This window comes from Oryzias melastigma, linkage group LG14 (assembly GCF_002922805.2).
Source record: "Oryzias melastigma strain HK-1 linkage group LG14, ASM292280v2, whole genome shotgun sequence".
Classification (NCBI taxonomy): domain Eukaryota; kingdom Metazoa; phylum Chordata; class Actinopteri; order Beloniformes; family Adrianichthyidae; genus Oryzias; species Oryzias melastigma.
In genome coordinates, this window is record NC_050525.1 from 12,471,301 (window position 1) to 12,539,640 (window position 68,340).

General features: G+C 37.2%; 8 protein-coding genes across 11 annotated transcripts in view; 4 read left to right on the forward strand and 4 right to left on the reverse strand.

Annotated features, from left to right (window-relative positions):
• The first annotated feature begins 2,011 nt into the window (after positions 1-2,011).
• Positions 2,012-14,410, forward strand: si:ch211-284e13.4 (insulin receptor substrate 1-B). The gene is made up of 3 exons (XM_024266432.2): positions 2,012-2,720; positions 5,069-8,158; positions 11,675-14,410. The coding sequence occupies exons 1-3, from the start codon at positions 2,372-2,374 to the stop codon at positions 11,680-11,682; spliced, it is 3,447 nt and encodes a 1,148-aa protein (XP_024122200.1). The 5' UTR covers positions 2,012-2,371; the 3' UTR covers positions 11,683-14,410.
• A 2,175-nt stretch (positions 14,411-16,585) lies between these two features.
• Positions 16,586-21,149, forward strand: slc25a15b (solute carrier family 25 member 15b). 3 transcript variants are annotated; one of them, XM_024265897.2, is made up of 7 exons: positions 16,586-17,076; positions 18,462-18,532; positions 18,918-19,176; positions 19,249-19,386; positions 19,457-19,632; positions 19,705-19,863; positions 19,936-21,149. In XM_024265897.2, exons 2-7 carry the CDS (start codon positions 18,478-18,480, stop codon positions 20,055-20,057), a joined length of 909 nt encoding a protein of 302 aa, XP_024121665.1. In that variant the 5' UTR covers positions 16,586-17,076; positions 18,462-18,477; the 3' UTR covers positions 20,058-21,149. The 3 variants fall into 3 exon arrangements, with proteins under 3 accessions (XP_024121665.1, XP_024121664.1, XP_024121663.1); XM_024265896.2 differs by having other exon boundaries at positions 16,587-16,978; XM_024265895.2 differs by lacking the exons at positions 16,586-17,076; positions 18,462-18,532 and adding an exon at positions 18,617-18,825.
• A 77-nt stretch (positions 21,150-21,226) lies between these two features.
• On the reverse strand, positions 21,227-25,307 carry si:ch211-137i24.10 (uncharacterized protein LOC565274 homolog). The gene is made up of 5 exons (XM_024265901.2): positions 24,743-25,307; positions 24,093-24,158; positions 23,468-23,601; positions 22,328-22,539; positions 21,227-22,244 (listed from the first exon to the last, which is right to left on the reverse strand). Exons 1-4 carry the CDS (start codon positions 24,917-24,919, stop codon positions 22,344-22,346), a joined length of 573 nt encoding a protein of 190 aa, XP_024121669.1. The 5' UTR covers positions 24,920-25,307; the 3' UTR covers positions 21,227-22,244; positions 22,328-22,343.
• Positions 25,308-28,761: 3,454 nt separating this feature from the next.
• Positions 28,762-30,708, reverse strand: LOC112142509 (transmembrane 4 L6 family member 4). Its single transcript, XM_024265944.2, has 4 exons — positions 30,419-30,708; positions 30,180-30,245; positions 29,504-29,640; positions 28,762-29,425 (listed from the first exon to the last, which is right to left on the reverse strand). The coding sequence occupies exons 1-4, from the start codon at positions 30,593-30,595 to the stop codon at positions 29,230-29,232; spliced, it is 576 nt and encodes a 191-aa protein (XP_024121712.1). The 5' UTR covers positions 30,596-30,708; the 3' UTR covers positions 28,762-29,229.
• A 584-nt stretch (positions 30,709-31,292) lies between these two features.
• LOC112142477 (mannose-P-dolichol utilization defect 1 protein) lies at positions 31,293-35,977 on the forward strand. Its single transcript, XM_024265899.2, has 7 exons — positions 31,293-32,460; positions 32,542-32,607; positions 32,960-33,092; positions 33,587-33,672; positions 34,905-35,020; positions 35,107-35,217; positions 35,300-35,977. The coding sequence occupies exons 1-7, from the start codon at positions 32,307-32,309 to the stop codon at positions 35,405-35,407; spliced, it is 774 nt and encodes a 257-aa protein (XP_024121667.1). The 5' UTR covers positions 31,293-32,306; the 3' UTR covers positions 35,408-35,977.
• Positions 35,978-38,607: 2,630 nt separating this feature from the next.
• Positions 38,608-44,489, reverse strand: slc25a35 (solute carrier family 25 member 35). The gene is made up of 5 exons (XM_024266385.2): positions 43,962-44,489; positions 43,825-43,890; positions 43,604-43,756; positions 42,792-42,926; positions 38,608-41,633 (listed from the first exon to the last, which is right to left on the reverse strand). The coding sequence occupies exons 1-5, from the start codon at positions 44,331-44,333 to the stop codon at positions 41,463-41,465; spliced, it is 897 nt and encodes a 298-aa protein (XP_024122153.1). The 5' UTR covers positions 44,334-44,489; the 3' UTR covers positions 38,608-41,462.
• Positions 44,490-58,162: 13,673 nt separating this feature from the next.
• Positions 58,163-65,337, forward strand: LOC112142669 (claudin-15). 2 transcript variants are annotated; one of them, XM_024266183.2, is made up of 5 exons: positions 58,163-58,638; positions 61,171-61,335; positions 64,471-64,552; positions 64,643-64,753; positions 64,825-65,337. In XM_024266183.2, exons 1-5 carry the CDS (start codon positions 58,422-58,424, stop codon positions 64,922-64,924), a joined length of 675 nt encoding a protein of 224 aa, XP_024121951.1. In that variant the 5' UTR covers positions 58,163-58,421; the 3' UTR covers positions 64,925-65,337. The 2 variants fall into 2 exon arrangements, with proteins under 2 accessions (XP_024121951.1, XP_024121950.1); XM_024266182.2 differs by lacking the exon at positions 58,163-58,638 and adding an exon at positions 59,677-60,233.
• Positions 65,338-65,512: 175 nt separating this feature from the next.
• sat2b (spermidine/spermine N1-acetyltransferase family member 2b) overlaps positions 65,513-68,340 on the reverse strand; it is a 3,556-nt gene continuing 728 nt past the window's right edge. Inside the window, exons 3-6 of the mRNA XM_024261301.2 lie at positions 67,188-67,271; positions 66,875-66,976; positions 66,399-66,439; positions 65,513-66,259 (exon numbers count right to left, since the gene is read on the reverse strand). Coding sequence (XP_024117069.1) covers positions 66,080-66,259; positions 66,399-66,439; positions 66,875-66,976; positions 67,188-67,271 — 407 coding nt within the window. The 3' untranslated portion in view covers positions 65,513-66,079. The remainder of the gene's footprint in view (positions 66,260-66,398; positions 66,440-66,874; positions 66,977-67,187; positions 67,272-68,340) is intronic.

Genomic DNA, 68,340 nt, shown 5'->3' on the forward strand with positions numbered 1-68,340 from the left:
TTAATTGTGCCACATACAAGCTCATGCATTTTTCTAATATAAGAAATTCAATTTTGGGGTGCATGATAGCACAGTGGTTAGCACACTCACCTTACAGCAAGACTGCCCTGGTTTAAATTCCACTTTCAGTGTGGAGTTTGAATGTTCTCCCTTTGCATGCAACCTGTCAACCGTCAGGGTTTACCGCGCCTTCACCCAACAAATACCTGGATTGGCTCCAGCAGCTCAGAGACATCGAAAGAGATTCAGTGGATTCTGAGGATAGATGGATGTAAAATTGGAAATTTCTGATGAAACTTGGTGTCCTGGAAAACAATAATCGGACTTAAGAGAATATCAATTTTCAATTAGTTTGCTGATCCACTTGAATTTTATACTATAGTGCCATCATAACTCAGACGAAATTCCAAAACATGTCAGTTTCTCTTTGTTCTCTTTCTATAAATAATCTAATTTAGGGAAAAATATATATTAAAAAAAAAATCTATTCATGAATGAACTAGTAAATGTCGATTTTAGTTTTTTCCAGATTAATTATATATATATAATTTATTTTGTCATATTTTTAATCAATTCTACCTCAAAGGTTTGCATTGAAATAGTGACTGTCAGAATAAATCCTATTTCCTGTCATCACCCATCCCTGCTCCTCCATTATGCTGCTGTGCATTTTGCAGTAGCTGATGCTCGTACATTTGCATGACATCCTTCAAAAGGGTGTGAGTTTGCGACTGCAGACAATTTACTACTCTATCATTTTTTTTCAGTCAATGGCTAAAAACGCCGATTTATGCGTCAGAAACGTTCCAATCATCCACGTGATTCGGAGGTTTTTTTTTTCCTCCCCCGGCGGAACACGGCGATCCTGCACGCGCCTCAGCAGCGGGGAAGTGCCCCTGTCTCCGGTACCTGACTGACTGACACGCCGGTTTGGAGGTGCGAGCTGAGCAGCAGGCGAGTCTAGTAAGACGCAGACAGACAGGAGCTTACCGGAAGTTTGGCAGAGCTGTTTTCGAAATAAAAGCACGAAACACCTGCAGTCCTCGTGATAAAAATAAATTATAATTTTTAGTAAAAGTAACCAATATATTTTAACGAATCCTGCAACAAAATGTATGAATTACTGGTAGTGATCAACAGCAGCCCAGTTCCCAGATTCCATTTTATTTTTATCTATGTATCTATTTAGTTTTTACTTTATATGCTTATTATTGTACAAATCCAGTTAAGGAAAACATTGATCATAAATGAGCATACAAGAACAAAAATGGCCGAGTGACTAAATAAATAAACAAATAAATGACAGAGACAACTCCATCCATCCATCCATCCATCGAAGAAGGGTAATTTTTACCTGATATAATACACCCAATAAAAATATTTGTCATAAAAAATAGATCAAAACATGCCAACAATGGATGAATTAGACTGGTTTTATTTTAAACTGTGGTATAATAAGAAAATGGAAAATAAAAAGATAGGAAGATCCTAAAAACATGCTTGAAAATTATTGAAAAATTAGGAGTTTGAGAAAAAAAATTCTAAAAATAAAATAATGACACACTAGAGACTTGACCTTTGCTCCGTCCATTCCTGGGACATGTGAGACTTTACCCAGGCACTCAGTGCTCTAGGGTTAAAAATATTCATAAACCCAGATTCCATTCAACACAAGAGGCTTCCTGGAAATGTAATTTCTCACATGACCACTAGAGGCTGGTTTCAAAAGTGGTAACTTTTGAAACTGATGCGTATGTGTTAAACTAATAAATAAATGATTAATGATGTACACCCTTCATGCAAGAACCTTTTTTGGCACTTTTTTATTTAGAACCACATGGAAGAGTAAGCTTTAGTCAATAAGGGGACTCTAAAGCATTTATAAGTCAAAAGGGAACACTTTTATCTATTATATAGTCCGTAATATGTTGTAATATATTCATATTTTAACGTATATTATTATTGCAGGTTGATAAACATGTTTTAATTTGAAAGTGTGGACCGGAAGTGCAGCGCTTCCCCTGCATGTCTGGACGGCGCGCTCCGGCTGTGGGCATCCTCAGACAGGTGGAGGAGGAGACGTCCTCGAGCAGCTGAACCGCGCCGTGGTTTGACCGGGGGACTGGGCTGGGCTGTGGGGCGCGGAGCGGTGGACGCGGCGCGGATCCTCCTGCAGCCGCCGGACTCCAAAGGATGACAACAGACCCCCGGCATGCTTCGGGTGGTCTCGGCATCCTGAGCCCCATGCTGCACACTTCAATGTGGACGCGGCGGGGACGAGGGATGTAGCGGATGAATGATGAGACCGCATGGGCTCGCGCTTCACGCCTAGAAACCACGACCTTGTTTTCAGCGATCCCCCACCGCGCTGATGGAGAACCAAGCGGGCGAGCCGCAGAACTATGAAGACGTGCAGAAAAGCGGCTACCTCCGCAAGCATAAATCAATGCACCGGCGCTTCTTCGTGCTGAGGTCGGCCTCGGAGCATGGTCCCGCTCGGCTGGAATATTACGAGAACGAGAAGAAATTCCGCAGCAAATCGCCGGTGCCCAAAAAAGTGCTGAACCTGGATACTTGCTTCAACATCAACAAGCGCGCAGATTCCAAGAACAAGCACATGATAGTCCTCTATACCCGCAGCGAGAGCTTTGCCATCGCCGCGGACAGCGAGGAGGTCCAGAATGAGTGGTACCAGGCGATGCTGGACCTCCAGTGCAACTGTAAGATGTGAAAAGTGCTTTCTGCACCATCTCAGCACTCTTTGTTTTCACCAAATATTCCATATTTATTAGAATAAATGATTCCAGTGGGTGCAGCTTTTTATATATTTTTGTATTAAACATGAGCTTCTGACTGGGCTGATCTGCACGCTATGGGCGGCGTGTGTGTGTTTGTGCAGCACATTTGAATACGGTTTGTCCTAATCTGCGCCTGTTGGCACAATGAAACGCGATGCATTCCTCATTTGCACAAATAATCCGGAATGAGCGCCTTTTTTGTGACTGAAATGCGGATCTTCTCACATGGCGGTGGGTTTTTGCATGGCGCAGTGGGCATATAGCAACCATCCAAGGGATGCATCATATAGTAGTAGCCTATCGCGGTGCACTCCGCTGCAGCCCGTGTTTTTGTTTTTCTGCACAGCTCTAACCTACATTTGCGCTCCTCTGCGCTGCTGGTGTGGAGATCTCCCTGGAAATAGCGCATTTTTTCTTATTTTCTGATTGATTTTTTTCTCTCTTTTCCCCCTTTGCTCAATCGTATGTTTACATTTTTTTTTAATCCTATGATGGACACCCCCTGCCCCCCACCCCTTTTTCTCCCCGCCTCGTTCAGACTGATGGGCTTGCCCGGCTCTAATGTGTTGTTGTGGAACCCTAACGAGATGCGCGCTAGAATAATACACACTCCCATTTTGTGAAGACCACAGCTTAACCACTATGAAACACAATTACATTTTACATCATGGGTGGACACTCAGACGCTGCTTAGTCACATTAATGCTGTGATAAAAGGAGGATGGTGGCAAAGCAGGGTTATTGTTATTTTTGTGAGAAAAGAGGTGATTTTTTTCATCATGCATTCTCTGATTTTATGATCTGCTGAAGCTTTTAGGATGCATTCAGACTGGACACATTTGGTTTGTTTAAAGTGAGCCGGAGTTCGGTTCCCCTGAGAATTTGGAATGAATTTTCAGTCTGAATACAGCCAAGCGGATACTGGTTCAGGACCAGGAACCGCTCTCAGACCTATTTTTCGAGGTGGTCTCGGTTTGTTTTCATTCAGACTGAGCTCTGGTTCGCTCTGAGTTTCCTCAATCTGAATAGGGTCCATGCTCGGAGCGGAACAACTGGACCAAAACAGCCACCGTAGCCGGGCATTATGGGATGTAAACAAAGTAGTAGAGCTACAATGAAACTCAGCAACTCAATGAATTGTGGTCGGATGGCCAATGACTGAAGAGATCTTTAGTCAGGTGGTGTTTGTTTACAAGCTTTGGTTCGAAGCAAAAATTTTCAGATGATGGCAGTCTGAATACAGACCAAACTCAAGGTTCAGGACTTGATCCGAACCAAATTAAGTGGACTCCATGCAGATCAACGCACTTCTACAGTCTGAATAAACCCTTAACATCATTCAAATTAAATGCTGTCCACATGCAGAATATATTCTTGCACCTGTATATTCAGAATGGATAGACTTATATGGAGAGAAAATAGATCTAGTGGATTTGTGCATGTGTAATTCTTAATTTTTAATTTGTACAGTACATGTTGTGTATAACTGGGTGCACTTGCAACGTGTACACTCGAATATGAAAAACTTAAAGGGGCTTCTCCACACCCAGAAAGCACTATGATTGGGGACCAGGGCTCAGTGAAGAGATCCGTGCTTGAGGCGCTGTCAAGAGGAAGCAATTAGTTCCAGAAAACATAAAAAAAAGTGTTTTAAAAAGAAGTATTCAGACTTTTTTTTGGTTAAATATCAAGGAATATCTGTTTAAGAACGTGGAAAAAAGGTAAAGTTTTACTAGATATTTTTCACAATCTAAGTTCAAAGTAGCTGATAAGAAAAGTGATAACCCAGCACTTTAGCAGCATTTAAATGCATCATCTATGCACAAATCTGAAGACTAGAAAGGAATCTCACAACCCCTCATGCACTTGTAACTCTAATCTGTGCTTAAATATGGTTTTGTCTGTGTGTATCAGTCAATTGAGGCATACAGTTCAAAGATTTGTATGCGTAGGAGCCATTTTTAATTTGTAGTTAGTTTTAAGCTGGTGTCATTTCAAGGTGTGTGTGTGTGTGTGTGTGTGTGTAAATTGTATTTTTGTGTATTTACATTAACATGTAAATACACAATTGCAAGTACACACAGTTATGCACAAAATGTTTTCTATGAGTTACAAATCAAGAATTACGCACACACAAGTCCAGTAAGACTATTTTCTCTCCATAGTATATTTCCTTATTCTTTAGTTAATTTAGATGTATTTTTAATCTTTTTTTTGTTTTTAATCACCACATGTGCTAACATTGTTTATTTTTGCTTTTTTTGTCTCAGGTAAAACCCCTGAAGACTACGGCAGCAGTGGAGAGTGCAGCTCTCCGTCTCCTGTTCCAACTTTTAAGGAAGTTTGGCAAGTTAAGGTCTGGCCTAAAGGTCTAGGACATGCCAGGAACCTAGTGGGCATCTACCGACTGTGCCTAACCGATAAGACAGTCAACTTTGTCAAACTCAACTCGGATGTGGCCGCTGTCGTTTTACAGTTGATGAATGTCCGCCGGTGTGGCCATTCGGAGAACTTCTTCTTCATTGAAGTTGGACGCTCGGCCATCACTGGTCCTGGAGAGTTTTGGATGCAAGTGGATGATTCTGTGGTGGCTCAAAACATGCACGAGACTCTACTGGAGGCCATGAAGGCCTTGAGCGAGGAGTTTCGTCAGCGTAGTAAGTCTCAATCTGTGGGGACGTCTTGCGGAGGTGGGACTGCTTCAAATCCAATCAGCGTCCCGAGTCGGCGTCACCATCCGAACCTGCCCCCGAGCCAGGTGGGCTTCTCTAGGCGAGCGCGCACAGAGACTCCTGGAACTGGAGGCAGCAGCACGAGCACATCACCCACACTACGCCACGGCTTCCCAAGAGCACGGACAGCCAGTATCGGAGCCAGGTCAGAGGAAGGCGGCGCTAGTGCCAGAGGCACATGGGCCAGCTCCAGTCCGAGTCTGAATGGATCCTGCTCAACGACGCCAACACTGAGGCCCAAGCCCACAAGAGCCCCAACTCCTGCTAAGATCACCCTCAGCCTCGCGCGGTACACACCCAACCCTGCTCCGTCTCCGGCCCCGAGCCTGTCCTCCAGCTCCGGTCATGGATCAGAGTGTGGCCTCGTGGGGGCCGCTGTGGGGGGCATGACGATCTGCTCCTACCCTCGTGTCTCTCAAAGAGTTTCAGTTTCAGGCTCTCCAAGTGACTATGGGTCCTCGGACGAGTACGGTTCCAGTCCTGGGGAACACTCTCTTCTTATACCGAGTCTTTCTGGACACCACGTCCATGGAGACGCAGCCTCCAGCTACATAGTGATGGGGCAGAGAGAGGCTCTTCTCAGTTCCCACCATCGCTCCAAAGGCCGGCGGATTCTGCGGCGGTCATCCAGCCGAGAATCTGAAGCGGAACGCAGACTGCTGAGTAAGAGGGCCTCCCTGCCCATGGCTTCCCATGAGCGCCTGGCCCCACATAGAAAAGAAGAAGACGACGAAGACGATGAAGAATATGCCATCATGTCGCAGAATACTAACAGAGAACAAGGTGGTTTACACCATGGCTCAGGAAACCTAGCTGGTAGAGGAGGGCAGCTTGATGCTGGAAGGGGGGGTGGGAAAAGGGCAGGAAAAAGCAGGAGCGGGCCAGACACAGGACCAGTCGATAGCGGATACATGTCAATGTTGCCTGGAGTGACATCTCCTCCTGTGTCGCTCTCCCTCTCAATAGGTGTGTCTGATGCCAGTGCCAAACCCGGGGCAGATGACGAGTATATGGCCATGACCCCCAACAGTAGCGTGTCTCCGCCTCGGCACATCCACCAGCCCAGCTCAGAGGGCTACATGGTCATGTCTCCTAACAGCAGCAGCTCCACAGACCTATACAGACTGGGGATGTGGGATTGTCGAGCCAGCATTGAGAGCCGAAATGTCGGTGACTACATGAATGTCTCTCCTTTGAGCAGCCGCTCCGCCTGCAGCACACCACCCTCCCACCCGGAGCAGCACCAGCTACAGCCAAAAATGCTCAATTCTTACTTTTCCTTGCCCCGAGCTTACCAGCATGCTCTTTATACTCGCTTTGAGGACGACTTAAGCACAGCAGAAGGAAAACAAGACGTCAGTGGACATGAAAACACTGGAGTAGGCGGTGGGGCGGGGTACAGCAAGAAAAACAAAACTTCAGTGGGTTCTGCGGGGGGCTGCCAGCTCTCCATGTCGTCCTCGTCTTTCTCATCCAGCTCCGCCAGCAGCGAAAGCCTTGAAGACAGGTCAATATCTGCAGGGCGGGGGTTAAGTCTGATAAGAGCCGGAGCAGAATACAAGAGTGCGGGGACATCAACAAAAGAAGGTCGTCACCACCAAAAACGAGGATCAAGTAGTAAGAGCCCGAAGCAACAAAGGAGGGGGCGTCCCCTTAGTGTTTCCTTGGACATCACGAAAGCAAACACCCTTCCCAGGGTCAAGGAGAATCTACCACCATCAACGTCTCAGGCCGTTGGTGAGTATGTCAGCATCGTCTTCAAGGAAGACAATAAATCCGATGCAGGACGCTGTGCAGTGTCTCAGCACGGAGATCCTGTTATCCATGCAACTCTGCGGCCCGTGAATAAGCCACTGTTCTGCCACACTAACCTTCCCCGCAGCTTCTCCGCCCCAATATCCACCTCTCCCGAATACGTCAGCATGGATCTGAGGAAATCCTCATTGCCCCAAACTTGTATTAGGTCCACATTCAGCCCCCTACAGGGCAGCCCATCTACTGCCGCCCCCCAGGCTAGGCACGAACACAGCACGCCGTCTCCTCTAGCAGGAAAAGCCAGTGCCGGGTTCAGAACAAAAATGAAGGCGGCAGCGATGCCAACAGATGTTCCATTAGCACCCGCCATCCTCCCAAATCCGTCCTTAAAGATGGAACCAGAGACTAGTTTGGGCTTTTCCCCCGTCAAGTCTTTCCAGTCTCCTGACCGGAGTAGCAGACTGGTCCGAGATGACCCGCAAGGACACTCGAGCCACCCCTCTGACACATTCAACTCGCCCCCCTCTATACGCCATCACCCGCCCTCCTCTACCTCCCTCTTCCCGGAGGGCAGTCAGCCAGCTGGTCATCGGCAAGGTTTGGACTGCTCCCTGTGGGAGAACGGGCAGTCTGCAACACCCCCGCCACAAGCCTCCACCTCATCCGCGGAACAAGGCCTTAACTATATTGACCTTGACTTGGTCATGAAGGAGAGCCCTCAAGCCGGAGTGGAGTGCTCCTCTCCAGTCTACAATATGGGAGGAGGTGCCATGGGTAGCAGTGCTGGCTCTGGCCTTAACACTTATGCCAGCATTGATTTCTATAAGTCAGAGGAACTAAGAGCAAACCAGAACAACAGAAAGGATGGTCAAGGTGAGTGGTGCAGGGTCATCAACCACTCTTAAAAAATGAGAACCCTGATGGTGGAATGACTTGATCACGTCTGGTTGTTCAGTTTTGTCCTGTTAGAACTATACATTTAGGTTTCAAAATAAAATACAATCAAGATTCCTTTGTAAAGTTTATTTGAGAAATTATTTTAAAATGAGCAAAACGTGGAACTAAAAAGTAAACTTTTAAGTAGTACTACTCCCATCCAAACTTCTTCACTTATAACAACTGGAATTTTTTTAATTAATTTTTTAAGGAATTACACTATGTATCAAAGTACATAATAGCATGCACATTTTTAGGTAGCTACAATTACAAACAAATGCTAAAAAGTAGCCAGAGCTTTAAAAAGTGTAAGTTTGTCTTCTTATTTATGTATTTTTTATCAATATGTCTGACCATTCTAACAGGAATTATGGCTCAGTTACCTTAAAGCCCCACTTCGACCATCTTTTGAGCTATTTTTAAAGCGTTCTCATAGTCTTTTAATTATGAATATTAGTTAAAATTGAAAATGCTGTCATTTTCTAGAATGTGGTTACTGCAGAGCAGCAGTAGTTCATCAGAAATTTGCATCTGAGTTGTGGGCGGGGCTATTGATGCAGAGAAAGTCTGCCTTCAATTCCCATCCGCCCTTTGTTTATGCACTCTCCCGCTAGCTTACAGCCTCTCATACCCCCAAAAATGGCCAGCAATATTGGAGCTATCCAGCCGTACAGTTTTGATCCAGATATCAGCTCAGATGGATCTATTTGTCTGCAGGTGGATGCATCAGAATGGAGCAGAACAGGGAGCTTATGGCCTGTTGATAGTAGAATTTACTCAACAACTTGATTTTCCTCCATCATGAGAGAAATGCTTCAAGAACATGTTAAAAACAGCAGAAAAGATGATTTTCACTGGAGTGGGTCTTTAAAGGTAATGGGGATTGAAACATAAGCAGGCAAACAATGCAGACATTCAAGCTTTTGCATAAAAATCTTGGCAGAAAAAAACACTTTTTTTAAAGATGGTAACTAGAAAAGCTTATTTTAATAGCAGTTTTTAAATTAAACAAATAATAAGTCCTTTAAAATCATGTAAAGAGTTATTGTAAGAATATGTGGCATTTAAAGGTATTAATAAAAAAAGGAAATATCAACTTTAGCTCATTCAAAGGTTCATAAGCTTTTATTTTGACACTTGTTGTTGTTTGGCTGCGTGAGATTTTGTATAAATTGTACGTTTTCAGCTTTTAAACAATAGAAATCTAAATAGAAAAAGATAAAACAGCAACGCCGAAGGAGGCGAAGCATTTTTCAAGTTGCTTGAAAGAACAAACTACAGGTCTCCTGGTAATGTTTGTCTAACTAAATACAAATTCTGATGCGCACAGTCTGCAGACACATCTCCTGTCTGAGTCTTAGTCACTTCTCCTTTCATCTTGAGCTGATGTGGAGCGCGACTGCGAGCTGGTGGGCAGCACTGTTTCCAGTCTGTGGGCTGTCTGTAGAGTCTCTTATTTTCACAAGTGGGTGTTGAGAGAGTGGAGCCAATTGATTTGTCTGCTGGTAATGAGCCATTTCACATGAATAGAGGATGAGGGGATGGAACCGAGGCCAGGTGTTTATGTTGATGCGTGGGTGCGCCGTTGGCTGCAGGGTTGAGGTTTCCCTTGCGCTGCACTGATGACACTTTATGAACGGTTCGTGTTTTAGACTGACAATCGTTTGCTTCCAAGTACATGAAAGAGCAGTTTTCCCTGTCAGGTGGGAGTAGGAACGCTGTACTTATTGCAGCTGAAATTAAGAAAAAAATGCAAATAATTGAATCAAATTGAAAGAAAATGCAATAAGTCATGATTAATCAGTTTATTACTAAGCAATGTCTTGTAATATTTTAGGAAAAACATCTGCTATCATCTTATTACATTTTTAGAACTATTTTGATTTAGAAAATTTGATAAATATTTAATTGAAATGTCTTGATTTGTAAATCAAATCTTGCAAAATTAAGTGAATAATTTAAGTATTTTACAATTATACCCAGTTCTTATACTAATGCCTAAAACCTAAAAAAGACCCCAAATTTCAAATAAATAAATGTGCTCTACATTTTCCTTTCATAAATTATCCCTAAATCTAAATAACTGTCAATTCCCTTGTAGACTGGAAGTATTAACTTCCTGCCACAACTAGATGCAATCAGTCTAATTTATCCAAATTCAAATGAACCACATTCAACTTAGAGGCAATAATTTAGTCCTTAAGCAAAAATATATATAAAAAAACAGATTAAGTGCTTGTTTGCACTGCAGCTGCAGGATCAGTGATTTTATGCATATCTAAAGCATACTTTTTAGCTTTTTTTCTCCAACTGATAAGTCTTTTATTCATTAGAACCCGACTCAAATAATTCTAATAGTCAGGACATCTTGATTAAAGGAAGTTATTTTGAAGTGCTTGCTTTAAAAAGTGCTGAAATTCTCTAATATATGAACCAGAATTTATATTTTCCAACTATACAAAATACATGATAATTCTAATTCAAAACTACTTTAATTGGTCAGAAGTGATACGTTTTCTAAGCGTTTTATCATGAGAAAACTGCTCTCCGCCACTAGATGGCCACTGAAATGTGAGACATTTACTAACCTGAGGATTTTTTTGTTAATTCTTTGTGCAGCAGGGTGGTGGGAGTATTATGCTATGGAGTTTTATGGACTTGTTGAGTGCACAAGCTGATTTAAAAATATTCTAAAAAAAGAAATGTCGGTGCTTTTAACATCTAAATTGTGGAGATTCTATAAACACAACTTTAAGTGTTCGCTCATTTGTCAACATAGTTATGATCTCCTAGAAGTGCTTGGTGTCAGTTTAAAGTCATAAAGGCTGCTCTTCTGGCATTGATGGTCAAATGGCTATTAATTCAGGCTTAGTGTTTTCCTTCATCTTTCAGTTAAGTGCTGAAATAAAACACCTTAATTAAACTTTAATGCTGACATTGCTTTTCTCTTTTAGCACCAAATAGCCCATAAATTCTTTAAACTCTTTTTTAAATTTATAAGGATTCTACGAGAACATTCCTAAAAATTCTAATTTTGGTGTATTCTAATTCTTTTGTGAATGAAGCTACTATTTTAGTGCTTTTACTTGTTGCTGCATCTGACTGAGTTTAGTTGATACAATCAGAAGTACTCTGTGTTCTTCAGGTGGCTCATAAAGAGGGGAAATAAACCTGATAAATCAGAGTCAAAGGCGCACAATATTGACATGTGCAACAATGGCCAATCAGAAAATCCTTCCAGAAAGATATGGAGCATCATGTGATATTTACCCAAGCTGCCAGCAGGAGCTCCAGAATAAACAAGAGCACTACGCTTAAGTGAAATTGTAATCTGGACAGAACTGCTTTATCTTCTTTAGCACTCAGCGTGTGAACACTTACATCAGACTGGAAATGATGAACTCCACTTTACCAGCTTGTTAACTTTACGATCTTCCGCTGTCTTTCTTTCAGACTGTTGATCTCCGTCTCGGTCCGGATGGCGACGGCGCGGTCAGAGCGCCACGCTCCGCCCGCGAGGAGATGACTCGTCTGTTGCCACAACACAACCGCTCACTGGAAGTCTCATCCTCCGGTCCCGTCTGCTGTTTTCTGTCAACCAAATGTCTGCCAAACAAACAATAAATGTACACACAACACCACGTCCAGACGGGGAATAAGGAAAGGAAAGTCGCCGGTTGTATTTTCAGTCATTTTTGGCGTGACTCGATCAATAGGCCGCTCTTTTATTTATTTTTTTTTCTTTATTCTAAGAATTTCCTTCAAACGGAAGCAGAATTGCTTAAAAGAAAGAAGTAACTTTCCTCAGAAAGCAGGCAGGTTGAGTTTCTAATATAACCTGTCACTGTAAACCTACATATCTCTTTTTTCACTGTTTTTGTGCTACTTTAAGACTTGCATCAAATTGAATTCGTATCACGTATATTTTTGGTCACAACAATATTTTCAACACCTGAGGCGTCAAACACAAAATCTTTAACATACTGTAACTCTTCTAGCTTTAACATCTCCTTCAGAATCTACTAGAATTACGTTGATCGTGTTAACAATTAAAAAATTACAGTAAATCAAATCACTTTAGCTCCAGTCTTAAAAAAGAAAAACACAGAAATATAAAACAAAAGTATTTTTTAAGGTTTATAATTATTGTGTAGCACAAAACCATTGAAAAAATGCTTTACTTGACAACGTTTTTTGTATTAAGTTGTACATTACTATGGTAAATATTATAGCAATGCAAATAGACTGACAGAAACCTATACATGCTGTAGTTCTTTTTGCATAAACTACCACATTTTTAATATAAAGTGACACATTACAATGGTATATAAAATACACAGTATACTGATTAATGCTATATAGGCTAGAAAACTATATACTCTTTTATAAAGTGCCTCCTTTTTGATTGTAGCTGTTTTTACACAGGTGATCTGAACATGGGTTGTAGAAACGGGGAATTTTTTTTTATTTTTTTGGTCCAAATTTTAAGTTTGTGCAAATGTTGCTGCCACTAATTAGATTGCCTTACTGTGTTTAACGAGAAACAACTTTTTGTTTTTTTTTTGTAAATTGTTTTGCAGTGCCTAACCCTTCAGCCACAGTAAGCACACGATCCGATTGGCTTCTTTTTTTAAAAAATATATGTTTAACTTTCCCTTTTGGGAGGTGCGTCCATGTTTTTCTGATCCAGTTTTTTTTTTTTTTTGTTGTAGCTCAGACAAAAAAAAAATCTTGTAAATTGGGACTCAACATTGTGTGGATTTTAATTGTAAATCAATTTTTTGAGGTTTTAACTTACACAGTTTCTACACTGGGAGCAAATTTCCTGTATATAGTCAGCATTTGTTTTGGATTTCCGGACACCTTAAACCCCCAAAGCATCCCCACGAGGAGAGCTGTAAAGCATTATCTATCACTCTGATGATCGAGTTGTGGACGGCGGTCATCAGAGCCTGTGAATACGAAGACTTCTCCACAATCATTGGGACACTGGGTGTGTGTGAACAGGGTATAAACGGAGAGGGTTTTCTTGACGTCAGTAGCTTTTTCCCACATTTAGCGTAATCCTCGTCACCAGCTATAATACAAAAAAACATTTCAATCAGCTTTTTACTTCCTGTTCACCTGACAGGAAGTGAGTCCTTCTCCTGAATCTTCACCCTGCAGCTTCTGAATCTAAAGTTTTTGTCATTAAATCACATCTCCTAAAATCTTTTATCCTTTATAATCTGATCTGAATCTCTGGTAATTGGGGATTAGCGTGATTTTCTGACTGTACCTCATAATCTCACATCCGAGCAGACGCAACAGTTGGCCTTACTGTAAAGCCCCCCCCCTCCAGCATACAGAAGAGGGGGGCACATTTGGGCACTCTGGTGATAGAAGCCTCTAAGTGTGGAAAAAGCTACAGTCAGGAGATTGGTTAGACCTGCATTGAAAAGAGCATCCTAATTATTTTAAAGCTGATACTTTGATAATGTTGTAAAAAGACTGAAGAGAAATTATAGGTATGTGAAGTTCTACTGTGTATAGAGGAGTTTTCTTCAGGGGAGGGCTGGGCTTGGGGATCCTTCTGTTCCTGGCAAAATTATTTTAAAACAGAATATTGATGATTCTTGTCTGTGATGTAGACAACGTCAACTTTTTTTTTTCTTTTGATAAAAAGAAAAAGTGATATAAAAGATGAAAGAAAGCTTTGTCTTCTGCTTGCTGTGTTTAAAGTTTCACGTCGGAGGTGGGTCTAGACTGCTGCACTGTAAGCCACCGCGGGCGGGTCAGAGTTTTAAAGGATAAACCCGTCGACAAAGGACACGTTTATTTAATCCCCGTTTAAACAGATGGTATTTTTGTAGAAGTTAAGGTCACGGCTCAGTCTGAAAAAATTGTATCTCGATGAAAAATGAGCAGTCTTTTGATGTGAGCAGAGAAAACCTCAGTACATCTGAGAAACGCATTTATATGTGAAGGTAAAAACCTGACAGATTGCTGGTGCTAATCAATTATTTACTACGTAGAGATGAAAACTCCTAAGAGAGAAGGAGCAGGAACCCAAACCTAAAAAACAAAAAGTGATATTTGTTAGCACTTGCTCCAATTAATGTCAAGACTTCATTTATATAAAAGCCTAATCGATTGATTAAACTTTTGCCATCACAACTTTACAGTGCAAAATTAAAAAAAAAAAAAAAACATAGAAATGATCTCCTGACGTCCTTCATTCCTGAGAGAATCGTAATTTTACACAATTGATAAGCAGGATTTTAATATGTAAAAAATATAGTTTTTGCTTTCTGGTTTTGGAAATGCAGAGAATGATATAAATAAAAATTTAATCAGACACAGTTTAATGTTATTGTATTCCGTAAATATGTTTTTTTTTTAATTTAGCCCAATTTTTTTTTTTTTACTTGAAGCTTTTTTTCTCAAAAATGACTTACAGCTGATTGACAAAAAAAATGATTTAAAAAATGTAAGCACAGAAATAAAAAAAAATCTTATTAAAAAAATCAAAATATGGTAGTAAAAGCGATTAATTTCCTGTAACTTGTGAGATTTTGGGTTCCCGTATTTATTTTAGGAGGCAGATTTATTGTTTTTCTAATCTCGGTGATCCACATTTTCCTATAAAACCAAAATATTTTTGCCTCTCAATTTGTAAGAAACTTTTTAAAAATTTTAATTTTTCTAATCTACGTTTTTAACATTTATCTGTAATAAAAATTCTTATTTTTTAAAAATCATCTGTTCATTGAATACATATTTTTCCCTGATTTTATGAAAAAAGTCAACTTTAAAACAAAAGATTTTCATTTTAACCCCATATTTGGTCATACTTGAGCTAACACCCAGAATGTGACGTCCAGGTCTGAAGAGGTTAAGGAAGTTAAACGTTAAATGCAGATTAACATTGAGAAATAAAGAATATGGACTGAATGTTTGCAATGGAAGTGCTCAATTACAAGTATAACAAGTATTAAAAGTATTACGTGCATTTAAAATATTTTCTCAAAAATAAAAGTAAATATAGGTCATTAGCAAGTAAATGGCAAGTAGTAAATCATTAATAAGTCTTTGACAAATTAAACAGCAAAGGAAATAGTTTTTTATCAACATCTCAAATCTTCTGTTTTTTGTCAAATGTCTTTAATCACTCAGCAGAATAACATCTGTTGTTGCGGAAGACTTTAGAGAACCAGGCTGATGGATGTGTGGGTAGGAAGTGTTCCTCTCTCAGGTACACCTAATGATGCATCAGACACAGTAGTGAGGAATAAAGTCTTTAAAAACTGAGAGTACACGACTCTAAGTATCTCGCTGAAAGAGTACAGGATGTTCCAATATTAGCTGTTATACTGGCTGGGGCACATGTCACTTTATTCATCACAAAGGGCTTCTGCTAGATTTTCACTCGCTACGGAAATGAGTGTCAATGCACTGACAGCCTTTTAAATAGACGAGTCACTGATTCGACAGACCCCCTCATGTTGTATACTCTGATCTTGAGATTTTATTTTTTCCTACATTTATTTCCTTTTTTAACCCCATTGAAATGTGTGTGAAATAACCTGTTCCAGGTCAAGGTGTACATAGACTTTCTCAACACACAAAACCCAATCAAAATCAAAATTATTTCACACCTGAAAAATTCTGACTTAAAAGTTAAAAAAATTGTGACGTTTGCCTGGAAAATTAGTAATTTAAGCATGAATAAAGATATTCATGAAAGACTGCCATAAAAATAGGATCAATACTTAAATTAAGGCTGTTGTATGTTTTGGCTTGTAAAGTTACAAAGTAAGATATTGAAAGCAAGATTTTTTTTTACTTAGCCTGTTTTAGATGAAAAAAAACACGATTCATTTTTTTAAATCTATATTTTCACCTTTTAATTTGTGCAATGATAAATGTCACATTTACTAACTAGATATTTAGTTATCAAGCAATATATTTAATTTATAATGTTTTTTAATATTTATAATAGATTTAGTTTACAAACTAAATGTTTAGTTTGTGAACTATTTCATTTAATGAATTATTATTTATTTAATTTTACAAAATCAAACAATTAAGTTAGCAAATTAAGATCTGAACTAAATATGTATTTCCGCTTACAAATAGACGTAAAATATATAATAAAACTAAATAGTCATTTAATAACATTTAATTTTAATTAAATATTAATAATAAATATTAAACTAAATATGACATTAAAACAAAAAAGCAAAATAATTCTTGCTTCCATAACTGTTTTATAGCGCAAAAATGCATTCTCAACAATTACCAACAGGAGGTGCTATCCACAACCCTTTACTATTTTATTTTAAACTACAATGAACCGGAAGTTCTCGCCATTTGACTAGCTTCTCATCAAAGATCGTCTATAAAAAGTCTCCCTCTTATGACATTCATTCAAATTGTAAACTATGTTTTTGTCCTATTTAACTTATATTAATACTACCTTAACAGCGTTCTTATATATATAATTTCTTAAATTCAAAATCTGCTATTTGAATTTTCTGAACGCTTTAATCTAGAACACGACTTCAACTTTGTTACCTGGAATTTTGATTCGAGTGAGTGTTCTTCGCTCTCTCTGCGATGCCATGAAACAACCTCCACGTTCTTTTCCTCCTCTTAGTTTGACATCCCAAATGGATGATCCGTTCATGCATTGACTGCCGTCAGCAAGCGCGAGGACAGGTGTGATGCTGGGACGAGGAATATCGACATAAACGAGGAGTCCTCGCTGTCCGCGCCGTAAGAAAGCATGCAGCGCGCTGGATGTTGATGTTACTCTGACAGCAACCACCGGGACTCTCTGATGCTCGGAGTCACTGTCTCCGCTGTGCTGTGGGGTTTGTGTGTTGAAAGTGTTGCTTTAATACGTTCAACTCTGTCGTTGAAGATGTTTTAAATATTCTCGGATTCATTTGGAGTTGACACAAATTACTCAACTTTCTGTCTTTAAAGACCTCTCACGTGTTCCTCAGATGATTGTAAAAAAAAATAAAAAAAAAAATGCTGTAAATAGAACCGCATTTTTGTCTCCCTCTAGTGGCGGGTTAAAGCATTGTCTTAATAGAGACTGCTTCATTGCATCAGCTGAGGAAAGGTCACTCCAACGTGTTAAAGTCTTAAAACTCTCGTTTAAAGGTACGTTTGGTTATAGGAAAAACTCCCTATATTATAAAAAAAAGTTTTCTAAAAGCCTTTATATTCTATTAATTTCTATTTTTTTGAATATATGTTCTAGGAGTAAATAGAAGGTGATGCATGTTCTATACACTATAGTAAAGCATGATTTTGCCACACCTGTGTTTCTAGTTGCATATTATAAAACTTCCTAGTTATCAATCAGATTAGTCTGAAGTAAAGCATGAAATAAATTTGTTTAAAAAAATCACATCAGATTTTATTTTGATTCAATAATTCAATTCACAATACAAAATAATTTGATGAAATGGCAAATATTTGTTAAAATTATCCTGCAAAAACGAATCTTGATGATTTGGGGAAACGTTTTCACAAAACCAGTGTGAAAAGCTGAACAAAGTGTTACTTTAATAAACAAAATGATAAATTCTTGCTTCAAAAACTAAAAGACAACCTGTTTTTGACTACAAAAATAAACATAAATTTGATTAATTGAAATTGGATTAACGGTTATCGGTATCGGCTGGAAATAAAATCATACAGCCCATCCCTACACTACATTCTTTTATTTTGCATTCATTTTAACTTCAAAAACATTATTTAATATCATGTAACTGTTATAAAACTGGTATTAGAGAATCATGGGTGTTTGTGTGGAAAACTGACAGCAAAGAAAGGCTGTTTTTTAAAAGATGGAATAAAGTTAGCTGGGAAATTTCACAAATCTTTTCCATGTCTTTTGTTAAAAATGTCAGTTTTAATTCTGTTTATCTGTTTGAGAAGCAGCAGTAAAATAAAATACAAGTTAAGGAAATTTTTTATCTGATTTTGCCTAAATGCTAAATCAAAAACTGATTTCGTGATTTACTGCAGCAGTTTGAATTAAATTAAGAAAATAATAATTTTTAATTGAAGCAGATTAATCTTTTTTAACACATGCACATTTTTGTGTTTGAAAGTTTCATGGCCATGATTAATAGATTTCCTTGCAAAGCTTCTGCTGCCTGAGCTGAGATCTGATTACAAGAATAGAAATGTATTTGCTGTGTTAAACTATTAATAATAACTTTGTTACTTTAACTTTCAGGTAAAGATAAAGAGTCATGGCTCCTCATCCAGCGGTCCAGGCCGTCATTGATCTTTCTGCAGGAGCTATAGGTAATTATGAATACATTTTTTTGTAATTAAACAACATGCTCCTCATTCATCCATTCTTTACTATTTATCTGAGCTGTGTGGGAAACAGTATTGACAGAGATTAAATATCAACTGGGCTCTGTTATCCCGGTGGTGTGTCAGAATCTGAAGGTCACATTCCAAACCTCTGTGGGATTCTGCAAAAACACAAGGAAAACTGCAGGAGGAAGGATTCTTGGAGGGGATGGAAACCTTAAATTTGGGTTTATGGATGATTGCTTTACCTGTGGAACCACAAATGCTCACCATATTGTGTAATATTTTGTTTTTGGACTATATGAGAGGTTTTCACAGTCTTTGTTGGAGTTCAATCGCTGTTACTCCAGGTTTGCTTTTTTCCTCATAGGGGGCGCCGCGTGCGTCTTCGCCGGACAGCCTCTGGACACGGCAAAAGTCAAGATGCAGACTTTCCCCAGGATGTACCGCGGCTTCGTCCACTGCCTCACCTGCACCTACCAACAGGTGGGGCTGCGAGGCTTCTACCAGGGCACCACTCCGGCGCTGATGGCCAACATCGCCGAGAACTCCGTGCTCTTCATGAGCTACGGCTTCTGCCAGCAGGTCATCCGCTTCACGGCGGGATTGCACAAGGACGCCGTGCTGAGGTAGGCGGTCTTGCTGCTTGCAGCCTTCAGTGGGATCGTTCTCTCTGCTTAAGCTCCTCTCGTCCGTGGCAGTGACATGCAGAGAGCCAGTGCTGGCTCGGTGGCGTCCATCTTCTCCTCGCTGGTTCTCTGCCCCACCGAGCTCGTTAAATGCCGCCTGCAGGCCATGTTTGAGATGGAGGCGTCAGGGAAGATTGCTAAGAGCCAGAAGTAAGGAGTTTCATAACGATCATTTCCCGATTCGTTCATCATAACTCTGAGTCGTCGTGCGTGTCTGCAGCTCGGTGTGGTCCGTGGTGAAGTTCATCATAAGGAACGAGGGTCTTCCAGGCTTCTTCCAGGGTCTGACCACCACCATAGCCAGAGAGGTTCCCGGCTACTTCTGCTTCTTTGGTGCTTACGAGCTCTCCCGCACCTTGTTTGCAGACTACATGAGGTGCAATAAGGATGATATAGGTAATGGGCTCCTGCGACAGCTGGGACTCATTCAAAGCAAGGTTCTGATGAATGTGAAACACTGTGCTGAAGGTGTTTTGGCGACCATGTTCAGCGGCGGATTGGGCGGGGCTTGCCTCTGGACTGTGGTCTACCCGATGGACTGCGTCAAATCCCGCATCCAGGTCATGTCTTTGACGGGCAGGCAGGCTGGCTTCTTCAAGACCTTCATGGCTATCGCCCGCGCCGAAGGTAAGCAGCTGTCATCTGTCGTGTGGCGTGTTGACGCAGCCAACTGAAGCTGTCTCTAATCTTCATTGTCAGGCATCCGGACGCTCTACTCTGGTCTCACCCCCACCCTGGTCCGCTCCTTCCCGGCCAACGGAGCTCTGTTTCTGGCTTACGAGGCGAGCAGGAAGCTCATGATGCAGCAGTTCGATGGCTGATGCTCAAGAGGAGGAGCAGGACCTCCTGTTTCTAGTTGTGAAACTGCCACACTCCTTCTGACTTATACTAACAAATGCCTTTCATAGTGTTAACTTTTAGTTTGAAAAGATGCTTATATTTAACACTACAGAGTTTACGTGCATTACGGCAGCGCTGATCCAACTCCAGTTTCTTAACTCCAGTCTACCTCAGCACACGAACAGGAGGAAGACTGGCATGTAGGGAAGCTAACCGTGAAGCACAAATGATTTTTAAAAAGAAATCCTATTTTAATGCTTTTAAATTTTAGGTAAAAATACAAGAATTATATTATTAGCATGTCATCCTTTCTTGTTATTTATAAGCTGCAGCATTTTTAATTCAGAGGAAAACCTTTTGGCCCAAACTTTTATTCTTAACTTTGAGTTTTTCTGGTGTTTAAGGCGACTTTGTTGAAGGACTGACAGAATTCAAAAACAAAACTATTCAAACTTGTGCCTTTTTTAGTTTTAGTTTTGTGAATTTTCCATTTTTTATTAGTTTGCTGCTCCATGTTCCACTCCTGTGGTTTTTATCCTCTTTTTTTCAAACTGTGTTGCCTTTTCTTTGCCATCACTCCACTTTTTGTGTTTACATGAAAAATCAAGCAAATATCCTTTTTTGTGCCAAGTCTGCCCTTTTTGTTTCCACAAAATGAACCATATTGATGTTTTTTTCTAGATGTGTCAAACTTCCCTGAATTATTCAAGGAAGATCAGAGATGTGGTGCAATCATGTCCCTTTCCAGCTGTGGTTGGGGTCACTTTGGTTCAAACTGGTGCTATAACTTTGTGCTGCCCGTTTTAAATGACAGCAAGAGCAGAATAAAGAGGATGGAAACAGAAAGTAAATATATCAATAATCAGTCTCTGATACTGAACTCAAGACGCCTACAGACTCTGCAGCACATGAAGATATTTAAGACAAAATACTGATTTAAAGCTCCGATAGATTTCATAACATGCTACTTTTCACTTTATGTATTAAATTTGTATTAATAGGTATACAAATGGAAATATTGCTTGATTTTTTTTCCAAAAATCAACATTAAAGATGCCAGTAAAGATCTTAAACATGTCTTGTATTTCATTTCGCTTCCACGTAATTGCAGTAAATCAGACGGTATGTTTAGTAAAAACTGGAGAAACAGTTTTTGAAAAGAGGTAAACATTTTTTATTTCATTTTTTTTCTATTGTAGCAAAAATGTTAGAGGAACAAAAACATTTTTTAAGGAGAAACGTGGCATCATTGAGGTGGGAGGTGGGAAATGTGACGTTAGCCACACTCGTTTAATGCACTTTAAGTAAAAAAAAATCACTTCTTATTATAATTATCTACTTCTGATGACATTCTAGGTGTTTGGTGAAATAAGTGAAATGATAGAAAAGAAATATTTACTAGATGGAATGACTTTCTAGAACAGGGGTCTCAAACTGGCGGGCCACTTGCGACCCCGTCTTAATATGAGAGTTTGAATGTCTACTAAGCAATATCTTCTGCAAGTCCACGGTTCTTTGATAATAGCTTTGTTTTTGCTTTGTGATGTTTTAGTTTGATTTTTGCTCAAAACTTTGTATTTGCTTTGCATTGTTAGCTCCTGTTGTTTCACAAGACGTACAGAAGATACTGCATAGACATGAACAAATGTTCAGTACTCCTAGGCACTGGACCAAAGGTACAGACAGTGGACGCTAAAGCATGTTTTCAGCACAAATAGAACCCCATACGGCCCAGACTCAGCCAGAATTTGCCTTCAGTGGCCCCAAGGTAAGTTGAGTTTGAGAACCCTGTTCTATAAAGTGTTAAACGGCACAACACAAGGTAAACTTTGAGTTTTACCAAATTAATTCAAGAGTAATCACAGTGAGACAACCTATTGACAAAATGTAGGTGAGAACGTCAAGACCTTTTAGGAAAGGAAGGAGAAAAAAGTGATGGAATAATGAAATTAAAATTCGAACTTAAATCCGTTTGGGTCTCAAATTAAAGTTTTCAAATACATCAAACGTATAGTAAAATTTTGTGAATTTTATGTGATGTCAAAATAAGTAAAGCTAAGAATTCTTTAAAAAAAAAAGTACAATTTTTAGAAAAAATACATTCAACAAACACAGTGGACAGTACTTCCTGCAGGGGGCACCAGTGAGCTGTCAGGACCTCCCAATCACTGAAAGAGAGCAATAAAGAAAAAACACCATCAGATTATGAACCTGCTATCACCCCTACTTTAAAGAGATTCAATTAAATAACCTTTCTTGAGGTGTCTTCAGATGACCTCTTTCTTGATGCAGGTTCCACACAGACAGCCAAAGAGGCCGTTGATCATCTGAGCGGCGCAGAGAATGACCTGCAAGCTGCTGGTGGCCAGCAGAGTGCTGAACAGCCCGATGTGAAACTGGACAATATCTTCGGGTTCTGTGCATTTGATCCACTGTGAGCTGTCAGCCAGGTAACCTTTCTCACTGTGGAAAACACACATTAGTTGAAAAAATGTTTCATTCAAAGCCCAATACTGGACTGCATCTAGACCAGGGGTCTGCAACCTTTAACAGTAAAATAGGCTTTTGGTCTCGTTTTCTACTGATCAAGACCTAGAAGGAGCCGTATCTTTACCTTTTACTTTTAGTAGAGGCCAAATTAGCAAAAAATCTAGCTCGTTACTTAATTATAAGCTGAACTCAATTAGCATAAAAACCCTCAGTGAATTAAATCAACCAAAAATGTTAGCATGTTGCTAAAAGAAAAGATAAACTCAAAATTAGCATTAAAACTCCAGTAGATAACAAATTAGCCAAAAATGTTAGCATATATTGCTAAAATATTAGCTAAACCCCAAATTAGCATAAAAAACTCACTAGAGGCCAAATTAGCCAAAAAGCTAGCTTGTTGTTGAATTACTAGCTGAACTCCAAATTAGCATAAAATTCCTCAGTAAACTAAATTAGTCAAAAATGTTAGCATGTTGCTAAAATCGAAGCTAAAATCTAAATTATCCTTAAAAAACTTCAGTAGATAACAAATTAGCTGAAAACATCAGGATTTTTTCTAAAACATTAGCTTAACTCCAAATTAGCCTAAAACCTCCAGTGGACAAAAAACGTTAGCATGTTGTTAAAATAGAAGCTAAACTCTTAATTTTTTTTAAAAAAATGACTGTTATTTTATTTTTCTTCAGCCAGAGAGCCACCATGGAGAGATAAAAGCCACATGTAGCTCTGGAGCCGCAGGTTGCAGACCTCTGATCTAGACTATAGAAATTAAACTGTCAAATACTTTTTTTGTTGCAAAAATGATTAAAAAATATGCTAAAAGTCAAAAAACAAATAAATACATGAATATTTGCTTCATTCTAAACTCGAACTGCTGCGTTTGTCGTCTGCTGGGGGTCACCTGTCTTTAAATGGTGTCATCCAAACCAGCAAAACTTTGCAGTAGGGCCCGTTCTTCAGGCCCAGCACCGCCACAATGAAGCTGTACAGACCGCCGGCGACGCCCACCGCAGCAAAGGCGATGGACAAGAACATCTGGAAAGTTTGACAGGTGACAGTCATTTCCACCAAAAGACGCCACAAAATTCAATTTCAAGCACTTAAGAGTTGGAGGAAATGGGTTTCCACAAACATTCCTGTCATTCCTCACAATTTGACATCAGACTGTGCTCTCTGTTTCCCACAAAGCTGAAGAAACTAGCTAGTTTGATTCCTTCTGGCAAAACACACTCTTGTTTTTCATTCTGCTTAAACATCTCCAAAATAAAAATCTGATTACTGATTTTTTTGAAAAATGACAGTAAAATTTGGGCTAAGAACCTTAAATCATGCCCCTTTCTGTTTTTTTATGTGAAAATTCAAACTGGTTAACTATAAATCTATTCCATCATTTTCTAACATATTGACCCTGCCAGCCTTTATTCTTTATCAGTCCCATTTACATCCTGGCGTGGTCACAATGAGCATTTCAATCGGTTAATCATTTCATCTAAACCCAGCCCTGAAACAACTACCCACTGACTCACCCCGCAGCGGTTTCCGCAGCAACCCTCTTTTCCAGTCAGGTGAATGTAAAGAGCCGGGAGCAGCACCTGAAAGAGGAGGAGCCGAATTTCACAGCAGATCTACTGTATGAGGACTGTTTACTTTAGAAATAGCACATCTTTTAATGTTCTCTTCCGCTTTTGCTGAAAACTTGTAAAAGTTTGCAACAATAGTTTGGTCCCAGATATGAATAGTACTGCTGAGATTAGGCATCAAAAAATTAAGAATAGAAGACAAAAATGTGTGAGTTGACTTAAATAATTTTAAAAAATGATAAATTCAAATGTATCAAAAAATGCTAATGAAAACCATCATGCTGAACACGAGCCTCTAAGCTAGAAAGACCTTAAAGAAGTAGGAAGTGAAACAAAACTGCCCTGCACTCCAATATGTATATTATTTGTTGTGATTTTTTTAGTTTTAGCTTTTTATTTAGCTAATATCTCTGTTAAAATGAATAACTCTGAGTAGATAAAGCATTTGCTTCACATCTGGCTGGAATGTAAACACAGAAATTCCGCTGCAGGAACCTGATGCTTCTCTTCACTCAAGTTGAAAACTTTTGAAGAATGTATCTTAAAGCGCAAATTTGAAAACATTTTTCATTTTTGTAAGATGGAAAGAAACTCACCATTATACCCCCTCCGATGACTCCCCCCATGTACTTCACCTCCTCAGTAATTTTTCCATCACTGACGTACTTGGTGTCTCCCGCAGGGAAAAACAGCACAATGTTACAGATGATGGAAATGACCACCAGTGGGTACAGGCCGATGGCGATGAAGCGGGAGCATTTTCCAGTGCACATGTTGAGCAGCTTTATTCTTTTTTAAATGTAGGTTAGAGTTTCCTGTTCTCAGAGGGAGCTTCCACCTGAAAGTGAGCAAAAAGCAGAGAGTGGACTGCAGGGACGTGTGCTCCAGTGATGTTAGGCGGTTGGGGGTGTGACTAGATAACATGGACAAACAGATCCTGGGATAGGCTCCAGATCTGTATATGACTCAAGCCTCTGTGTCATGGAGACACAACGTTTACTTTTGTCCATCTGAAGAAAAAAAAAAAAATCCACAATGTATAAACTGAGGATGCATTCAGGTCACTTGAATCAGGCGATTATTAAACCTTATTTGCTGTAATTTGTGACTCACTGCTAGATTATAATCTGCAACCAGTTGGGCAGAAGCAAATTGCTGCTGAACTTTGGACATTTGGCAGCAGGGGAGGCAGAGCGAAAACAATGTGTCATTGACTCTAGTGAAACTAAATGTCCATATTGTGGGGCGTCAAACCCGAGACATTACACCGTCTCACTAATTTATTAAGCACAGAATAAAATAGATTAAAAGTTGAGGCTGTTTGAGAATGTCCTGCCTCTAGAAAAATGTGTGGGGAGTTGTGGCAGGGCTTGGCTGCATTCATCACTCAGATAAAAGTTGTAAATGTAAAAAGGAAATTGTTTTTTTTTCTTCCATAGCAACATAACCGCTCTGTTGTGTTATTTTTATTGCTGTGAAGTCCTTTGAAAATGACAGAAATGGAAGGTGTGAGGTCTAATAATCAGAAATATACATATTTAATAGTATTTGTAGATTTTAAATTAATAGACTCAGAATGTCAGTTTTACAAAGAAATATTAAGAGTGTTTTCTCATAAATTTACAACTGTAAATCTTGTAAATTTACTACTTTAAATCTAGTGAAATGTATGCAGTTTTTCTTGTAAATTTACGACTTTGAATCTTGCAAGTTTACATTTTTTATTGTAAGTTCATGACTTTTAATCTCTTAAATTAATGATTGTTGTAAGTTTACAACATTTAAAGTAGTAAATTTCCAAGAAAATAAAATCATAAATTGAGTCTTTAACTTTTAAAGTAATTAGTAAATGACTTTTTTGTGTAAATTTAGAAGATTTAAAGTTGTAATTATAAAAACATTTTTTTTTTTCTTGTAAACTGGTCTTAACACTCCAGCATTCAGCTATAAAGTTGTACAAAATTGTATTCAGTAAAGATAGAAGTAAAGATTTTTAAATTTAATTAGGTAAAAAGGCTTATTATTTTTATCATTTTTAATGGATTCCTTGATTCTATAATTCATTTATGAAAAAATGATTATTAGTTGCTAAAACATGTTGGTTAAGGTTCCTATTCATCCAGGTGATGTCATTTTGGTGTAGTGGCCAGCACCTCACAGTGAGGAGTTCAAACCCCAGGTGGGACTTTTCTGTGTGGAGTTTGCATGTTCCTCTCATGCATGTTTTCATTTCCTTCGGGGGACTCCAGCTTCCTCCCACGGTCCAAAAGCATGGTTCATAGGTGAATTGGTGACTCTAAATTGCCCCTAGGTGTGTCTGGCCCTGTGACAGACTGATGACCTGTTCCGGGTGTTTTCCGCCTTCCCCCAACAGTAGCTGGATTGACTCCAGCCGCCTTGTGACCCAAAAGGTTTCAGGGGTTCTGAATGGAAAGATTTTATTGTCATGATGTTACATCATGGTGAAACATTTAAAAAAGAAGAGATTTTAATGACTCAACTTCAAGACAACAGCTGAAGCTTCTATTGATGATAGTTTTACGAGACTCCTCAGTTTTATGACGGACTTTAAAGACCCACTCCAAAGAAAATCATGTTTTTATTGTTTTTAACATTATCTTGTGGCGTTTTTATCATGATGATAAGAAAATTAAGCTCAAAATTGCATTTCAAGCATCCACTTGTATACATGCATGTGTCTTCATTTTCCTCGTCTGAGTTGACATCTGGATCCAAACTGTACGGCTGGATTTCTCACCATTTTTTTGTTCCACTTGTAATGTTACGCTTTCAGTTGTGAAGGGCTGTAAGCCAGTGGGGAAAGCGTGTAAACAGTTGGATGATGGGAAATGAAGATAGGCTTACTCCACATCAAAAGCCCCGCCCAGAAACTGTGTCTTGGAAAGTGACTTTGTTTTATTATTATTATTAATTTACATAATCATAAATAAATGACCATTTGGAATGATTTTAAAATATATCAAAAGATGACTTTAAGCGGCATTTTTAACATGTTTGAACACATTTTTCTCTTTTCTTCCTTCATTTTCTATAGGAAAACTCAAAGCTTTGGAACTTGCCTTCATTGCTAAAGATTTTTTCCACTAATTTGAAAGCATGTTTACAAGCTCATTCAGATAACAGCTGAAAGTCTGGGGTAAATTTAACTGAACATTTTACAACAACCCTAAGAAAAAAAAGAGAACCCTTCACCAGACCCATTGTGTTAAGACTTTATACATTATTTAAATTTAATTGTATTTATTTAATTTTGTTTTATTTTATTTTTAGAAAGTTTTGAAATTTTTGAGTCCTAAATTTTTTGTCTTGGAATATTTTATTTATATATGATGTCCTTTGTGTTTAAAAGTGTCCCCCGTGACACACGGACATGGTTTTGGTCTAGCCTCAGTCTGGCAATCAAGAGTTTTTGATACTAAAGCATCTACAGTCATATAATGTTGGGAATTATTTAAGGGAATCTTGGAAAAACAATTCTCAATCAGATCACATTTCACAAGTAAAAAAGTGTAATATATAGTGTTATATATTTATATAGTGTTATAAGTGTTAAAGTGTTAAAGTGTTGCGTTATAAATATACAATCTACAATAATTCTTGTGCTTTTTAGGTGAATTAATTAAAAAAAAGACTTTTAATAGAATTATTTCGAACAGAAAAAAATGGGTCTTTAAAGAGAGGTTGAAGAGGTTGTCTTGATGACAGCCTTCAGCTCCTCTGCATGATTGGGCCTGATATCATCTTTCTCTTCACATATGTATTTTATATATGCATTTTATATATAGGCATTTTCCCCCAAATTACTGTGAATATCTCTAGACGAAAATGATATAAAAATAAAGTCTGTTTGGAAAAAAAACAACTTTGTTTTAACCTAAAAAAATCTGTTTAATTTACTGTTTCTGGTTCATTTTAGCCACAAATTAATAACAAAAAAACTAATTCAGATCTTATTAAGTAACCCCTACCAAATATTAAAACCATGAGGTTCACTTTAAATCCTTGAATTTGTTTAAAAAAAATAGAAAATCAGCTTTAGAATGTAATTTAACATAGCTTTAATTCTGGTTGTTCTTACTGACAATAAATGGTTTTTCTTTGATAAATGAAGCTCAAAATTAAGTCCAAATGTGTCAGTATGACTACAAAAGATTAATGGGTTACTGGAGAATGATTCATTTAGTCCTTGAAAGAAGTTTAAGCTAATTTACTTTTTTTTTTTAACTTTGCCACTTACTTACTTTTTCCTTTAAAGTTACATTTTATTTTAAATAAAGAGTCACAATGGAGGGTTAAAAGAGCCAAATGTGGCTCCAGAGCTGCAGGTTGCAGACCCTTGATATAGACCATGACAGGCGGTTATAAACTAAACTCATAATTAATATTGAATTCTTTACAAGCTGCAGTATAGCTGTTGTCATCTCTCTTACAACTTTCCATACAAATGTCTGCTAAAATGTGTTTGGATAGAGGGATTTATGAATAACTTCTTTTGCAGTCCTGCTTTGTGTCTTACTTACCAAATTGTGAAGAGTGTCAATAGTCATCGCTTTTCTCCCCTTGATTGTGTGATGAATCCATTGGATTGACAGAAAAACTGCAGTTCCAAATGCATTTTTCCTGATTAATTTATTTCAACAAGTCAGACAGACAGCATCAGCACAGTACTATTAATACTACCAATGATGTACCTCTGACACAAAGTTCTGTCTTTCATTCACCTCTTTGTCCGAACATTGGAGGCTAAATAGAAGCTAAGCTTTCAGTACAGACACTTAGACACTTCAGACACTTGTTTTCTGTTAATAAAAGCTAAGATGTGCAAGCTGTAGAAATAAAAAAAGAACATGTTTTTGTCATAAAAACATTGTAGATTGCAGATTCAAACAAAAGACAGATGCACTTTAAGTTTGATACCTTTGGTAATCCTTCCATCTCTTACTGATCAGATTAAAATTCAACTGATGCTTTTTTAAACCACTTTTTAATGCAGAATAACTGTGGGAAACAATAGACATACTCCAGAACTTTTTCATTCGTCATGTGGTCATCCTTCTGGGTTCTATGCAACCATTTGGTCTTTGCCCGTTCCGCAGATGCAGCCGACGAGGCCGTTGATGATCTGGCCGACACAGAGCATCGCCTGCAGGAAGCTGGCCAGGATCAAAGTGATGAAGAGGCCTATGTTGAACTGCACCACATCCCTCGGCTCAATGCAGTCAGCCCACTTAGACCGCTGGGTCAAGTAGTTAGCGTTGCTGAATTGCCAAAAACATTTTAATTGCTAAGAGTTTCATGAAGTAAACACATTTTTACAGTTGAATTTAATATGTTACCTGTTTTTAAAGAGGGTGCCCCAGAGTCCGTTGTCACCTTTACACAGGGGGCCATTGGACAAGCCGAGGATGGCCACGATGAAGCTGTACACAGCTCCAGCCGCGCCCACCGCTGCAAACGCAATCGAGAAGAACATCTGCCACGGACAAATCACAACCAAAGGTCAAAAAGGTTTATTGCAGCAAATCCTGACCCACTTTTTAACCGTCCAAGGTGTTATCTGTACGGTTTATGGAGGCAAACATTTTTATGATCATCACCGCAATGGAAGCAAAACAGACAACAATTTTATTTCTGTTGCAGGTTTGGAAAAATTTTCAACAGAATAATTATAAGATCTCCTCTGTTTATGTTTAGTACATGTAGTATTAGCTGGGCCAACTGTTTTTATAACCTACAACACAAAAAAGAGTCCTTTTTTGTAAATGAACTCATATATAAAGTCAAAAATATCTCATATTAACTCTTGACTTATTGCAATAACAGAAGTGATGATGCTTTAAGCGGAACAGCAGTTTTGTCCTCTATCAGCCAAAAGCATAAATGCTGAGTAACGATGATGCAGCAAGGAAGTGCATCGTATTTCTCCTTTTTTAAGGTTTGAAGGTTGATGAAAATGATTTCAAAATTGGTTATTTTGTACCTTTTATTGAAAACCCAAGTTCAACGACTCACCCCTAAGCGGTTTGTACAGCAGCCCCCATCTCCAGTCAGGTGGATGTAAAGAGCCGTGATTAGTGCCTGTGTCAAAACGCATAACAAGATTGAGAATAGGTACTTTAAACAAGTGAAACATTTTATTTAAAAAGGAAATCTGAAAGTGCAATTCTAAAAGCAGAATTCCCCTTTAACACCCGCATCCTAAATACAAGTACAATTACAAAATAGTCTGCAAATAAAGCCTAAAAACTCACCAGTACACCCCCTCCGAGGACACCCCCCATGTAGTAAACCTGCACAGTGATGTGCCCTTCCTTAACATATTGCACACTCCAGCCAGGAAAGAACAGCATGATGTTGCAGGTGACGGACAGGAGCACGAGTGGGTACATACATCCAGCAACGAAGAGGGAGCATTTTCTGGTGCACATGGTGTCAAGGTCAGAATCAGCTGCCGTCAAAGCTCCTCTTTGGTGAGTCTGAGCTCAGGGAACCATTTGATCACATAATGTGCCAGAAACTCGGTGTTCTCACTGACACTGAGGAAGGACAGGAGGAAGAGGAGGTCCAAATAATTCGTCATTAATGAACGTTTGCATGCATTGCAACATGTACTTATAGGGTTTTGTTTGTTGTTCATATGAGTTTGTCCTTTTTGTGCAGCTTTTAGTCCCAAAAATGGATAAATAAGCAAACTCTGCTCATCCAAATGTTTATCTCGGTACTAAAATAATCCTCTTGATGAAGATAAAAGGTTGGATTCACCCAGCAATGCTTCACATAAACAACCTTTGAAACCTTGAGATAAAAAATCATCTGGAGACTGTCTACATTTTTTTTCTTTATCTTTGTTATGCATTTTTAAACCACCCATTATTGCACTAAAAGAGATTTTTTTTAGATTTTAAAACTCAATTAAAGGAGAGTCTGGGATGTGAAAGCAACAAATTCATAATTTTACTGTAAAAATTGTCAAGAAACTGAAATAATGTACACAGTTCCTTTAAAAGTTCAAAGAAAACGTAAAAATATTTGACATTAAAGTTAGTGCTACAGCGGCAGTCAGCTGTTGGATCCATGAACAAGTCTCTATTAATGCACATGTACTGAACAAAAAAGCATTTCATGATCTGCTTCTAATTTTGTAGAACTAATTATTTTATAGTTTGAAGCTTTTAATAAAATATAGATTATTGAAAAAACGTAAATAAAAAAACTTTTATTAGTGTTTTGAAGATGAATATAAGAATGTGTCCCTGTCTTGATCATCGGGTATCTGGTTTTGAGGTGTTGATTAACGAGCTGCTGCCTGTTTTAAAGAATGTTGTTTACTGAAGCAATCAATCAAATTCCACGAAGAATCAAGGCCAAGAAACCGTCCAAGGGTTATACATTTCAGGCTGAGAAAGGACCCCTGAACCTTTACTGGATGGGGTGAGTGACTTCCTGCCAGGTATAGTCATGGGTGAAATGTGTGTTTTGAGAAGAGCCTCAGCGGCCAATTTGGATCCAGCAATCTGATGAACGCGAAAGGCATTCAGCGGGTTCTGAAGATGGATGGTACTAGTAAGATGGATGAAAGTCACACAATCTCCATGATGAGGGTTGAATCAAGGGTTCTGTAAGGTTACAACAGCATGTCAGAAACAAACCTGTAGACCTACTGACCCAAGCTCCAAGAACATCTCCTAAAAGCCAAGTGAATTACTGTCATTGTGTACAAATGATTACAAAACATCAATCTCCTTTAGTCTGAGCTGCATGCAAAATCTGACTGCTCAAAAACTCAAAATCGGACCAACAAGGAATGGATCAAACATAGAGTTATGAAAACTAATGGTTTAAGCTGCCAAATCTGGACATTCCACAACAAAAATGCCTAAACTGATCTCAAACATGGGGTTTGTTACACATGAATAGTTTATACTTATTAAAAAAATATAAATTTAGAATTTTTAAGACCCCTTTTTTATATTTTTTTTTGTTTTTTTAGAGGAGTCTTATGCAGTTTAAATATAATCACAGTTTAATATTTTTAAATCTAAACCATTAATTATATGTGAAAATATACAGAAATCAAGATTTATCCAACCTAGTCAGTGGACTTTGACTCTGTTAGGGACTTAAACCCACCCTCTGTGGATGCGTCCCGAGAACATGTGGGTCCCTCCCCCGTTCCACAGAGGATCATTCAGTGGAGCAAAGATGGCTGCGTCTCTTGTCAAAAACTTCCTTGTTGGAAACCTGATGCCAGAGAAATGCTACGAGCAGATTTTCCTCACAGGCAACGTGCACGGTGAGGCAGAAGTCAGAGGAATGTTTGGATAAATGTTTGCATACTCCCTGTGTGAAGGTTTTTTTCTCTCATGTGTTGCAGTTCCGTGCCTGAAGTTTGTGCTGAACAGAATTGCTGGATTCTGGATCATACTGGACACGTTTTTGGGTGAGACCAATACAAAACCAAAAAAACAGTTGATGCCCTCTCTACTTTCACTGTAAACAGTTCAGCTCTTCATTAGAAATGATATATTTAGAGTTGCAGTGTCTGTGCTCAGATGAGAGTCCGATAACCCCAACAGCCTCAGGCCTGTGACAGTCGAGGCATCTGCTTGTCATCTGCATGCAGGAACACATCCCCGTCTGCAGAAGAGTGCAAAGTCACGTTTGCTTTAGAGTTAAAGCCTGATTAGTTCTGCTACAGAAAAACTTCATTTAGTGTGACTGATGTTGAGGTGAATGAAAATCTGCATGGAGTCTAACTGTCCTTGTATCCCACACGCCTGCTGTGGATGCAGCTCAGATTCCCCAGCTGCTGAAGATCCTGTGGAGGGGAAGTGCAGAAGGCCTGAGCGTGGCGTCCGTCCTGCTGCAGCTTTATGCTATCTCATGTCCTGTTGTTTACGCCGTGGCTAATAACTTCCCGTTTTTGTAAGTCATTAAAGTCAAGCGATCAGTAGCTTCAACTTTTATGGTTTTCTCTTTCTTATGCAAGTCCATGAGTGTACAGAAAATAATCAAACAGAAAACGTTTGTAATGTCACTTCAATGGCCTGTTTTTCCCGGCAGACACTTTTGTGATGCTGTTTCTCCAGAAAACCAGAACCGCATTTTCAGTCCATCAAATCTACTAAACCTCATCAGTGTTCACAGTTTCAAAAAACAGTAATATTTGCTTCAGAATTTGACTGTAATCATTAAAAAAAAAAAGTGGCTTACAATTTGGTGTTTAAAAAAGTCAAGGATTTCTTTCCTTTTATAATATTGATTGTAATCCTTCATTGTGCTAGTCTGGCTTCAAGTTGCTTTTTTTTTCCCCCCCCCACCATTCGAGTTTATTTCTCTTTGTTTGATTACCTGTTTTGTTTTCCTTCTTTTAAAGCTTTTAAAGGTTGTGAACAATCTAACATCATTCTTCTCTGCAGTGCTTGGGCGGAAAGGCTCTTCACTTTGTCTCAGACAGCAGCCATCCTCTTCCTCATCATGCACCATCGGGGCGAAACCCTTAAAGGTCAACAACTTCCAAAGTTACTTAAAATATATATATTTTTTCATCATTGAATATGGATGTTTCTTTATTTTCATATGAAATGTCAAAAATTCTTACTAAAATGTTTTTCCTATTTAATATTTTGTTGCAGGAAAGTGCATTTTATGCTTGGCACTTTCTTACCGGTAGTAAACAAATCCATTGCTTGTTTTTTATGTGCTGCTTAAGTCTGTGATCCATCACCAACACTCCAGTTGGTGTCAGGAGAAGGTTGTTAGTTAAGGGTCTTGCACAGGTAAACAGACACTCCAGGTAATAAAAATGAGCTCTGATAAGAAAAAAAAAAAAAAAAAGCACATGGCTTGTTAGTTCTATAGAAGTGAACTATTTAGATACTACATAAGTACTCAACTATATTAAACACTTTAAAATAGATATAGTTTTTAATGTATTACAAGAATGTATTTATAAAAGTTACATTGATTTGAAAATTATATCCATTTAAAAAGATTGTTTCCATCTTGCACAGCAAAAATGACAAAAATTCAAACTCTGAGTTTCAATCTAAGAGACGCTGAATTCAGAAACTGCAGGTTGCACATAACGGGATGTTTTTGTGTGTGTGTGTGTGTGTGCTTAATATGAATATTATCAGCAGCATTATGAGTACAGGTCACATCCTCTCTGTTTGGTTTGTGGTAGCTGTTTCCTGTAGTTCCAGCCTTTATTTCTTTCTGTTAAGTTATTAAAAACAACCTGACTGCTGCCTAGTTTTTTACTTTCAGATGATTCTATAATTAAAGTGAAGCATGAACAATATTTGAAGCTTAAAATAAGTTGAATGACAGAATCTTATTTTCATTGACAACTGATACTAATTTATTTTAAAATCAGCGAAAACCTGTGTATTATTTGCAATCAAATAAAGGCTATAGGTTTTAATTTCTATTTTTTTAAACATTTTATTTGTCTTAAAGTAGCTGAATTATGTTCAAATGTTTGAACTTCAAATAATTAAAAACAGACAAAAAATAAATAGATTAAACAGTATAAAATCAATTAAATTAGCCAAATGAGCAAAGAGTGTTGAGTGAAAAGGTTGTTGTATATCACTTAATTTCAGCCCATTTTGATCCAATAAAGCAGCACACATTTTTGTTTTTATTTCAAACTAAACAATTTAGGACAAATATAAAAACTTCTTTGATAATGACACAACTATCTCCCATAATTCCATTTTTTTGTGTTTACAGGTCTGTTGCTCCTCCTGGGTTTTGGTGGAGTGATGCTCCTCCTGGCTCGATGTGCGGCCACTGCAGTCGTCTCGATGATGCAAGCTTCCAGTTTAGCAGCTGTTAATGCAAGCAAGGTAACAGCTTGATGTACTGTTGTGTGATAAATACATTTTTATATGTATTATGAGCGTTTATCATAGTAGACTTATGTTGTATACAGGTTTTACAGACAATAACCAACCACCAAAATGGCCACACGGGCCAGCTGTCCACACTGTCTGTGTTTATGACGTGGACCGGGTCTCTGGGGTTCATTGTAGTTTCTCTGCAGGTGTGTAATTACTCTCAAACATGTATTTATGATCCCTGATCCCTCCTGGTGCTCTTTACTTATCAAGATCTTCCTTTTGCAGGAGTCGGGCGGCTCTTTTACCAGCCTGTTGCACATACTGTCCTCATGCCTGAGCTTTGTCCTGCTGCTCCAGGTCTGCTGCTCCAAGAGAAAGGCGAAGACAGATTAGCAGACAGGAGAAAAAACATGTACAATCTTTTTCTATGTGACATGGGTCAATTCTGCTTTAAAGTAAGTTGTATTTATGTGAAAACTCAGAGCAAAAATGTTTTTTAGAATTAAAGAGAAGTCCTTTGACTCCCCCTGGTGACAAGACCGGCCTCGTTCATGTTTGAAATCCAAGAGTGAGTGACAGTCACTGCTTTGTTTGTACATGTGTGTATACATATATATGTTTGAGTTTCTTAATTTTTACTTTTTTACATCTTCCAATCAATTCATGACTAAATATCCTAGCTAGGTTTGATATATTTTGTTTTATGTCTTGAAATAAACCAGTTTTTTAAATATTTATTCTCACAGGTGGATAACTTTATTTAGAGTTCAGTTTATTTATTTTTTACATTTATTGAACCTTTATTTTACCAGAAAATCCCATTGAGAATAGATTTCTTTATCAGGGGAGACCTGGGCCGAAAGGCATCAACTCAAGAAAACAAAATACAGTTAAAACAATGATAGTAGAAATAAAATACACTTACCGTAAAATACAATTAAAATGAAGAGGATGACAATAATTAAAAAAAAAAATTAATCAAGAGTGGTACAGTCAGGTCAAGAGTGACGTGTATATTTCTTTTAAAAGCACCCAGGTATTTATTTCCACCCCTTCCAATGTATGAATATCAGCCTTAAGTGCATCATATGATGTGGAAAATATCATGAATTTGGTCTTTTTATCGTTTAGGGTTAACTGTAACTGGGGAAGAGATTACTCAAGTTGATGAAAGGCTTCCTGAAGCTCATTTCAGGCATGACCGACAGAAGAAGCAACCGTATAAATGATGGTATCATCTGCATAAAGAGGGGATTTAACGTTCAGGTTATTAATAAAGATGGTGGAAAGGATAGGAGCTAAAATGGACCCCTGTGGAACTCCATTATTGATGTTCATGAAGTCCGATTTTTAACGATTTAAAAATTTTTTTAATGTGTTAACTGTTGAAAAGTTTTAAGTGTTATGTATTCTGAAGAGCAGCAGAAAGAAACAAACACTTCACCTGATACTTTTAGAATATTTTATTCTTAATATTTAAATGTGTATATATAACATCACATTTAAGGTAAATATAGCATTGTTATGATGTTTTCCTAATGTCTAATCTCTACCCAGAATGCTGCATTATGATTTCTTTCACATCTTTAGTGCATCTCACTTTGAATTTCCTTTCATTTCTGTTAATACAAACTCAATTTTAAAAATGATTTAAAGCATTTTACAGTATGGCCCGCTTTTTTTTTCTTCTTTTTTTTACACACACAAAGCTTACATGTTGTTTTGGTGAAGTGGTAATTTGTCTGTTTAGAGTTTGGGGCTTAAAGACTTTTTACAAGTCAAGTTTACATACATTTTTTTAAGTTACCTTTTTATTATATTTTTTGCAGCTGTCGTTATAAATAATTATTTATGAAAACAGAAAAAAATATTGACCAAAATAGAGGAGAAACTAAAGATTGTAAAACAAAAAGACATTTTTTTTACAATATTTAGTTAGACGGTTTTCCGTTGGCAAAGAAAAATGCTTTGAAAACTTGTTTATAACAAGTCTCAAGAGCTAAGTGACCTCGTGGTAGAGTGTCCGCCCTGAGACTAGAGTATTGGAGTTTAAATCCATGGTTGATTCACGCCAAAGACTTTAAAATGGGATCCAGTGCCTCCCAGTTTGACACGTTGACATTAAGAGGTTGGATTGGGGGTTAAATCACCAAATGGTTCTTGTGTCTGCAGCTCACCACTCCCACCAGGTCAAACGCAGAGAACAAATTTCACACCCTAATATAACTTTAAAATGGCTACATAAACGCAGCATAAAAAAAATATGTTGTTTTGAAATTGAAGAACGTCAAAACATTTTAGATGAAAAGACTGTTGTGAGATTTTCTAACAAAGAAAACATTCTGCTATTATAATTACAATTAATATTTTTAAATGTTTTGTTTTAATCAAGAACAATACCAGTATTCTGACTTAAAGTAGTAAAGTTGTTTTTTTGTGTAAAACCTCTTCATTTATTTAAGTTCAACTTCCCACGTCTGCAGTCAGTTAATGAACGTGGAATTGGTCAACTCTGTTGATCTGTGGAATGAATTTTCCCTCTGAACGCCCAGCATTGATGTGAAATGTTGTTTGACTTTCATTATATCTTCAAACAATCAAGCTTTCCATCAGCTGACTGTGAAACAAACAAGGTTTTTTACTTATTTCATGAGTTTGACCTTTTCAAAACACTTTACATGTGATTTAGAATCACGTGCAAAGAGAATCCACATCCTGTCCAGATCAAAAACAGAAAGACATGCAGAAGACATAAGAACTGTCGAGGCTCTGAGAGTCACACCAGCGTTTCAGCCAATGATGGTGCAGCTCTGAGAAGTGAATCAGTACTTTCTGTTCTCCATCAGCTACTGCGGAATTTCATCAATTGACAAACATCCGTGTGAGATTTTCCCAGTTCTTGTAAATCTGAGGAAGTGGATCCACAACCAGCTACATATTAATTAACACATAACTAAAAATGTCAATAAAAATTACAGCCACGATGGGAAAACCAAAGCAACAGAAACACTCACTTGGTTTAATGTTGATTTTATTTGCTCTCAATTTAAAGCAACATTCAGTTTAGTTTCTCAGACATTCTTATTTTACAAGGAACAGAATTCAAATAAACTCACAATTCTTCAACCAAAGTTCAGTTTTAACAGTACCTGAGAGTCTACCTCTGTAATGATTACCTGGTAAGACGTTTGTCCAGCTTCCTTTCACACGTTCTGCTTGCGTTTAAACTTTTCTGAGGTCAAGTCTGATGTGCATACAGTAACTTTTCTGATTTTTGAGGCACTTTTAGCAGAGAAAGTTTAATATATCAAATCAACAAGCATTTGTTAAAACTATATTAACCAATTCTAAAAGGCAGAGAAAAAAATTTAATAAAAAAATATATTTTTTTTTGCTTCAAAAAGGGCGTCTAAAATCAACACTTATGTTTCTTCCAGGTGTTTCAGTATGTCACACACTGTGTTATGGTGTCATAAAATACTGCTACAACTTTAACAGTATTGCAGTTTGGGCACACTAGGTATAGAAACAGATCAACAGTAAAGAGGGAAAGTGACAAAGGATCACAGTTTTACAAAAACAAAGACAAAAACTTCAGTTTTGGAAAGTTTAATCCAAACAAGAAATAAAGCAAAACTTTCTCTGCACATACAGTTTTTGAGATCCAATAACAGATTACGCCTTCATCAAGCAAACAATACATTCTGGGGGAAAAAATTGTAAAAACCTAATAAAAAGATTCTTTTTTAAAATAACTTTGACAGCCAGAAAAAAAAAAGTTAAATATCTAAGTTTTGCACCTGGGTTTTAAACTGCACAAAGGCTGTGAACATTATGTTAAACCCAAATAATGAACTTATTTTTGTAACAAACTTTGAAAATAAAATCAACTAAATTCCAACAGTACAAAATGATGAGTATATCAGATCGACAGTAACTTTTATGTGGTAACTTAATAAGTTCAAAAACCCCAAAAGAGTGTGAACATTTTCAATTCAATCAAAAGGTTTGAAAGAATAGTGCAACCATTAAATAAAACACGCCAAAGTAAATAATAAGGTGTGTGATCAGTAATAAGTGATGCAACAAACATCATCAAATCACTTTTCTTATATAAAATACTTTTTTTGTTTGACAAACAATATTTTATCATTTTCTAACTGAACGACTTGTCTAGAGATTAAAATCTTAAATGTGAGTTGTGATTTATTTGGCATGGTTTATTAAGGCATGAATTAAAAACTCACCATTGTATTAAATATTAAAGTGTGGAGTTTCAGGCAGAACATTCTTATAAGTCAATGCTGAAAATCAGAGTGAAAGCAATATGAAACTAAAGGGAGTATATCAACTGCTGTGCTGCAGGCAAATGTGCTTATTATGTCAATACTTAAGGGGATATTTGGCACTAAGCATAACATGAACCCACTCCAAGCACTCAGATTCAACCTCCTTTATACCACTACTCATTTTCGCTATGAGTGCGCAAATGTGCTAATATGAGACAAAGCATGATTTTCACATCTTTGGAGTGTTTATTTATAATGAAAAGTAGAATGACTACTTTCAAATTTAGCAGGTTTATTCTAAAGGACCATTTAAACCCCTGAGGTTGGAACATCATGACATGTCTAAGTCAAACAGCCTATAGCAGGTTTGGTCATGTCTGTACTTCATGGTGAAATTCCTAGGTGCGCCTGCTGGACTGATTTAAAGAGAAATATTGCTGGGATTTTTTATTTATTTGTGACTAAATAAAGTGAACTCTTATTTTTTTTAAACAAAGTTTTTTTTTTTTTATTATTGACCTATTACTAATTTTCTTAACTTATTTGGCCAAAAATCTCCTAAAAAACTAATGTCAGGTTTATGTTTGTAACATTGTGTGCATAGTTTGTACTTTTAATAAAAGTGTGGTTTAGAGATTTTGTCTTAACACTGTTCTACATTCCCTTTAGACAAAGAAGAATAATTCATGTAACAAGTGCTTTTGATTAGAAGAAAAATCTCCTCAAAATGTCACTAAACTGAGGGAAAAATATTGATTCACATTATGTAGTTTAATCTCTGTGAACCAGTGCAAAAATATAGACAATTTGAATTAATAAGTCTTCAAATATGGCCTTTTCAAATAGTACTAAATCTCGTTTTCACATTAGTTACTTTAAACTCCAGGCTCTTCTGTCTTTAATCTACAGCCACAGACGCTCAAAGCAGCGTTAATGTTACATTCACATTTGTCATGTGACGCGCGTTCAAGAATGCGCAAAAATGGTGTTCACACTGGACCGTCGCTACCCGATACTAGCACATGTCTGCCACCTAACAGGCTTAAATCTTGCTCCAGGCTTTTTTCATTCACAGCTTAATTCTGATATTTTCCGGCCGGGCACCAACCGCAAGTATTAATGTCGTCTTCATGATCAATTTTCAAACGGTTGGCTCTTCCATGAATTAAAAGGGAAGCCATCTATACATCACTACCAAATGGGAGTCCCTGATTAGTCAAAGTTTGACCTGGTTTAACTTTTAACACGCATTCAATGGATGTGCGTTTTGTACGTAGAGCCAAAACATAGACTTAAAAAAGGTGAGTAAAGATTCGTGAAAATTTGAAGAGGAAAGCCTGAAACACAAATTTACGTACACCCACACCTCCAAAATAAAAAAACATGGCATTTTTACTTTAAAAAATGTTATTAGATATCTAAATAAAGCAATGTTTTGGCTATAAAAAGGGCTTTCAAATATATAATTTAATACATGTGTAATAGACTTTAATTTTAATATCTTTGTTAGTGGAAAATGAGAGAATAAGCTAAAACATTTAATTTGGTGTTTGACAGAGTAACTGGATTATCTCCATTCACTGCATTAAGCAAAAACTAAACATCTCCCTAAAGATTTATTGTCTTTCTACAAAATATATTTTTTTGTAACAGTTACATTTTTTTACCCTTTTTAACGTAATGATATAATTGAAAATAGTTCTATAAAGTCCCTTCTTGAATAACTGCAGTTGCTGTGTTTCCGGTCAACAAACTGCTGAGGTAAAGCATCTGCAAATAATTTTGTTTTTTGCAAGCTGGTGCAAACAATAAATTCTTCGGGAGGTACAAAGTGCAGGTTTTTTAAATCTTTCGGAATGGCATAATTAAAGAGCTAAGTATCATAAAAAGGTGCGACGGTTGATGTAATGTCACAACTGCACCACACATTAACAATGATAAACAAAAGCCCTGAAATCCACAGAAGGATTCACTTGAATGCAGGTATGACCTTCAATCTTCCATTTTTTCTTTTCAATTTTTCTCAATGGAGTGTTATCTTTGTTCCTTTTACACCTCTTCTCTTGGTTCTTCTTTCTTTTTTTGATTTTTCTTTTCTTTTTAAAGGACTCGTTTAACCTCAGAACTTAATGAGCTTTCCTGAATTTTCATCCCTGATGTTATCTGACCTTCCGATATAATTTGCGCAGCTCATCCCAGAAGAACAAAGACAGAATAGTGTGTGGACCCAGCCGGAAATAGGAGGCTCCCAGGCCTTTGTAAAGTCCTGCCAGGCCCTCCTTCTTCAGAGTCTTGGAAAAGCAGTCAGTGAATCCTTTATAGAGCTGCCCCTACAACAAACAAGAAAAACAAAACAGACGACATATTTTTATTTTTTAAATATTGTCAAAAATGACCAATAATAGCACAGATATCACCTTTGAAGATATGATTAATCTGCCACTAATTCAATTCAATTTTATTAATATATCCCTAAAATCACAAAGAAAATTTGCCTCATTGGGCCTCATGAAGGTAATTTTACAGATGCAGAATAAATGAAATGAAAACCAAAGAAAAATATTAGTAAGGTCATGAGTTAAATGTTGTTATGATAAGGAAAATATTTATTTTTTCATTGACTGCAATTTGTATGAATGGGTGTGTGCTTTTCTGAATTATTCCAAGCTAAAAAAAAGAACGTTTTTTGTGTTTTTTTAGGAATTTAACCATAAGATATATTTATTTCATGTTTTTTAATTAAGATGTTTTTTGTTGTTATTTTAAGATAACCAATCCCATTGATCCAAGGTAAAACTTATTGTTGGTATAAAAAAAAAATAGTTAGATTAAGTGTTTTTAACATGTTCTTGTGATATTTTCATGATGATTGAAGACATAAATAAACAAAATTAAGCTCAAAATGGTATTTCTGAGTATTTCTGTATTCAAATCGTAGTAAATCAGAAGCAGATGAAAAAAATCAGTTGAAAAAAGAGCTTATTTTTGTAGAAAATACAAGCTCCATCAGCAATGGTAAGGGTAAAGGGTGCGGGGTTGCTCCATGCCAATAGTACCACTTGAAATTCTAATGAACTACTCCCACTCTGCAGAAACTATGTCCAATAAACTGACCTTTTTTGGCTAAAAACAGCATAATCTTAGTTAAAAGACCACTCTGAACATCTTTAAAATAGATAAAAAATGATGGGAGTGGGTCTTTAATAACTTTATTAGTATGCTATTATCATTCACTATGCGTTCACTTCTTACTGCAAGATGCCAAAGTTTCCATGTGAAAGAATTTTTGCAGAGATGAATTCCTCTACAGGCCTATTTCACCTCATTGCATTCATGAGCACAACTGCCTCAGGGTGGGGAGGTGCCAGCTGTCACCTCAAAGCAGAGAAGTTTCTCGTTTTAAATCATCAACTAGATGTTTTTGCATGTTTTCATTTCTGAACCGGGTCCTGAAATTCAGAAGAAGCAGAGCAAAGTTACTCTCTTACCTTGCCCAGGTGGTCTACAGGCTGGTTGTAGAGCCGCGTGCTAACCACATCAAAAGGAGTCATAGCCAGGACCACCACCACACTGCTGATCATGCCGGCGCTCAGGGCCACCATCCAGCTATCTTCAGGAAACACCTGACCGGAGACAGAAAGGAACCCTTATGCTTGACTCCAGTCTCATCAGTGGGGGGACATGTGACAGATGTGACATCATCATTCAGGGACCACCATCTGTGCACATGGTTCTAATTTTAACTGCATCATCATGTACAGTGAAACAGAGGATTACTTCTATTTTTAGTACCTGCGGAGAGAGGTAACCTAATTTCCATGTGATCCTGCACAGATATGTCCAATACAAAAAAAAACTTTAATCTCTTGGAAGGTCTTAAATGTGTTTTAGAGTTGTAATAAGATCTCTTTTGGGCAATCTGAGGACAAAACATTTGACAAACTTTCCTGTGCTCAATTTAAAGTTCACATTTTTGTAGGAAGGTAAACACTTGTTTGGTGAGGTTTGTTCCAGAACCAAATGTAGCTGAATCCAGTGAGGTGCTGGTTGTGTAAGCTGCATATTTTCAGGCAGGGGGGCCAGTGAAAGGTGTAGAATTACTGTTCCAGTATGGGAATACAGAAGCCTTTGTCAGGCTCACAAGGACTGCTTTCTAAATCTGTCCACATACTCTGTGCGCCTCTCTGGATGATGACGACTTAAAAACTCCTCTAATATAAACAGCTTGTCTGCACAGTCATGTTTATTCAAAATCAGTGCAGAACACAAGTGAGCCATGAAGTTTTCTGTTGAGACAAACCTGTAGATCCGTGACCAGCTCCTTGGAGGAGGAGAAGGTGGAGAGCTGAGCCGCTGAGCCCACACTGACTCTGGGCACAGCAGCACTGGAGCCCCTCCACAATCCCACAATGCCATGCTGCCTGTAGATGACGCTCAGAGCGTGCATCATCCCCTGCAAAGAAGGCCAAGGATGAGTGAGGATCAGCTGACGCCTCCCACCCGCACTGAAGGGAAAGTCACCTGGTGCTGATACTGATGACCAACGGCGATGGAGGAGGTGGACTGACTCTGGAGATGAGTCTTCACCTGTGATTGGAGGAAGTTTGTTCACCTGACTGACGTCACAACTTGACAAAGTATTGATCAAACCGACTAACCAAGTATATGGGGCTGCCCATGACCGCCCCCACCACTCCAGCCACGGCCCCGGCCAGCGTGGTCTTCAACCCGCTCACCCTGCCGTTGGTGTGGATGTAACCCGATGACTCGATGATGGCGTAGGAGCCGAGCCGGACTCCATTCATAAAAAACTGATAATAAAGCGCGGGGACGAGTCCCTTCTGCAGGCCGAGCAGCCCGTCCACTTTGCCGATAGTGTAGAAGGCGTGGAACACGTTGCGGTAGTGCACGCTGTAGGAGCCCCGGCTCTTCAGCTCTCCCTGCAGTTGCATCCGAGTTTTGACGACCTCCAGCGGGTTGGTGAACAGGCAGGCTCCGCACGCCGCCACCCCGCTCAGAACGAAATCCATCGCGGCCCCTCCGCTCCGGTTCGGCGGGTCTAAGCTGACAGACAAGCCGGGCCGGCCATCGTCACTTCGGCAGAGTTTCTGCTGCCGCGATCACGGCACATAGTGTTCACGGCCACACTGGGACATCATGGCCACTTCAGGGCCGCCTCAGACTGTCGTAATTCTCATTGATGACAATTATAGGTGACGTTTATCTGTCTAAAACTCTCGACATGGTCACAAATAGCTTAGTCAAAACCATTTTCCACGTATTACTTCACATTTTCTTTGAAAATAGTTTAAATTAACAACCACATGAATATATTTCAAATATGGTGCTTGTGTTCTTTGATTTTACAACCAAGTAAACGCAACACGAAATGATACATAAAATTTGTGTTAAAAATGTACTAAAAATAACGAAGAAACTTTACACTAGTGGCCGATAGATATGTGAAGTTTCCAAATCTTTTTGTTTGAAGCGAAATTTCCGTTTGTCTTCAAACACATCATCTATCAGAATGGAATCAGGGCGTGCGCTCTGACGTCAGCCTGATGCGCGTTCTTGCAGCCAATAGAACGACTAAGCTCTTTATGAAACAAATGTCAAAATCTTTTGATTTTTTTTATATTAAATAAATCATGAGATAAAAGTATACTGATTTAAAATATTGTATTTGTTTTGTTTGTTTTATTGGTTCAATAAAATCAACTTTATAATTGTGAACTGTTTGCCCTCTGTGTGCTTTTTCTGAGTGCAATTGATATATAACTTGACATATAACTGTTTACTAGTATTATAGTAAATTGATGCGGTCGGATGATACTGTTCCTCACGATAATAATATCTGAAACCTATTTTCTAAAGACAAAATCTAGAAATTATATTACCAAATCACATATGTATTACATTTTAAGTCCAAAATGCAATACATATATTTATTGCAGCTGCTACGAAAAATAGGTAGTAAAATAAATTATACTATTTACTAAAAATATGTTTTCACCTTATTTGAATGGCTAGTCTTCTTCATACCTTGTAAATGTTACGACCCGTGTGATTCTGTTTTGGTACAGCTTGTTTCACTCAATGAGCCATAACTAATGATACCAACATACTTTTATTCTGAAGGTTAATAACTCCTTTGTCTTTCTTTCTTTTTTTATTGCTTGTTTTTTTTTTTTTTTCAAATTAAAAAATATCACTTAAGTTTAAAAGTTAGGATTTTAGTAAAAGTTGGCCATTTGAGGAAATCTCGTGGGAAAAGTAGGCTCTTACAAGGTTTTAGGATCTAATTACTTATTATCTCCAAAATTAAAAAAAAAGCAACAAATAGGATTGTAGGAGTGAAAATATCTTGACCCCAGTCATTTTTACTTTTGAACAGCAGAGTGCAGCATATTACAATGCTTATCTCCATCTGTCCTGGTAATAACAGTTCTGCTTTTTTAATGCTGATTATACTGTAACTTATAACTGACTTCCAGGTTAAAGTTTTGCCAGCCCAAGACATTTGAGCATAGGTCTTAAAGTGATTGAGGAAGCTACTGATTCTAAAACCTGAATGAAATGCAGGTTAATGAACTGCAACACAAATGTTCAACATGCTCTGATCCAGTTGAACCCATAAAAGAAAAAATAAAACCTTTATGAACTAGAGATTTATCTTGAAGACTTTAAAAAATATGGTTATATATAGCCAAAATTTCCATCATTGATTGAGATTGTATAATTTATATGTCTTTTGGACTCAGTTGAGCCTGTATGGTCACATGGGTTGGTGGAAATTACTAAACAAAAATCTCACTCTTTTCTTGGGTTAGACACTGAGGTGAAACATATTTAGACCAGCGTTCCAGCTTGAAGAATAATGCATTATAACATTATCTTTTATTTTAATAAATAAATCACTTCCTTGAATCTATTTAGGAAGTTACACGCAGATAAATAAAATGCCTTCTCATAGCAACTTTCAAAGAAAGCAATAAAGTTCCTAATAATGAAGGAAATCAGAACCACATTAAAAACATTAAAAAAAAAAATATATTAAAAAAACCTAAAATAAAAGCATAAACAAACATAAAGGTAAGTTACTACTAAAAGTCTGGTCAAGCTGGTAACATAAACTTGTTTGCCATTTAAAACTTCGACTAGTTGTTTACACATGACTGTAACAATTATCAAACCATTGTATAAACTTCCTAAAAATTACTAAAGTTCTTTTGTTTTTTAAATGCAAACCAGATTTCTTTTTTAAAGAAGTAATTATTTTAATTTTAATTTTAAATATAGTATTCTAATGACATTTGAGGAACATTTTAAATAGTTTGTATTGTTGCAGGAGTCACAGAATGACAAAAAAATAAAAAATAAAAAATGATAAAAAAAAAAGCAGGGAATTTAAAGACACAAATACAGCCAGAGAGAGAAATGAGAATATATATAAATATATCTATGTTGCTGTTCTCTGGCCGTCTATACAGGAATAACTGAATCTTAAGAAAATAAAGACAGACCCATAACTCAAGAACAATGGTCTTTTTCTTCTGTCTTCCAGCCAAAATATTTTATCAAGCACATTTTTCTATTACAAAAATAACATTAGAATAAGAAAATATGTCTTAGTGTCCAGAATTTATTTCTTAAAATAAGAATTCTGGGTTAAAACATTTTTTTCTTACGCTAGTGACGGAATATTTTACTTAGTCAAATAATTTTTTTTCAAATTTGTAGAATTATGACTTATTTCTTGGAGGCCTTCACAGGAATAGCTTCACACAATATCTTATGACCACACCATCACTCCTAAAGCAGTTTGGTACAGCTGGTACAGTTTACCTTAATGCTATTGTGCAAATCTCTATCTTGACATGACAAATGGAAACAAGGTGACAAAGAAGAAGTCATTTATAAATATTTTATTTACACTTTGTTTTTCATTTCGAGTTCTTACAGTATTTTCCTATCCAACTAGTCAAACTCACCTCCATTTATGAGTATATAGTCTCTGTGCTCTCTTATGGGTCCAGATGACCCCACCCTTACATTGATGTGTGATCCCTCCCATGAAAAAGGTGGACTGGATTTTATGTTTGCCACAGACACCAGTGAAGATAAAAAATCGCTTAAAAAAAAAGTTCATCACGCTGCCTTGTGGGGTCCAGATGACCCCACTTTTAATGTAATCATGCCTAGGATAGCGCAAGGGTTACATTGGTGTTGATAAAAATAGCTCAGTACATCTGGTACTGTTATCCCACTTTTTTGTTTTATAGTGAAAGGGAAATTATTGACAATAACAGCCGTGATGTAACAGTGTCATTTTATATAAAGGTCTACCAGTAACAGTAGCTGTAGATAGTACTTCAGTGTTCAGAATGTGATGTCTCTTTTTCCTGCTACCGTATGCGATGTGGCCTCGTTCACCTTTATTATGACCCCAATTAGAGCATTAACTCAAACTTACGTAATGTCGCAGACTCTAAGGGGAAAACACACAGGTTATCATATCTGTGGTAAATCTATTGAAGATTAAATAAGCTAAAGCGTGTTGTGCTCTCCACAAAGGCTACAGTCCACCACCGCTGTTATCTATGGTTATTGATTATTAAATAATAAAGAAGTCAAGGGAGGAAGATTTATTTCCATCACACTTTCTGCACAATCTCAGCTGTTATTAATACATTTATGTGAAGTTTTACATGTGAGCTTTTTTCCCCACACAGCAGAATTTTTCTTTATCAGTTTTACATCAAGCGTGTAACAGGAAGATGCAGTTTCATACAAAACGCTGGAATGAAAGCAGAATTCTCTGCACTTTGACAGAACCATGAGTTGAATTCATACAAAGTTGAAGGATGCTGATGATATTATGCTGGTAAGTAAGTAAGAAAGTCTTTTTTTATATAGCACTTTCACAAAGGACCACTCACAAAGTGCTTCACAAAAGATAAAATACAGGACAAATCAATAAAACAGTACATATGAGTAATAGTGTAAAAAGAAAAATACTAATAGCAGACAAAAACTCAACTGGTGACTGGTAATTTTGTTCAATGATGCAAGAATTCAAAGTTAGCTGAAATAAACAACACAGATATGCCTGAAATCTGTTCACAGATTTGCAAATGAGTTTTAAATTTATATATATAAAAAAATCTACCAATTATTTGTAATGCTGAAGAACTTTTATTTACACAGAAAAACAGTATCCACATGCAAAGGCGACTTAAACCTCGTGTTCCACAAATCCAAGCGGCAATATTGTTTAGGGTAAGTCTTGGTAAATTAAAAGTTCAGGTCCATCTACAAAAAAAGAGTTCAGTGTGCTGTTTTGTGGAGTCCAGATGACCCCGTACCTTGGATGGCACATTATGGGCTTCCATATTCAAAACCCTCTCATTCACACGTAGCTACACACGTTTCTATGACAGTTTTCAGGCTCTACACACAACCAGGTTGAACTTTGACCAATCAGGGACTCGGATATGATGGATGGCGTCCCTTTTTATTCACAGAAGTGCCAACCATTTAAAAAAATGATCATGCAGGAGAAATGAATAAATAAAGTTTTTGCCTGGCCGGAACTCTTTGACACCAAGTCTTATGATATCTTGATATAGAGCCGTGAAAGAAAAAGCCTGGAGCAAGATTTGCACCAAGCCTCTTAAAACTGTAGATGGTGGACATCAGCTCCCAAAGATTTACGTACGGTATTTGCTGTGTCCAAGATTGCCAATTCGCAGTCTTTATAAATATAGAGGGGTATAGTAAAAATACAATTTAGGAACAATGTGTTTTCTGTTCTGAAATGCTGAATAATGCTGGATTTTAGCTTTATAAGCTGAAAATAACTCAAATGTGCAGCGCTGTTGTCACTGGAAGTAAACAAATCCTTAAAATAAAGTATTGATTTTCAAGTGGTGTTTTTTTTTTTGTTGTTACTGAAAAAAAATGGGACTTAAGTTCTGTATACTGACATACGTTCTGAAAAAACACATTTGCTTTAACACTGGCGTTTTAGCTCCAGCGTTTAAATTCTTATGATTCCGGTAACCCCTTCAACGTAATTCCAACAAAGAAAAGCAGCCATGTGCTGATATGATTTTCATAATACTTTGGCGCCAATATCCAATACTTTTGTCTGTAAAGTGTTGCAGAACTTTAAAGGTGGAAAAACTATGGAGAACAATTTCAGGATTTGTTGTTAAATTATCCAAAACAACAGTAATGTTTAGGTTTTGTTTACTGCTTAAGGTGACCAAAAAGTTGACAGAAAAAAAATATTTACTGACGAACACTATTTCTTTCTATCTAAGTCAGTGATTTAAGACATATTTTAATTTAATACATCCAATAGACTTAGCAACTACATAAACATATATTAAAAAGTAAGAATCGTGATTTGATTTGAGAATTGTCGAGCTTGATTCTTGAATTGAATCAGACATAAGTAATTATCCACGGCCCTAGCGGATATGCACCTGTAAACAGTAGCAAAAGAAGAAGAAGCCCCTACCTGCTTGTCCAGTGTGAACACTATGGGCTCAGTGAACGAATGTCACATGCCCGGTGTGTTCGTAGATTAAATGAGGATGTTAGAGACAAGTCACAAAGTGAGTATTCCAAGAAGAATAAAGAGACAGTTTCCTGTTACCACTTGGGTGCCAAAAGTCACTTTATACAAATTTCAAAAGTTTACAGATATGGTTGATGGCTCTCTGCCAAGACAGTCCAAAACAGACGGCATGCTGCCAATCTTGAAACAGAAAGATATCAAGATGAGATTCTGCAACCCAGGGGCAATCCCATATCTCCAGTCCTGGAAAGACCTCTATCCCGAGAACTCTATCCTCAAGGCTCGCCCCCACAGTGGGGTTTATCAGAGACTACCTGCAGAATTTGGGAGTGGAAAGAACAGAATGTCCTGCTAATGATCTCAACTTCACTTGAACACTCAAGCCATCATCTTTGTGCTGTTTGTGCCAGAATAACCAAAATTGGCTAACTGAAAAAATCCTGGTTGAAGAATGGGACCCTGCAGGAGTGTAACCACTATAAGAAGGAGACGCCAGTCTGCAGTAGATGGTTCTTGAATCCAAGTGAATCCAATGTTTGTTCATCGAAAACATCATTACACTTTCATTAAGTCTTACTTCTTTGAATTTCAATCAATAGCAGCCAGTATGAGGAAAACAAGCAAAAACTTTTCAAACTTTTTTTTCAGAAGTAAAACCTCAGCTCTGCTGTTTCTACCCCATTAACTGCCAAAAAGAATTGTTACAACAAAGAAATGATCAAACAAACTCGTGACTCTTTACCTTTTGTGATGTTTAGTTGGTTAAAAAAGTACAATAGGTAGATAACTCAAATACTTTTTCTCACAGCTTACAAAGAAGCATCATAGGATGGACTTTGATGTCTACATGACTGCATTTCTGGGTGATGCAGTTTTTGGAGCTCTGTCATTGCTGCTCACATAGTGTTCTGTTCTGCAACAGTTCTGTTCTACCAAAGTTAAAGTGTAAAGAATTAAAGCTGCCCGCTGTGCATTTCACTAATCATCTCTCAAACTCAGCGTCTTGTGAGTTTATCCCACTGAAGTTGACATACACGTCTCAAAAAATTAGAATATTGTGGAAGAAGTTCATTATTTTTTGTAAACAAAAAGATAAAGTCTAAAACACAGTTCACATGGAATCATTTCACAGACTTAAATATTTCAAGCCATTATTTCTTATAACTGTGATGATTATGGACTATGGATAGTAAAAAGCTAAAAATGCATGTCTCAGAAATTTAGAATGTCAATTTGTCAGCAGAGGGCAGCATGAAGTGCTCCAGAATTTCCTGGTAGATGGCTGCTTCAGAAATATGGTGGACCAAGCAGATGACATGGTGTCCCAAACCATCACAGACTGGAGGTTTCACACAACACATAGTTGAATTTGTGCTTCTCCACTTTTCCTCCAGATTGGGCCCTTGATTTATGAATAAAATGTAAAATTTACTTTGACCTAAAAAGAGAAAATTAAACAACAGCTCACTTCTTTTTTTTCTAGACTGGTTTGTTGCAACAGTTAGGATATGAGGTATAAATTAATTATAGTTAAGATGTAAATCGGTGAATGTCAGCACAACCTAAGTCTTCCTCTGAGGTCATTCTAAGTGGCTGCTGGGATTCTAATTATTTTGTTGTCCTCTAGATTTTGTCATTTATTTTTGAAAAATTCCGTTGCATGTTTTCCAAGTATACATCTATTTGGATTGAGTGACTTTAAACTTTTTTGCAATATTTTAATTTCTGGGACATACCTTTATGCATTAACTTTTGATTGATGAACAGTTTGCCTGCGTTATCTGTATAAAAAGAAAATATTTAAACAGCTAAAAAATAAAATATTGAGGGAGAGTTCAAATGTTCAGAAAAAAATAAGAAAAACGATCCACAAAAAACGGCTTTATAGTAAAGTCATTCCACACAAACTTTTATTTTATTTTATTTTTGTAATCACTGAAATCCTAAGGTCGTGACATATCTATAAGGTTAAAAGTATCCTTAAGTCCAATTTGATTGTGCAACATAAAACTAATCATAAGCTCAGCAGAAAGTCTAGTAAAGAATTTCTGAAACTCACTAAAATATTCTGTTATATTATTCTGTATTTCTTTGTTATATTATTTTATTAATTGTAATATTTTGGCTGTTTGAAGCATGAAAAAGTACCTGTAGCATTAGTAATGACCAGGAAACAGCTCTAAAGTACACATCAGCATTACAGTAAAGTTCATATGCCAATACTGACTCGTCAGGAAGTACCGTATTTTTCGGACTATAAGTCGCACCGGAGTATAAGTCGCAGGGGCCAAAAAATGCATAATGAAGAAGAAAAAACCATATATAAGTCGCACTGGAGTATAAGTCGCATTTTTTTCAAGTAATTTATTTTACAAACTGGTTGAAAAAAACGATATTACATCATCCTGGAAGGTAAGTTATAACATTCATAAGTGAATAGAACAGGCTGAATATGTGTCAACACATATTCACATATTAGCATCATGAAAAAAACGAAAAGGTGTAGCATTTATATAACATAACAGTTTTATTTAACTATACTCTCATGAACTCATCAACTTTGTATCTTTACTGTAATTAATTGCACGCAATCTCACTCCATATCACTAAATCCGTTAAATTCTTTGTCCTCTGTGTCACGTCTGAATAACTAAAGTAAATAAATTGCATAGAACACCATAAGAGGGCACTCTAGACTTACGGTCCAAATCTCATCTCATTAAAAATTCATATATAAGTCGCACTGGAGTATAAGTCGCAGGGACATTCAATCTATGAAAAAAACCGCGACTTATAGTCCGGAAAATACGGTAATGTGTTTATGTTAATATATTTTAAATCCAACTAGTAATATGGTAAAATATTGTTTGGTGAAATTTGTTTAAAAAATAGCAAACTTCTAGCACTTTACAATAATTCATTTTGGATTATTTGTTTCAAACTTTTTAATGAAATATATTTTGTCAGTATGAATCTATATTTGATAGAAGTAAATAAAACTGAAAGTATTTATTCAGCTCAAACTGGAACAAAGACATATTTGAACAGGTTTGGAAACATTCCATCAAACCTCATGGAACATTAAGTTGATAGCCTACATTTATGGCTTTGTTAATACTGGCACCTGTTTGAATTGGGGGGAGAGTAATTTCATCCATCAAAATGTACCATGGAATGTTATTTTAAAGAAAAAAATGACAGAGATGGGTCAAGTGTACTCAGACGTAAAGTCAAGTTTCCTTTGTTTGCACATAGAAGGTCACTCAGTGTAGATAAGAAAATGCAGAACTCTTCATCTTTTCCGACACACCCTTGCTTTTTATGGAACTCCGCTCTGAAGTGAAGTTTCAATGAGTCTTTTTTGTCCAATTAATCATCAGATTTACTCCTTTTCTCAGTAGCTGCTCTTCAGCTTCACTCTCATTAAATTTGCTCTGATCATTACTAGTTGAACCTTTCAGAATAGGGAAAGTTGTTTGATACCATGACAGCTTTTCAGCTCATGGGATAAATGTACTTAATCTTTATTCAAACCCAGTAATTTGACTCATCGAGCACATTAGTATTTTGTTGAACTTCTTTTTCCCTTTTGAGTTATTCCTTTTAACAACTTTGGCTACACCTGAGTATGTTAAAACTCCCTAAATTCAAATCAACAAATTACATCAACTAAATAAAATTTGAATATAGAATCACATTGAGCTACTCTGTAGCCACCAGTTGGATGAAAAGTGAACCATAAATAATAATAATAATAAAACCCTAAAAAATTCGTGACAGATTTCTCACCTTTATCAGCTGCTTGTCCATACACTTTTTTTGTTATTTAATAAACAAATTATTTGAGAATATAATGTAAAAATGAAAAACATGAACCCAGAAAATGTAATACTTATATTATAAGCCTTAGTCATCTACACCCGTACAAGTGCTGTGGGTTTTTGGGTTCTTCCGGCCCGTGGAGGGTTGCAGACGCTTGTAAACTGGGCGCAGGTGTCTTACGGACACAGCAGGGGATGTCATTAAAATGGAACATACAACTATCATGTGTGTGGTAAGTTTGCTGAGAAGCACTTGTATGACTAATGTAAGTTGCACTTATGACCTATACCTGATGCTGTCATGGGATGCCCTTTTGCCACACTACACTTACCTTTGCATGTTGCATAAGTGTTCACAGTGACCTGTCACCCACAACATATCTGTGGAAAAAATGTGCATGAACATTTTGGCTCTATGGGTTCAGCGTTCTTTAAATTTTGTGTGGGCCAACTGCGTACCCCGTACGGTTTGCCCATTTTTAAACCGGCAGACCACCCACCCATAAGGGGAGTTGTGACTAAGACTATCTGTGTGAGTTTTTACTCTACCAGTCTGTTTCTGAGTAGTTTAAGGCATTTTTGATTCAATTTCTAGTGTCTTTAAATTCATGTTTGAAGAAAACTTCAGTCCAAGTGCAAAAAGTATGCAAAAAATTCAAATATTCTACTTTTCATTTAGTGGCAGCTTATTTTGGAGCAGTGCATCAGAATACCGTATGTCACTAGACTTCAGTCTCTCCTCTGTGACTGCTGACATTGAGTCTCCTTGTAGTTAGACGTGCTGGCAACATCTCCCTCCAGGACTCCAGCAGGGATGAAAAGTTGATTCAGTGTTCCCTGGTTAACCCACACTGATTCTGCTAGAATTAGGAGTGACTACTGACTCAACCATATAGTCCATAACATGGAGGCTATAGGGAAAGTAATTCCCCTGTAAGTCCCTTGTTTCAATGTTTGAAGATGTATCCACATTGCCAGTTTGTCACACAATCCTTCAGATAAATTTCAGTCAAGATAGTCATACACCATTAAGAGCCTTAGGAATCTAAAGATAGATATTTTTCCATCTCTAAACCTTGCTACTACACACTTTTAACTGTTTTAGCTGTTGGTGATCTAGTTCCCACAGATTCTTCTCAGAAGATGTTGATGACAAAAAAACAGACCTTTGTGGCCTTCTTCCCTCTGCTTGATGATGAATAAATTGCTGAATCGCTGTTTTGACTAAACTGCTTATCTTAGTTGTAAAAGGGTTCCCGTGAAAGGCAGATAATTAATCATATTATGGCAGGGATTGATGAAGGTGCCAGCCTCAAACCGAATTTCTTTTGGATTCTGTAACAAATCGAGAGGACAGATTTAAAGCATTAAACAAGTTGTTTTTTTTTTTTTCTCTCAAATGCTTCCTATTTATGAGTTTTACCAAGATAAAGCCAACGAATCCCTAAATAATTAGCCTCTATAAGCCTATCCTCTGCATCCTCAAATCCTTCCGAACAACACACATGATGTATTCTTCCTTTTGGTCTCTTCCTGGTAACAACCTCATCATCCTTTTACCTACATAATCACTGTCCCTGCTCTTAACATCTCCAGTGCTGTCTCGTATTTATCTCCAGAACATCTAACATGAACCAATCCTCTGATGTTTTCATTCCTTATCCTATCCATCTTTGTCATCCTCTAAACCTCAAAGTTTAGTTCTACCACCACCACCTTTGTCTACAGCCTCACACCACAGTCTTCTACACCTTTCCTCTCTTTCTTGCTGGTAGCTCCACGGGTTTGTTTCATTGACCGACTATCTTTTCCCTCTTCAATGCTTTCCTTAATTCACTCCTTACTGATCTTAGCATCTTCCTGTTCCATAGCAGGCACCTCTTCTACTCTGTGCTCTCTAGCATTGTCCTCATTCATCAGCTCTTCAAAGCTCTCCTTCTATCTTTACATCACACGTGTGGAACCTTTGCATTCATTTCCTTTTCTGTTGTTCACCCTAACCTGCTCAGGTACTTTATTCTCTGCTTTCTATACCTGTACAGATCCACCTCTCTCCCTCAAGTCCTCAGATGCCCTTTGTTTGGCCTTTGCCACCATCACCTTGTGCTGCATCTCCCAGTATTCCTGTCATATCAATAATTGTATTCCGATCTATTAGATCTACAATAAAGATCCGGAAGCTTGAAAACTTTTTTTTAAATTTTTTTTATATTTGGAAAGTTCAGTTAAACTAAATGTATAAAAGGGATTCTGTCTAATATGTGATAAAATACAAATCACTCCCCAAGTGGTTATCATGATGCAGTATTCAAATGGTTGAATCATCTATCTGGAACTGCTGAAAGGGTTATATAAATTTTGTATTCAAGGCTCAAGTACCCGTCAAGCAAAGGTCACTGTAGTTTGCACGTGCCTGGCTGGCAGCCAAGAGACCACTCCTACGTGGTGGAATATTTCCTAGTCAGCAGTCTCTTTTGTGCAACGTAGAATACATTTTTTTAAACTATGAAATTATCAGATATTTAACATTGCATTTTGTTAAGTAATATTTGGTCACTAAAAATGGAAATATTCAAAAATGCAATGATCTAATAGAAAGTAAATAAGTAACCACTTATATTAAAAAATGCATTATAAATGTTTTTTTCCTCTTTCTGTAGTTAATGGTAAATATTTCATAAAAGCATAAGTGAAAGCCAGTACCTCATTTCTGTAGCTGTGCTTGTTGCAAAAGATTCTGGTACAGTGTCAAACTTTGTTTTGTCTTTTGTTGAAAATGTATTTTCTTTTGGTAGTGGTGAGGGCTTTTTTGCTTAATTTTAGTGACCATGCAACCACCATAGTAGCAATGAGGATCTTTTCTAAAGAGTACTTTAACAAGGAGATGAATTAAACATATCTATATGAACTAAAGGGTCCTGAATGCTAAATGCATGTTTTGTCAGTTAGTTTCTTTGAGATTGAGTATGATCTTAGGCGAAGAAACCTCAGTCTGAAATTGTTATAGTTATAGATATTGTATAGCTATTGGACCAAAGCAGTGAAGTGAATGAGCTTTTTGTGTATTTTTTTCTGTGTGTACTTCTGTAAACTTCTGTAAAACTGCTTCATGCCTAAAAATAAAGAGTAACAGAGTATTTTTTTTTCTTAAGATTGCTTGCAGAGATTCAAAGTTGTTGTACCTTAGGCAAAAGGGATGGAGTTAACTGACCAAAGTCTGGTGTTCTCAACTTTGCTGTTTGTATTTGTTGGTTCTGTGTCTCTAATCAGAAAAACTTGAGATAAATTAGTAAAAAAAAATATTTGTTAAATTATAGACATAAATGCTCAAAACAATTACTTGTTGATCAAATATTACTCTAGTTACCTAATCTCTGACACCTGATGGTATGGCTAGTTTTAAATGTGGATTTAAGTGGAGGTTAGCTTTGACGCTTCGAGAACAGGGATGTCACTGAAGACAAAGATTATAAATAGTTTGTCCAAATTGTGATCAGAAGGAAATAAAATCTTTACTGATTAAAGAGTCTGAGCTAGACTTGGAAAACTGTAATATTGTAAACAGTGTATGTGATAGCACTTTGACCTCTACCTCTGAAGACCGGCCGACAAAAGGATTGAAACCTGATTAGATACGCACTGAAAATTAACTTATCTAAGCTAAACAGAACCATAAATTTAATATTTTGTCCTTAAAAGTCACATTTACAAAAGTTATTCTGTATGGTCTGATAAACTTAGCGTTGCATGTGCACCTCTTTTTTTTCTTTTTTCTTATAAATTTACCTTCAATAAATGTGTTAATATTTACTAAATATATAGATTTTTAATTACTTATTAGGGTGTGTTAGAACAGCCTTGGCCTTTGGCCATTTTCTGTACGACTGTACTGTGTCAATATCCATAATTTAACAGAACAGACCATAATCAATGATTGAATATATATTCTCAAGGTAAAAAGCGTATTTACAGAGAAAAAGGATCTCGGTTAATGCATAACCAGCAGTGAAAAAAAAAATGCATTTCTGTCTTCAATTCATCACCCAAGTACTTTACCTGCCTTCCTCATTTTCTTTACCCCTGGTGCCGTATGTACACATTAGTTTGCTTTGAAAACTTGAAATGGCCAGTTCAGAATCCCAAGCTACCAATTAATTCCTCAAAAGGAGATTCAAGATAAGACTAAACATCTGAACAATAAGCTTGAATTTCTAAAATATGCAATAATTTTTAGCAAAGATGACTTTAATGCTTCTGCCAAGAACCTTTTTTGCCCCAAAATTGCCCCATATTAAAAGTAATTTTTTGATACTTTTGTTAAAAGGAAAAAAAAGAACATACATGAGTTTATCTTTCTAGTTTTGCAGCTTCTGGTCGTTAAATTTAAATCCCTCAATTGTTTTACAAGTGGTCACCTTTATCCCAGAGGAGAGCGTCGATGATTGGATTGCACATTGCACATTTCTCTGGTAGCCGGCACGTGAAATGTCATCAATTTTGGGCGGGAATAAAGGAGACTTAAAATTGAGCTACAGCCCACAAATCAATGTTCAAATTAGCCCAGGTTTACATGCACGTGTGGGGAAAAAAAATCCTCAAGTCAGTTCTCACACTCCCAAAATGTACATCAGACACAAAAGCTGCGACTAGAGCTCTTCACTCAGCTGCTGCTCTTTACTTTTAATTATTGACAGGAAACAACTTTCAAGATGAAAGAGACAGTTGAGGTCACTTCACTTTTTACAGGTTTTGTGAGCTGGATAATGGTTTATGTATCTTTAGAGCATCAGTATTGGAAAGAATCCACTCAGGATGGAAGTGTAATCGTGACCTCTGCAGTTTATGAGAACCTCTGGAGATCCTGTGCCAGTGATTCCACGGGGACATATGACTGTCGAGAATTTCCATCTCTCTTTGCCTTGCCAGGTAAGTAAAATCAGACATTCACTCATTTTTTAAATGACAATCGATGTATCTTAAAAATCTGTTTTGGATAAGCATATGAAGCATGTGTGGTTTCAGACTTGAATATGTGACTTTTGCAAACACTTTCTTTTAAATTATGCTATTTTAATGTGATGACTCAGCAGTGGCAATTGGATGAGTTTTCATTTTCAAATTTCAAGGGACTCAAAAGAAAATGCTACAATTTCCCAGGGCTGTTATAACAGAATTTACCCCTCTGAGCATCAAAACAGATACACATGCATCCAAAAATAAATGTAACTTACACATTTTTGACACTTTTTATTGAAAGCTGTTTGGCTAATTAAATCTAATCCAAGAAATTATCACAAAAGATTGTTTGGAAAAGGCATTTTTAAAAGATTAGTTTCATAAAATGCTTTAACCTTGGATGAAAGTTTGAATAATATACAAACAAATTGAAAAACAACAAAATAATTTACACCAATTGAATTAAATTGCACATCGAAATTTACTATTTTGACTTTTTTTAATGTATAATGCTTCTTAAGTGCATTATTGTGCAAAAAAAATGCTTTTTTGTTTATTTTCTTGCATAGTTTCTGTTACGTAAGCATACTCCTGAATATCCAACACACTAAGACACAGTACCTTTGTCTTTAGAAGCGTCTATGAAGTCAGCACAGACAGACTAAATCAAAGCAGTTCATAGTCCCTTATAATAAAGTGAAACAATCTGCAACACCAAACAGTTCTTCCTGTTAAAGGTAAAGCAATCTGCAGTCTGAGGGAGAATTTAAATGTTCAGTTCCATATGTTTGAGGCTGCTGACCGGATCAAAATCCATAAACTCATCTTTTCACAAACACATTTTTTATTTATTATATCTTGGGGGACAACCCAAAGTAAAGGTCATCCAACCTGGTCATCTTGGGGTCACTGTTTGATAACCTGCTCTGACCCTTAAGTTCCACCAATTTTCCCAACATCCATTGAGAGAGGGGATCAGTGATTGTGTAATAGCAACACTTTGTTCAAAGCACATGACAAGTGTGATACATGGCCGTATTTCAATAGATACTGGCAACAAACTCAACCTTTCTGCTCTGGAAGTTGTGCAAACACCTTTTCAAAAGGATTGAGAATAATGGAGAAATCTTAAGAGGGCAATTTGGAATTAATCATTGATTTGTGGGCTTTTGTACCACTTTGCGTGAAGGATTGCTGGGAACTGCTGCGGCTCTCTGAGGCTGTGCAGCTGACAACTTTTCACCCTTGAGGGAGAAGGCAGTTTAGAGGTTTACCGTGTGAACCAAGTGTTCGTTTTGGTAGATAGTTTGACACAAGTGAGATAAACCAAACCAGAGTGAAAAAAAATATGAATCCAATAGTGGAAGCGTTGGCTTGTTTTCTGGGCTTTCTGGGCTGGCTGATGGTTGGGGTTGCCCTTCCACATCGATACTGGAGGGAATCCACGGTGGACGGTAACGTTATCACCACATCTACCATCTATGAAAATTTATGGATGTCCTGTGCAACTGACTCAACAGGAGTTCACAACTGCCGGGATTTCCCATCTTTGCTGGCACTAAATGGTATGTGATGAATAACAATTTCATTTTGTTTTTAATACTGAATTTTAACATCCTTAAAATCAGTGCTTGGAACTAGGAAGCCCTAGGAAGTTTTAATGTGTGTTGTGGTAAGAAGTTTGGATAAAAACAGCCAAACTATTAAAGAAGGATGGAGGCTCTTCTGGTCTAAAAGGAATCATCTTTCCTAATCATGAGCTATTCAGTTGTAAAGGAGACAATCTGCTGTGAAAACGGGAGGCATCAGACGAGATAAGAGGAAAAAAACTGAAAAAGCTGCAATAAATTCTAAGAAAAAAGAAAACAAAAAAAACGTTAAAGTCATAAAAACTCTGACTCCTCAGAGATAAGATAAGGGTATTTCAAATTAACAATGTAGAAATTTAATGATGGAGGGTGGTGTCCTGATCTGAGTTCGGTCTGGCCGTGACGGAAAGACACAGAGCGGTGGGATGCCTCGCTTTTCACACAGTGATAAGCCTCTAGATAGTTGCTCTTCCAAGAACTTATCATAGCAGTGACAACAAAACATTTCTAATTTACAACATCCTGTTCAAGCGAAGTGAGGAGTTAAAAAGGTTGGGCTGCTGGTTGGTTGTTCTGTCTCTCAGGCTTCATGGAAAATCTTGCTTTTAACAGCTAAAAGTCTCCCCCACTACATACCAATACCTAACAGTTTAATAAAAAACATGGAGTTCCTCTTTTTGGCAAAGTTTTGGAGTTGTTATATATATATATATATATATATATATATATAAATCTTATATTGAAAGTCTCAAAAAATGATTGTGAAAATTGTTTATAAATTCTTGTCTATGATGTCACAAACCCTACCAATCTGCATAAAATGTTGCATTTTTCAAACTCTATAGTGAGTTTCTGTCTATGTTACCACAAATCCATAATAGTTTTGTGTGCTTTTATTCTCATTTGTACACAGGGTACATTCAGGCCTCCCGAGCTCTGATGATTGCTTCAATTGTGTTTGGGGCATTCGGACTTGCTGCTACGCTGGTGGGAATGCAGTGCTCCAAAGTATGTGGAGAAAACTACATTCTGAAGGGGAGGGTCGCAGCAATTGGAGGCGTATTCTTTTTACTTCAAGGTAAAATAGAAACAATAAAAAAAAAATTAAAAAGCATTTTAAAAAAAATACCTAACTGAAGTCACAACACAGCTAAATACTTTAAATGTACACATAAAAATAAATCATCTTGTGCCCATTTTACATTTGTTCCTTGGTTTTATATACAACACTGTTAATTAAACCAAAAAAAGCTAACCTTTACAGAGAACATTTGCTTAAGTAAACATACCATCACTCAAGCTTTACTCTGTGGACAAATGGTAAAATGTACTTGGTTCCTGTTACAAAGGATCTCCTTGCTCTGAAACGCGTATCCATTTGAGCAGAGGCCAATACTAGAAAGGTCAATGACTTATGCAAATATGAGTCACCTTCGTCTTGGCAATTAAGACCTTTTTCTAATTTCGCAATATTTTTGGCACAATCCCAATAGAAACACATTTCTGTGCAATGAAAGTTCTTAAATATTGTGTAACCCTTGTGCTACCTTAGGCATGTTTACATTAAAAGTGGGGTCATCTGCACCCCACAAGACAGCGCACTGAACTTTTTCTTCCAAGGATTTTTTATCTTCACTGGTGTCCATGGCAGACGTAAAAATCCTTTCCACCTTTGTTCAACTATGTCATGGGAAAGATCACATATCAGTGTAAGGGTGGGGTCATCTGGACCCCATAAGAGAGCACGAGGGATAAATGTTAAAGCATTCAAATTCAAACGGAGAATCTTTTAAAACTTAAAAAGTTGGCTGCATATTCATATTTTCTTTAACCAAAAATATATGGATGCGCAGAACTTTTCTGGATGGGTGGGAGTATCCACTGACTGCTGCGATGTTGTTTAACCCTTGAGATCTCTTATGGGGTCCAGATGACCCCACCCTTATATTGATGTGTGATCCCTCCCATGACAAAGTTGGACAAAGGGGGGCAGGATTTAATGTGTGCCGCAGACACTACACTAGTGACGATAAAACATCCTTGAAGAAGAAAAAAAGAGGTCTTGTGGGGTCCAGATGAACCCACTTTTAATTTAAACATGCCTACAATAGCACAAGGGTTAAAAAGCAGTCCAGACAATCTATGCACAATGATTACAATCATTTGTGTTTTACATGTTACTCAGGTCAGGATACATCACACAATTTAAAATATGGGCAATACAGAAAATTTGCAATCTCATGGTTTGATTATAACCAAACTGGATTAGTCAAGTCAGCAGACAATTGATTGTCTTCTAGCTTTAAATAGTAAAGGGAAAAAATGGAGACACTGACCAAAGCTTTTCACTTCTTGCTTTGGTTTCATAACAGCTTTCAAAAACGTACAATCTGTGTCAAAGTGTTCTTGAGCAAGACACTGGTCACACCCAGAGGGACTGATGACTGTAAAGTTCTTCAGGCCTTAATGAAAAGCACTTTACAGGTATACATCTATCCCGCCCATAAGGAAAATTGTGAAAAAAAGAAAATCATCCATCTATAAATGTATATCTCTTGTTTGTCTTATTTTAGACTTTTTTGGTTTGATTGTTTGAAATGAATAAATCCCAATCCAACCCAGCTCAGTTTGTAATGCAACCATCTAAAGCAAGGAGAAGGTATATCTTAACAAAGTAGAGGAATGAAGGTAAACAGCAGAAATAGAAGAGTTTTTATGAGAGGATTGAAGGGGAATAAATAGGTTACAGAGAGAAAAAGGTGAAGAAGGAGAAGGACTTGGGGTTAACGCCAGAGTAACAGAGAGAGGTCCTAATAAAGAGACAGTAGGAAGAGATACAGTTCTTGAGGATGGATAGAATCAGGAATGAATCCATGAGAGTAACAGCTCATGGTGAATGTTTTGGAGATAAATGTAGGGAAGCAAATTGAGATGGTATGGACATGTTGGAGAGAGGGACAGTGATGGTAAAAGAAAATTAGGTTTAATGGATAGGGGGACCAAAGAGGAGCTGATTGAGAACGTATTCAAATAGAAGCAAATTATTTGAATCGACAACTCCATAAAGGGAACAGGCAGAACACAAAGAAGTCAGATCTGGGCATAATACATTTTCGAATATCTTCCGGACTGAAACTTTTGTAGATTCTGTTTAAAGTACATTGTTACACTGCCTACACACACACTGGCCTCAGCAAGTGGCGTTGGAGCGACACCTTTCAATGAAGTCTGTCAGGATGTCCAAATTCAGTCCTCAAGGGCTGGTGTACTACATATTTTCCAACCAACCTGTCATTGAAGCTCCTTATTGGCCAAACACACCGGATCCAGGTAATCAGCAGCAGATATGGTAGGGTTTCTAGAAAACCAGCAGGATGCCGACCCTCAAGGACTGACTTTGGACACCCCTGTCTTTGTCAACATGTGCAAATGGCTCATTTTGTGCTTTTGCGTTCAACCAACCATACAAAAGTTTTTAGGCCGGTTTTCAACCTCTACTAACAAAAACGTCTGGCCATTGTACGTGTGTTGAAAGTTTTCTAATTTTGACCAATCAGAGACTCACATTTGGTAGAGACATGGAGTCTTTTTTTAATTCACAGAAGTGCCACCTGTTTGAAAATTAATCCTGAAGGAGAAATTAATAATTGAAGTTTGGCCCGACCAGAATTATAGGACACTTTATCTTTTATAGGAGCAAGATTTACGAGATTTACACTGCTTTCACATTTCACACCTTTTCCAACTGTACGTACATGCACTTGTATCAGGTAGCAGCCCTCCAGTGTGAACACTGTATCCTAAAAGCACGTTCAAAACCCCATGTTTGGAGCGTTCTTGAACACTGTAACACACAGTGGGTGTTTGTAGCATAACTCGGATCAAAAATCTGTCTGCACTTCATCGTTGTTAATCACATCAAAGTTCAATTGCAAGTGAACTGAAACTTGAGAAATTGGGCTTTTTTGTGACAGTAATCTTTATATTTTGCTTTTATAATTAAATTAGGGGCGCATTTGCAACTCACAACAATTAAGATAACTCTTAAAAGAAGTAAAAGTTATATTAAGTCGTACCTTTAAGACATTTGTATCCTTGTATTCACTTTGTATGCACTGCTTTAAGTCCATTCTATATCAGCCTCTTATCTTTAATGGATGGGTTAATCTATGTGTTTAAAGTGCCCAAGGTAAACAAGGTTTTGTGTTTGTAGGGATTTGTACCATGATTGCTATCTCTTGGTATGCAGCCAACATCACACAGCAGTTCTTTGACCAGCTGTATGCAGGGACAAAGTAAGTCAACAAGAGTTGCAGCAGAAAGTAATGAATCAAAAGGTAAATATTGAATAAATGAACCAGAACATAATGTACATTGTTTCCCAGGTACGAGATCGGACAAGCCCTGTACATTGGCTGGTCTTCAGCCGTTCTTGCCATTTGTGGAGGATCGTGTCTGCTGTTTTCCTGCAGAAGCAGTGTTCCCAGGGAGAAGATGTGAGTATTTCAAAGCAGTAAATGCATGCATAAAAAGAGACTGTTGCATTAACACTTCCTTAACTTTTCAGTGCCTACCCATACCAGCCGAGCTCCAGAGGACACATTCTGTCAACTGTGGGCACATCCCAAACGGCTCCGAGTAACTACGACAGAAACGCTTACGTCTGAGAGCTGTCAGCAGCTCACCGAGTCCTCAATCAAAACTGGTTGTGAATTAAGGGTTAATGAAGAGCTAAGTGTTGTAGATAATAATTAGTAAAACACATTGATTGTATTTAGAAAATGTTTTTTTTTTTAGCATTATAAACCTAATGACATTAATTTTGCTGGTTACACATTTCTAATGTTAAAACTATGACCTTTCTTTGATGAGCCTGGGGTTGTTACAGCATTGAAGATTAAAAGCACCTTTTTTACTTTGAACTAAAAATACACACTTTACAGTACAAATTAATCATTTTTATATTTCTGAACGTTTTCCATTTGTCTGATAATTGTTTTAACATATATTTTTATGTTGTACTCAAAACTGTTGAAGAATTTTTTTCCCCCAATAAAGATCTTTCTTTTATGCTTTTAAAGCATCTGGCAGGATTTTCTATTTCTCTCCAGACCTGAAAGAAAGCTTACAAAGCCCTAATCTCTTTTGGTTTAAACAGATAAAACATAATCTTTAAAGTCTTTCTTATTCGATTGTGATTTTCTGTTGAAATTCTGGACATACTGTTTGTTTTAAAACAGAACAAACAAGGAAACTGTTTTTTAAACTCGATTTTATTTTTCAGTGTGTAAACAATGTTTTTCTGATTCCAGCGTACTTCATATACTGAGAAATGGCACAAAATTGATGGGATTACAGTGAGATTAATGTTTGTTTCCCAATTGCAAATCCATAACTTTATCATAAGTTTGAGGAGAAATGTAAAAATTTAAACATCTTACTTCCTATCATTGATGTAATCAGAGCCAAGTTAATTAGAATTCAGTCTTCGAAATTAAAGATCTTCAAGACTTTTAAGGAAACGGATAAAGCTGTTGGCTAGTGCCACCTACAGGATAGTTGTGTCATTACATGCCACAATTCATAAATGTAGAATTTACCCAAATGTATCCATCTCATCTCACAGATTCTTCAGACAGATCTACTGGGTAAGGTTAATCCCTGAATAATAGCTTAAACATTTTTCACATTAGATAAAATATTTTAAGAAATTGGATTTCTTTCTTAAAAAGCAGCGTACAAAATCCAAGTCATTTAAATGACAAATTCATGATTTATTTAAAAAAAAAAGAACAGAAATGATAACAGCAGACATCAACCCTTTAAATTTTAGCAGCTTCGTTAGCTAAATTATCCAGGCTTTGTCCGTCGAAGCGTATGGCGTGCCAGCCTTCGCTTACAGTAAGATCCTGAGCTCCTTTAGCCGCATAAAAATCTCGCGAGGGTGTATTCCAGTCCAGCACAGACAGCTGCAGCCGCACGCACTGCTTCTTTTTTCCTACCTGATCAGACACAACAGTTTTGAACTTAAAACATTGCAATCAAGAGTATACATGCAGAAATATATTCCCTCTCATGAGACACTTCACAAAGCATTGTTCCCATTGTTATAAAAACGACTGGTAGAGTAAACACATTTACCTCAGCAACTTTGCAAAGTAACCCTTTGCCAATGCCGTTTCCTAAAAAATAAAATACAAATAGGTGAAAAAATCAAAAGGCCAAACTTTTTCTTTAATTGATTTATGTCTTGGGGGGTTGGACTTGCTCCGTGACAACAGTCTCGCCCACAGCGCAGAGGCAAATTTCTATTGAACTAATGTCATTCTGCAGAAACGATGTCCTAGAAAATGACACGGATTTATTGATTTTGCTTAAAAACAGCATAATCATAATTTAAAGACCACTGGGAATGGTTTTACAACTGATCAAAAGTGGGGTCTGATTGGAGTGGGACTTTAAAAAATAATATGGTGATTCATCATTTGATTAAAAGTACTACCAACAAAAAATCCACTAAAATTGACAATATTAAACCAATCTTGAATATACGGAAATAGCTAATAGAAATAATATGACAGAATAGAGTGCAGTTCAAGACATCACTGTGACTGTACCTCGAAATTCTGGCATCACATAGAGATCCTCTAAAAATATTGAGGGTCCCTTCCAAGTGCTGTATGTGTAGAAGTAAAGCGCATATCCGACGACTGTAAACCCTAAAAATAGGAGGAAAAAAATACCAATTACAACTGAAATTCACACAATGACTCATTTTTGCTGGTTCTAAAAAGCTTAAACAGTAAATTTGATTTAATTTTATTATTATATGGTCATTTTAGATTGTAGCAATCAGATACATATGGCATGGTATGAAACAGTATGAAGAAAAGAAGGGCTAAGATCAAAAATCTGAAAAGCCAAATGTACCTTCTTTTGATTTGTGCTCCTCAGGAACTTCTGCAACAAGACACTCGAAAAAGGGGCTCTCGCAGAAACCGTCACGCTCCAGTTCTACACTCAAACAAAAACCCAACATTTAAAGGAATGGTACCTTTTATCTTTCAGACACTATCAACCTCAAATCGATCAAGATGTTTGATTTATTAACAACAGGGAGTTTGTCAGTGGAATTGACACATATATTTCTCTTTAGTGTTTAGGTTGCATCCGCTGCTAATATTGATCAGGTAAGCTGTTGTATTGAAATGATAAATCAATCAGAAAATGTTTTAGTGTAGTAGAAAACATAGGTAACCCCACACAATACTCACAAACCATAAACATACGGTGTATCCTTCCTTTCAAGAGTTGGTGAACTTATGTTGAAGGTTTTTGCTCAACAACAAAAAGTATTTAGATCCAAAGCAAAATTTAAACCAAAAAAATGTTTATGATCCTTTTTAATTATGTATTTATTTATTTATTTTGGGGGGGTAAATGTTGATTTGGCTTTAGCTGCATACACAATGAAAACATCTGGAAACCTTATATAGAACTCCAGCCCTCAAAGGATCTGGAGTTTAGTAGCTGATGGATAAAACCGGCACTGTCAATGATCCATGTGTCCAAAGTTAACGCCAACACATTACATGTTCTCATTAACTTTTCTGCATATATTCCAGATTTTAGGACCCACCAGTCTGCATGCGTTCTGTTTTCCTGCTTAAACTAACATTTCTTTTAGTACCTGTCATTATCAGGCTTCACCAGAGCTGAAATATTCTAAATATTCCCACATTATTGGGAAATACAATGGTTGTTCCACTGACCATTTCACATAAACAAAAACAAAAAAAGAGAAAAAAGCAAGAAGCAAATGTTGTGTGTTTGTTATTTTATACATTTGTGCAAGCAAAGAGCATTGCAATCTGTCTGACAAGCAAGAACATCAATAAAACGTGTTTTATTTGTATTAGTTCCAACAAATAAATGTTTAAATAACCATCCACTCATACAAATAAAACACCCAAGTCTCTGTTGTACTATTTTGTAGTTCATAAGCTCAGTTGGACCAGGATTTTTGACTCAGACATGCAGGTTTCATGTTAGCTGGTTATATGTGTCATTATGAAGCTCCGTT

What these genes read in the sequence shown, in the direction of transcription:
- si:ch211-284e13.4 (XM_024266432.2), top strand. Translation starts at nt 2,372, where the DNA reads ATGGAGAACCAAGCGGGCGAGCCGCAGAACTATGAAGACGTGCAGAAA. An exon ending in GCTGGACCTCCAGTGCAACT is followed by an intron (nt 2,721 to 5,068) that starts GTAAGATGTGAA and finishes TTTTTGTCTCAG; the next exon opens with GTAAAACCCCTGAAGACTAC.
- slc25a15b (XM_024265895.2), top strand. Translation starts at nt 18,756, where the DNA reads ATGGAAACCTTAAATTTGGGTTTATGGATGATTGCTTTACCTGTGGAA. An exon ending in AAGATTGCTAAGAGCCAGAA is followed by an intron (nt 19,387 to 19,456) that starts GTAAGGAGTTTC and finishes GCGTGTCTGCAG; the next exon opens with CTCGGTGTGGTCCGTGGTGA. An exon ending in GTGCAATAAGGATGATATAG is followed by an intron (nt 19,633 to 19,704) that starts GTAATGGGCTCC and finishes ACTGTGCTGAAG; the next exon opens with GTGTTTTGGCGACCATGTTC.
- si:ch211-137i24.10 (XM_024265901.2), bottom strand. Translation starts at nt 24,919, where the DNA reads ATGTGCACTGGAAAATGCTCCCGCTTCATCGCCATCGGCCTGTACCCA. An exon ending in TCATCGGAGGGGGTATAATG is followed by an intron (nt 24,159 to 24,742) that starts GTGAGTTTCTTT and finishes CTCCTCTTTCAG; the next exon opens with GTGCTGCTCCCGGCTCTTTA. An exon ending in GCTGCGGAAACCGCTGCGGG is followed by an intron (nt 23,602 to 24,092) that starts GTGAGTCAGTGG and finishes CAAACTTTCCAG; the next exon opens with ATGTTCTTGTCCATCGCCTT.
- LOC112142509 (XM_024265944.2), bottom strand. Translation starts at nt 30,595, where the DNA reads ATGTGCACCAGAAAATGCTCCCTCTTCGTTGCTGGATGTATGTACCCA. An exon ending in TCCTCGGAGGGGGTGTACTG is followed by an intron (nt 30,246 to 30,418) that starts GTGAGTTTTTAG and finishes GTTTTGACACAG; the next exon opens with GCACTAATCACGGCTCTTTA. An exon ending in GGCACCCTCTTTAAAAACAG is followed by an intron (nt 29,426 to 29,503) that starts GTAACATATTAA and finishes TTGGCAATTCAG; the next exon opens with CAACGCTAACTACTTGACCC.
- LOC112142477 (XM_024265899.2), top strand. Translation starts at nt 32,307, where the DNA reads ATGCGTCCCGAGAACATGTGGGTCCCTCCCCCGTTCCACAGAGGATCA. An exon ending in GCTAATAACTTCCCGTTTTT is followed by an intron (nt 33,093 to 33,586) that starts GTAAGTCATTAA and finishes TCTTCTCTGCAG; the next exon opens with TGCTTGGGCGGAAAGGCTCT. An exon ending in TCGGGGCGAAACCCTTAAAG is followed by an intron (nt 33,673 to 34,904) that starts GTCAACAACTTC and finishes TTGTGTTTACAG; the next exon opens with GTCTGTTGCTCCTCCTGGGT.
- slc25a35 (XM_024266385.2), bottom strand. Translation starts at nt 44,333, where the DNA reads ATGGATTTCGTTCTGAGCGGGGTGGCGGCGTGCGGAGCCTGCCTGTTC. An exon ending in GTCATCAGTATCAGCACCAG is followed by an intron (nt 43,757 to 43,824) that starts GTGACTTTCCCT and finishes CCTTCTTTGCAG; the next exon opens with GGGATGATGCACGCTCTGAG. An exon ending in AGCTGGTCACGGATCTACAG is followed by an intron (nt 42,927 to 43,603) that starts GTTTGTCTCAAC and finishes GTCTCCGGTCAG; the next exon opens with GTGTTTCCTGAAGATAGCTG.
- LOC112142669 (XM_024266183.2), top strand. Translation starts at nt 58,422, where the DNA reads ATGAAAGAGACAGTTGAGGTCACTTCACTTTTTACAGGTTTTGTGAGC. An exon ending in CGTATTCTTTTTACTTCAAG is followed by an intron (nt 61,336 to 64,470) that starts GTAAAATAGAAA and finishes TTGTGTTTGTAG; the next exon opens with GGATTTGTACCATGATTGCT. An exon ending in CAGCTGTATGCAGGGACAAA is followed by an intron (nt 64,553 to 64,642) that starts GTAAGTCAACAA and finishes ATTGTTTCCCAG; the next exon opens with GTACGAGATCGGACAAGCCC.